Genomic DNA, 72,089 nt, shown 5'->3' with positions numbered 1-72,089 from the left:
ATTGGCGGCGACAGGGATGAGTGCTGCTTGGCAGGCCCGAGGGATGATGCCCCAATTTTATGTAGAGAAGGATGGTAAGTATCACTTCCCTGCCCCCTTTTTCGTCCTTTTTTTGTGGGTTTTTTGATTATGAGAGAAATCGGTTTGTGTTGTTCCTCTTATCGCAGGTTCTGAGGAGATTTTGTCCCTTAAGAGGGTGTTGTGTGGTCAGTTCAAGGGTGAGCTGCAGTACCAGGAGGTGCCTTTGGTGGATGCTCTTCCGGCTCCAACTCGTGGATCTCGGGTGGAAGAATTTGTCGTTCCATTCGCCACCGAGGGAAGGAGGTATGCTCCTTCTTTTAGCCTTGTTCTATTATTTTCTTCTGATGGGCTACATGTGTTTGGGGAGCCACCCGTCAGTGGGGGCCGAGTGATCTCTAAACGGCAGACTGCGCTGGTGGAGTCTGCCCTTTCGGATGGTAGTGGTGTTGATTTGATTGGCAAACGACTATGTAAGCGACGTCATGATGATTCTTTGATTGTGGAGTCTCCCTTAGTGATTGATATTGTTGACGATGATGTCCCTCGACCGTTAGAGGGGGTGAGACCGGGAACAACGGGATTGCCCCGTCTGTCGGGAGGGGCGGTGAGTTCGTCCTCTGAGGCTGGTTCACCACTGACGGGTTCCTCTGGAGTGTATCTTCCTAGATGGAACCTTGCGCATGGGTCTCCTTTTTCAGATCAGGCTGACGCCCACGAGTGGTGTCGACACGCGTTTCCTCCGGCTACATTGGAGTCACTAGAGCTTCTGTCTTATTCCCATATGGCGAACGAGCTTCAATACGCCGTAGCCCAGGTCGCTCCTTACTTAGTGGCTGCAGTTGGTCATCTTCATTATATCAGGGCCAATCTGGCGGAGTCGGCTGCTGTCGAGGCTGAGCGCGACGAGCTCAGGGAGAGGTCATTGCTCTTGGAATAGGAGAGACGTAAATTCGATGAGTGCTACGCCGTGTTATCGGGGGAGAAGTCCGCCGCTGAGGACCAGGTGTCGTTCCTAGACGGGGAGGTGGGTCGCTTGTCTCAGCAAGTGTAGAGCTTAGAGGTGGAAAACGTAATTTGAAGGAGCGTATGATGTAACAGGACGGGGAGCTAGAGGTTGATGTGTTGAAGAGGAAAATTTTGGAAGATGATCTAGTCTGGGTCCTTCAGAAGGGTGTGGTTCGTGTTGTGGACCGTGTTGTTGAAAGCGGAGAGTTTTCCCTTGGGGTTCGGCGTGTGAAGGCCGCGTGTATGGCCGTCGCTGTGGAGAGTGGTAAGGAGATGGTGCAGAAGCAGGTGCCGCCGGTAAGTATGATCTATCAGAGCCGAGTTTCATGGTGCAGTCTGTCGATGCCATGCATGCGTCCGTGAAGGCCTTCGACTAGACGGCTTTCGCCTCATATCTTTGCTTGAGAGAATTGGATCTTTCGGGATTTCGCCATTTGTGTTGTGACTCCGACTCAGATGACCATGCCATGTCCTCCTCTGCTCATGATATTTGAACTTTCTTATCTTCTAGCTAGTGGTATTTTGTTGTTATTTTGTTTATGGCCCTGTGTGGCCTTGAAATCCGGACATGTCCGGTGGATAATTTACCAATTTTAACTTTGGGTGCATTGGTTATTTCTGGTTTATCGTGCTTTTTCCTGTCGTCCCGGGCGGTTTACAGCAAAGGTTAATGTTGGCCTTTGTGGTGCGCATGTTCTTCGTTTTTTGGCTTTGTACTGGGAGTGCCTTATTGTGGCTCCCGTTTGAGTCGCAGGTTTTCCTTCATAGGGTTAAGGCATCGGCCTGCCTTTGGTCACGAGCTTTTAGTTGGTCCACTTTGCAGCGTTTTGCTTTAAGTCTTGGGCCTAGGAGGGTCGTACTCCAGCCTCAGTCATCTAAGATAGGTCGAGATTGTCACCTCAAGGCACGGGGACTTAGGTATTATATGTTTCGAGGGAAAGGTTATGACCATTTGAAGCCTCTATTTAGTTTTGGTCGGAAGCCATGGCTCTTTCGATTTTACTGACATATTTTTAGGGAAAGGTTATGAGCCTTTGAAACCTATGGTCGTGTTCTTGCAACAGTTTCGCTCGAACGACATGGATGATCAATCATTGTTGTCGTTCGGTAAATGTGCACGACCTTTTTTTGACATATATCAAGCTTTGGGAAAGAGGACCCTTATCATTATCTTTCCTCTTTTTTAGAGAAGGAAACACACACACACACACACATATATATATATATATATATATATATATATATATATATATATATATATATATATATATATAGGAAGGGTTATTTGGAAAACAAAAAACCCTAAAAAAAACCCTAAAAATCATAAAAATGCATAAAAAAAATACTTAGAGATCACAAAACTTTTTTTTTGAATTTTTTTTATGAAAAAATCGCAACTTTTTTAATAAAATAGCTGGAAAAAAAATCAATTTTTTTTTATAAAAAATATTGGTTTTTTTTCAAAAAAGATTTTCAGCGATTTTGTAGTAAAAGCTGCGATTTTTTCATAAAAAAATTCAAAAAAAAAGTTTTGTGATCTCTAAGTATTTTTTTTATGCATTTTTATGATTTGTAGGGTTTTTTTTAAGGTTTTTTGTTTTCCATAGAACCTAAACCATATATATATATATATATATATATATATATACACACACACACACACACACATACATTTGCATGTGTTTCTTTTGGGAATTGCCAGCTTTCGTTCCCCAGTCGATAGCATCCTCGTGGGATGGTAACGCTACCCAGAGAGAGTCGACGGTCGGCTACACTGTGGCATTCACCCGCTTTCCCACTGGGATGTGACCATCCTCTTGGGGTCTTGTCACTCCAGCTTGTGTCTACTACTTAAGAGTGGAAACGGCGGAGGTTCTGTCCATTCCAGGTTCGGGGAATTGATCTTTCGTCTTGGGCTTCCAAGGAATAGGCTCTGTTCCAGTGTACGCCGGTGACCTTGTAAGGTCCTTCCCAGACAACGCTTAGCTTGCCCTGTGGCTCCGAGCGACTTGATTCACTCTTCCTCAGGACCCATTCTCCGATCTTGAGTTTTTTTGTTCGTACCCGCTTGTTGTAGAAGTTTTCGACACGAGCCTTGTATGCCGCTTGCCGAAGCTGGGCAACTTCCCGTTTCTCATGGAGTGTGTCCAGATCCTGATGTCGCTCTTCGTCGTTGGTATTTGCGTTGAAGCTTGTCACCCGTAATGATTCGCTCATAATTTCTTTGTGAGAGCTCCGTTCTAAGCCATCTTTATATCTATCAGATGATCTCAACGGGTACTACAACTCTCATTTAGGTTGTTTTAGCTAGTTTTGACTTTTATTTTCGTGCCTAACGGAGGTAAAAATAAATGATTTTACAAAAATCATATTTCTCTCATACGGATCCAATTTTCAACAAAATTTGTCCTAAAGTTTATATCTTAAGGAGTACAACGAAACTCCTTTTTGCACTTTTAATCAAAACACAATCAATCTCTAAGTACAGTTTTGACGTAATTAATTTTAATTACGCGGTTGATCTCTATTTTTATTAAATCCATAACTTTTTCCTTTGGAGTCGGATTTTTACAAATGTTATATCATTGAGATCATGTTAATGAGTACTTTCCAAGTATGTTAACCAGCTTAGGAAACGGTACAACTTTTTGGACGCCAATTTTTTGAGCCTAATGGACGTTTTAACCAATAAATGTAATGACACATTTGATTTTTATTATCTCAAGGTCAAATACTACAATACTAAGCTATTACATCTATCTTCCTATTCTTTCCTAATGGTGATCAGTGATGGAAACCTCTCGGTTATCACAGGAGGTAGTCAGAAAGGTAGAGGGAAAGGGAAAAAGAAAGAGAAATTGATCGCGGAAATTGAAGAAGAAGCTCCACTACAGTAGACATCGGGGGAGGAGTACGTGTTGGCGGTGGCATGGTGCAGGACGTCAAAAAATACAACTATAGGAATTGATATGAGGAGAGTTGGTTTTTGGGAAGCCGTACTCAGAAAATTTCACACGCTTATAAAGAAACCTCCATATCGCAATATCGATATGCTTAGTAGCAAGTGGATTCCAATCAGTCGTATGTACACCAAGTTTAATGGGGTTTTCAACAAACTTTCTTCGCAAAAGCAAAGTGGTGCGAATGATTTTGATGTGTTCAAAGTCGTGAGGGAACAATATCACGTCGGAATGGGGCACGCTTTCGAGTATGAAAAAAATGGTAGATTGTGAGAACAGATCCAAAATGGATTAAAACGCCAACATCGTCGGAGGTACAATCAAAGAGGTCTCGCAATTCTAGTTCGTTTGACGTTTCCGACGCACGAACTAACATCGACCTCAACGCCGATGCCGATGACATCCCCAACAACATCGAAAAGATCTCCCCCCCCCCCTAGATGACCGGTCGGGCGCGACAAAGCGAAGCGGACTCAACGACATGCGGATGAAGATAAAAGAAGGGCACAATAATCGGCGGAAATGAAAGAAAACTTCGACCAACATAATTTAATAGAAAAAGAAAAGGTCGAAGTACAACGCCTACACTTGGAATTTCTTCATCGTCAAGCAAAGGAAGATCAAATGGTAAAAGATTTAGCAATTCTTTGCACTCGTAGGGAAGATCATATGACACCACGATAAGTGTAGGTACTCCGAAATATGAAAGAAAAGATCGAGAAGAAATATTTTGAGTAGACTATCGTAGCTTTTTATGTTTTTAAGTTAGGACTATCGTATTTTTTTGAGTTTAATATTATTTTTTTGCGCAATGTTATTTTTAGTTTTTTAATGTTATGTTTAATTTAGGATTTAATTAAATTTCATGTCTTATTAATTTATATTTTTTTATAAATATTATAACATAAAAAATCCGGAAAAATAGAAAAAAAAATAATTCGAAAAAAAATTGAAAAAAAAATGATGACATGAAAATTAGTGGGTGTTATAACATGTTGCCCATTTCCTTACTTTGTGTTTGACAAAAATAGTTGGAGTGTGTTCGGCACGGAGCGTTTTGGAACGTTTGAGAGCTTCTAGCTTCTAGCGTTTGACAAAACGATCCGTTTTGAACAGAAAGTCTTGTTTGACATTACAAGCTTCTACCGTTTAGGTTAAACAAAACGCTCCAAATCTAAATGTCACTTCTTATAGCGTTTAACAAAACGCTACAAGCTACTTGTTACCAACTAGTTTTGCCGAACACGCCCTTGGTAGCGGGTAGCTTGTAACGGAAAGCGGGTAGCTTCTAGCTGATAGTGTTTTGTTAAACGCTACGTGAAGTTGCATTTGGTTTATAACGTTTTGTTTAAACTAAACGTTAAAGCTTGTAGTGTCAAAAGAGACTTTCTATTCAAAACGGAACGTTTTGTCAAACGCTAGAAGCTCTCAAACACTACCAAAAACTTCGTGCCGAACACATCCATAACAACAATCATTCTCATAATAATGTCAAATTCCATAAAAGTCTAACTTCCACTTCATCGATTAACTAATTTTATCCTTATATTTTCAACTTTTTCAAATTATGGCATTCTATATTCAACTTTTTCAAATTATGGCATTCTATATATGATCTAGATAATCTTATGGTATATTACTATATTATATAGGATTGAGATAATTAATACCAAACAGAGTGTATTATCTTACTATATTTCCTACAATAATACTGTTATATTGTTATTGTAATTTTTATATATGATCAAGATTATTTGGATCCGATTGAACGTACTATTTTAATATAATTTATTCATATTGTAATATTTTATACTCTATACTTTTAATAGAATTTTTTTAATGTACTCCAGATAACCCATATTAGATATAAATTATATTTACTGTAATATTGTTGTATTCATTATACTTGACCAAAATCATGTTAATGCATTATATCAGACAAAACATATTATTTTACTCTGTTATCTTTTTAATCAAAACTTGTGTTTTGGTAAAAACCTTTGAAAGCTCAAACCACTGCAAAGTCTTTTGTTTTTTTTAATGAAAAAAATCATGCAACTAGGTGAAAGTTTTTTACCGGCTTAAATTTCAGAAGTGTAAAAATTTCCCAATTTTTATTCTTCTCCATCCAAAAAATTAAAATCATGACTTTTTTATAAATAATGTCAAAATTTTGAGACTATTCTAAAGAATTTCCAAAAGAAATTAATGAAACAACAAATAACATAAATAGATATATGAGGGGATATAAACTTTTTTTTGAACGGTAAGCATACACTCTAAATCCTATATCTAAACTACATCTTTGTCCATCATAAACTTGATCTCTCAACCACTTGATGAGGAACACCTTAAGAACATACATAATGCCGCTACGGGTTTTGGCATGGGGTGATTCTTCCACTTAATAAATTGATTCATCCGCGTAAAATATATGTTTTATTGGCATGTACCATAGTTGCAAGTGTGTTGTATATTATGTGAGTGAATCAATTTCTTAAACCGAAGAATCCTTCACGTGTATGATAGGTGCACACTTTTCAAGTTAGGGTCTACTTTAGCTTATTGTAATTTGATGTATGGTAAAACCATAAAAAATAGTTTATTATAGCTTATAAGCTACTTTATAAGTTAGCTTTTGATAAACTAATTTGAAATAACTTTTGAGAAATTTATGGAACTTTTTCAACAATATTCCGAAGACAAAATTGCAAAAATGGTCCTTGTGGTTGGCAAATTTATGTGTTTTTGGTCCAAAACGAAATGTTGGTGCACCAGTGGTCCAAAACGAAATGTTGGTGCACCACTGGTCCAAAATTGGATCTTTCTATTGTTTTTGGTCTCTATCAACATAAAAAGACTACCATTCCTTATATTTGTTTTTTTAAATTTTTTTATATTTATTCAAATGTTTTTCATTAATTAAAATTGAGAAAAAGGTCTCTCTCTCTCTCTCTCTCTCTCTCTCTCTCTCTCTCTCTCTCTCTCTCTCTCTCTCTCTCTCTCTCTCTCTCTCTCTCTCTCTCTCTCTCTCTCTCTCTCTCTCTCTCTCTCTCTGGTAAAAAGATGAAAGAATAAGGTTTTTGGGGGTCTCCTTATTTGTGTAATTTGGTAGCAAAGAAGAGAGATAAATCAACCTGCAAATCATCTTCACAAAATTGTTTTTCGCCATTACTTCAGTCGTCTCACAGGCTACGATGAACATCAAAACTTAAATCCACCATAAATGTGTATACTATGGCACTTATAACTCCAGGTCCTTCCAACGGTACCATCCTCCCATCTCAATTTTCTAATCACAACTAACACATCTTCTTCCTTGAATATAAAGCTTCTTATTTCATCATCTTCCATAAATTTCATCCAAAAATTGGCCCAGATCTTTAAATATGTGTGTGCATGTTTATGAGAGATAGAGAGAGGCATCTAAAATTGAGTTTGATTTTCACAATTCTTCCATATTACAGACATCGATTGTGATGGGGAAGTGTTCGGCGTATGTTATGTTACTTCAGGGGTTCACGATGAGAGAGACAATGGAGTGTGGGTTCACGATGGTGGGCATCAACGGATTTACAATCGCCAGAGAAGGGAGATATGGTGGTGATTGTTTACATATTTGTATTTTTTTTTGCAATAGATACATCAAAAACGTGAGATTTTGTTTCCTCTGCTACTGCTCTTGTTGTTCTTCTTAAAAGGATCATCAATGGTGGTGGGAAGAACACATAGAATACTCGTTTTTGGAAGGACATTTGGATTGAGAATGTGAGGCTTTCTTCTCATTTTCCTAGACTTTTTGCATTGGAAGAGGAGAAAGATTGTCCGGTGGCAGATAGATGGAATGCAAGTGGTTAGCTTTGGAGATGGAGTCGTCAATTACGTGATAGTGGAAGCACGGCCTTTCAGTTCTCGGCCTTGACCAGAGTTCTTTCTCATGTTACGTGCGTCGATCAGGCAGATAGTTGGGAGTGGGGTGTTGATCCAGATGAAGGCTTTACTGTTAATAACACTAGAAAATATATTGATTCGATTTTGTTGCAGGAAGGCATGATTCAGACGAGATGGTGTAGGCTAGTGCCTATCAAAGTTAATATTCATCTTTGGAGAACTATTATTGATAGACTTCCCACTCGTTATAATTTGGCTTGCAGGGGTGTTGACATGATCTCGGTGTTGTGTCCTTTATGCTCTACTCAGATAGAAGTCTGTAGTCATGTGTTTGTCAATTGTGACGTGGCAAAGGAAATGTGGAATAAAGTGTTTAGGTGGCTTGATCTCCCTTTTCCTTTGTTTGCAAATGTTGCCGAGATAATGGATTGGATGGATGTCATTCCTTCAAGTCTGTCAAAAAAACGAAAGCTTGAAGTTATTATCAATACCACGATCTGGGTTATTTGGGCTTATAGGAATAGTGAGGTGTTCAAGACGTACAACATGCGAAAAAATCATATTTTTGAAAGCATTGTCATTCATTCTTTTAATTGGTTCTCTAGTAGAAATAATAAAAGTAATATATCTTGGACCCAGTGGTTGCGAAATCCCCTTTTATATGACTCTTTGTAATTGGTTTTTATTCACTCGCTTTTGCTAGTTTTCTTTTTATAATACGTGGCTGTTCAAAAAAAAAAAACATTCGTTCTACAAAAAAATCCAAAATATTATTTGAGAATACTTTTGTTTGGTCATATCCGAAATAACCGATTTTAAACAAAATGAGTGTTTTTCTAAAACACAAAAAAAATAGTTATTTATTTTTATTAAGTTTTGTTTGTAGTTAATATAGCATATGTGAGATAGCTGGATTCAAAAATGAAAAGATATAATTTACAATTATTGATGTGATATGTGTTTATGGTGTGGTGTATTGGTGTTGTACCGTGGTTGAGTGGGGTTTGGCAGATGGCAATATGTCTAAAAGTGGAGTGATTTTTGTAAAGTCTACCTATCTTCGCTTGACTTTTCTTTCGAGTTATCAAAATACTTCGATCATGGGTCCGGGTGCCCCCAAAAAATTATTGATTTTTTTTTAATCGGTAAAATAACATACTCCTAAAACCATCTATGTTTTCTAACGAGACTTGAACTCATAACCTTTTATTTGAGTTTTTTTTTTTTTTGAACCGGCAAACTAACCTACTCCTAAAACCACCTATTTTTTCTAATGACACGTGAACTCATGATCTCTCATTTGAAAGTGTCACTCCTTACCGCTAGGCCAAACACCTTTTGGTAATAATTGATATATTTGGGGATGTTATTTTATTTTATTTTAAGATAATACTATAAAATGGTTCTTGTGATATGTATTCTTTAAAAAGACGTCTAAACCTTTAAAATTTTGGATTGATGGTGCTTTTGATCATCTTCCATTGTGTATTTGGTCACTTAAAAAACTGAAGAGACTAAATTGTCCTCTTCATATTTTTTATGGTTTTATCTTTTTAATTTAAAGTTTTATTAAATTCAAATTTGGAGGTCTCTTTCTCACACACAATACATAGTCAACAAGAAAAACATTTACTCTCCCTCCCCCAACTCTCAATGTTTCCTTCCATCTCCTCTAATCTCCACTAGTTCACGATCCCACCACCATTGGCCATACTTCTGCCTTTGTCGTCAACACTATACATCTTTTGAAAAACCTAACCATCCCTTACCCCTCGACTTTCTTCCAAACGCACTTCTCAGTGGTCTTCTACGATGATGAACGATGTTAGGCTTCACCCCCCACCTCATTCCCCAAAACCCACCGGTGAAAATCCTTATTTTTCACCGGATCGATTCACAACGAGTGTATAATAATTGAATGCACACAAGTTTAAGTTCCCACTTCCATGTCATCGAATCGCCAACCATCACTAGATGCAAACTCCAATTTGTTTCCCGATCTTGTTCCCACTTCTTCTTTCCTTGGATTTCATCGAAGCCACCACTTTGATTTTCTGGAAACAGGTTTGAGTTTTGTTACTAATTTTGGTTTAGTTTGGTTTAGGTTGCTCGTTATTACCCCTTCCAGCTTTCCCCTGAACTGATGACTATGACGGTGATGCGATAGTCATCACTGTTAAAAAGATCCTACTGCTATAGGATTAATCAACATGGGTTTTTTGCTTAAATCGTGTGTTTTTAATTTTCAGTATGTATGTATATATGGAATTTGAGTCATATGGATTCTGCCAAGTTTATAGTTGAAAATGACAAGAAACTATCTAAACATTGAGTAATTAAAAAAAAACTAAGCAAATGATTCCTATGGCATGACTACATACTTTTGTTTTTATGATGTTTTGCTGAAACTAAGCAAATGATTACTGGAAGTAGGTTGGTTAAAATTGATAAATAGCATTCATAAATGATTAAATGATTTAAAAATGATAAATAAAGATGTTTTTCTTCGTATGAATATTAATAGAAAAGCAAAAACATTATATGTAACACCATGGTTTCCAGGTATTTACACGTTTAACCTTGTTGTGTTAATTATTGTCTCTTTGGTCCAAACGCCAGTCGCATAGAACGCTAGGCGTTCTGTGATGGACGCCAGGTGTTTGCACGCAAAGACCAAATCCTAATTTTTAGGGTTTGCACCCTATTTAAAGAACATTATGGCCTCAAAACCATTCACCACTCCAGCCTCCATCCTCATTTCGAAAACCCTAAGTGTGTATGAGAGTTTGAAGCCTTGGTTCATCTTTTTGGTATCATTTAGTGTTATTGATAAGAGAAAGAAGATCTTTGGAGTATTTTGGTTGCTTTCTATCTTGTGGATCTAAACTCTTGACATCTTGGTGCATCATTTTGAGTTATAAAGTTCAGATCTTGATGTCTCATTTGTTAGATATTAATTTAGGGCTAGTTTATGTTCTTTGGTCCTAAAGACTTGATCTTTGTGAGTTTGGAATGCTCCATAGGTTTGGACTGTCCTTTCAAGCATAATAGTGAGTCTAGAATCATAAAAATGCAATCTTGGTCTTCATAATCTTCCATGCAAGAGTTTTGGAGCCTTATAGTTGATTTTGAGTTAGGATCTTGGTGTTGGGCTCATTGTATCCATGCATGGCCATAAAGTTTGCAACTTTATGGCTTTAGACGTTCCATTATGATTGGATTTGAAGTTTGGACATGAGATCTTAAGCTATTAAGACATTGGTTTGGAAGTTTGTAATCAGCGTGCAAACGCCAGGCGTTTGCATGGGAACGCCCAGCGCTCAGACGCCAAGCATCATAGGGTGGAATGCCCAACGCTCAGACGCCAGGCATCATAGGGTGGAACGCCAGGCGTTCTCAGCAGAAGCCCAATGGATCGATTTTGGGCCTTGGGCCATTAGGGGTTTTGGGCTTAGTTTAGCTGGGCTTGCATATAAAGGGCAAAATGGTCTTTTGCCCTCAACATGTTGAGGAATTGACTAGACCATGGGTTTGGGTTTATTTCTGGTTTAGCGTGAGGAGCAGTGTTCGCCGCGGATAGAGTGTTGCTTCAGTCATCATCAGTAGATGTGAGTTTTCCACACTGTACTTATGGGTCGAAGGCACCAAGGCCGACCCATTGGATTGATATCTTGGTTTACCGTATGTTGATATGCTGTAGTGATCTGTTAGATCTGTATCTTGGTATATCGGATGTTGTTATGTTGTAGTGATCTGTTAGATCTGTATCATGATATATAGGATGTTGGTATGCTGTAGTGATCTGTTAGATCTGTTTGATGTCTGCTGTCTGGTTATATTTTTATCTGTTATGTATATGTCGACATGTTATGTGTGGTTGGGTTGAGGCGGACCAGTTGAGACAGAAGGCCAAGAGACCCAGGGCAGCCCGGATAGACTGAATGCATGTGAGGCAGACCAGTCAAGTCGAAGGCCCAAAGAACGATCCAGATAGGCTGAAGGCCCGGTGAGGCAGTCCAGTCATGTTGAAGCATCTATGAGCGGTCCAGATAGTCTGTAGGCCAGCGCGGCGGCCCAGACAGATTGAAGTCTCTATATGCATGTTGTTTGTTGTTATGTTTATGTGGTGGTACTTTGGGGGAACTCACTAAGCGTTGACTTACAGTTTTGGGTTATGGTTTCAGGTACTTCAGATGATCGCGGTAAGGCGAATGCGTGACCGTACACATCCTCTTGTTTATGACTTATGATTTTGGGAGACTCTGATATTTGGAAAACATTTTGAAAACCATGATTTGTAAACATATTATGATTTTGGGTTAATTTTAAAAGTTTAAATTTATTGTGATTTTGAGGTGTTACATTATAGAATTACATTCATGAATACATAACAAACATAACACCATGTGTATTTTTATACAGGTGACAATTCTGATAAAGAACTTACGTTCCCGGTTCTTGACGAAATTCAATGTGAATAAACTGGATCGGCCAATTAAGATACCTTAAGTTATACATATTAGTTAATTAGTTGAAAGCTAAAGAGTTTTAATATTAAATTAATAATTAATATAATTATAAAAAAAAACCTTTTGATATGTAGTAATTTGATGATAAATTGAAGAGTTGTAGGTTTTATATGAATATGGTTGAAGTATTTTGGCTTTTTATAGTAGATATATAGATTATAACATTATCAATTTATTCCCTTAATTATATTCTAATTTATATTATTATTAGTTTGACTAACTATAAATTATATTAAATATACAATATACAAATAAGAAATTGTATAAAATAGGTTAATAAAAAGTAGTTTTTTAAGTCTACCAAAATAGCATCAAATATTTTAGAAAATTAATATCATAAAAGAATCTTTATACATGTTAGTTTTGTTGATGAGTTTCATAAAAATATAAGTTTCAAATGATCATAAAAAATCATAATTAAACAACAACAAAAGATGAGTTTCAAATGAAAATTACACAATCAAGAAATATTATTAAAATGGCAAACAAAAGCTTAAACTCTAATAATAGAAACAATAACGAAATATAAGTTTCAAATGAAAATTAGAGAATCAATAAACAATATTAATATGACAAACAAAAACATAAACTCTAATAATAGAAAAAAATAGATAAAAAAAACAAAAAAAAAGTTTATATTAAAGAAGAAAATCAAATGAAAAGCATAATAACAATCTATATGACTAAAAATTTCTATCAAACAACCAAATTGTGGTCATATTCTATCTCCTAATATAGAAGTTTGGTCATATTCTATCTCCTAATATAGAAGTTTGTGCTTTCTTATGTCTATTTTTTTTTCTGTTAATTTTATTCTTAAAATCGTAACAATCTAATATACATCCATGGACTATATATATATATATATATATATATATATATATATATATATATATATATATATATACACACACACTCTAAGTTAACCAATTAAGATATCATGAGTTACAAAAACTCTTGAGTTATAGTTGAAGGTTAAATAGTTTTAGTATTAAAGTAATATTTAATACAATTATAAAAAACCTTTTTATATGTTGTCCATTTTTCTATTTTGGGATCGTTAGGGAGCTACATGATGTCCATTTTTCTTACCCATCTCTCGGTTCTGAAATCGTTACAGGGTTTGAGGGCTAGATTCTTTTGCGGTGCAGATGTGGATGAGAGACGTATGCATGAGATTAGATAGGACAAAGTCTTAGCTTCCAGGGATGAAGGAGGTCTGGGGATCGACAATGTTTTTCCTTTCAATAGAGCTATTATTTTTCGTTGGTGGTGGAGATTTTTTTTCACAGCCCTGAGCTTTTGTGGGTTCGTGTTATAAAATCTCTTTAATTATGGTGTTGAACTATTGATGGTGGGTGCAGATCTTTGTCCTATACTAGAACAGGGCAAGGCCATTTGTATGGGGTTATTCGTATGTTCACCCAGATGAAATAGAAAGATATTGACCTTCGGTCTTTCTGTCATATCAGAGTTGGTGATGGGGTTTCAACGTCATTCTGGGAGGATGTGTGGATGGGTGACGTGTAACACCCGCGTTTCTCGCTAGGCATTAGTTAGATGATATAATTGTAATGGTCAACAATTGTAACCCTTTATGAAATAGATAATGATCATTATGAGTATTATGTGATTTATGTGTAGATATATGTAGTATACATGCTTAAAACAGTATAATAAAATAAGAACAAAATATGCGCCTTAAATAGAATAATAATAAGGATGAAAAGCCTTAACGAAAGAGGAAGTGGTCGTAATGATGATTTTAGGGATATAAGGAACGCTTAAATCTGACTTCGTATGGAGAAATTATGATCGTTTGAAGTTCCGCGTTCAACCCAATATGACAAAGTGCGTCGTAAAAAGTAGATTTTAGATAGGTTGCTTATTAGCCTAAACAATCTAAATGAAAGTCGTAGTTATCCAGTTTCCTTATATTAGGGAGGCTTGTAGAATGCCCCGATAAGGGTACTCCAAAACTGTCCACAAGGGAAGGTTTTGGAACCCTTCCCTTGTTCAACTTTTAAGCATTATCAGCTACAGTCCTCGCACCTTGATTAATTCTAATTAATCTCAAAATTAATTCAAATTAATTTTTGATCAACTCTAAAGTAATAATTACAATTTCCAATTAATATATTAATCATATAATATATTAATAAATCATTTATTTCAACTTTCAACTAATTTATTATTAACATAATAAACTAACAAATTATCGTCTCTCTCGAAATGCAATCCTTCTTAGTTGCTAGTTTTGAGGGCAACCCAAAATGAACTTGCTTCTAATTCAAGAATATACTCATTTAGTTATTGGATTAGACACCCAATCCAATAATCTCCCACTTGGATAAGACTGTAACTACAATTGCAGTTATAGATCTTGAAGTAAACAACAAAGTGTGTTTTCCTAATCCACTGCTAAACTTTGATTCAAATTAGTCGTCGACCCTAAGATAAGTGATCAACTATCTCTTCGTTCTTCAAGATATCGTATGGAAAGGAGACATGGGTCAGAATCAATCTCATTGTCCAAGATTCTGTTTCTCGATTTCCCGATTTGTAAAGTATTGGACTTCAAATTAAGTATATCAATTAGTTCTGGTTGGGCCCAACACTTATAATTTCAACATTAAACCATCGAGGGGCCTAATGATATCACTTTTCCTGTTAGGGCAAGATGAACGAATAAACTTTAACTACATAATTGTAATCCTTACTCACCAAATCATATATGATACTACGTTTTATAACATCAAGTAACTAATGCATTTACGTAATACCAATACACAACCGATTCATAAATTATAACTTATGTATCTCCGTTTGAATAATAAAAGATATTATCGTCTTAGAATTACTCGTGACAAGATCCATGAAGTAATCTCTAAGCGTGGGTTTATCCAATACTCAAAATCCATATTTTCAAAGTACTCATGAATATTGTAGCAATTCCAATTGCAACATCTTAACCTCAATCGAAAATCTACAATCAATTCATGACAGTCATAATTCACTACTTACTTCTAAAAGTATGAATGACTGTGGAAGTTTGAATCATTCGAATTAATAAGGAAGTATAAACATGCAAAAAGAAACACAAAAATAAATAATTGAATAAGGAGGATAGGGTTATTCAACATCCCTACTAGAGAACGGTTATCTCATAAGGGTATTATGGTGGATTCGATTCCATATCCCAATTGTTCTTGTAGCGTGGAGATAATTGACCATATTTTTGTAGGGTTTACCGAGCTGATTGTTTTATAGTCACATATTGTTTTTTGGTGGGGTTTACGAATTCCTTCTCAACTTTCTGTGGAGTCTCTTATCCAGTGGTCAAATTCTACTTCTTCGAGAGTCGGTCACCTAAAGGTCTTTGATGCAGTGGTCTTGACTTATTTTTGGTGCAATTGGAATTTCAGAAATTCTGTGATTTTTGGAGCGACCTTCCCCTAGGAAATCCATGCTTTTTGATGATGTTGTTTATAGGGTTTTTTTTGGATTTTTAATAGGTGCACAAAAGCCAAGATTAGTTGGAGCTCTTGGCTTCATAATCCTATTTCTGCTACAATTTTGATGTAATGTTTCTTTTCTAACATCTTTGAAGCAATGAGGTACCCTAGCAACATTTCTCCATTGTATCGGGTTGATGTGATTGAGCCAATAAACGGAATAAGCCCTAAAGTATGCACACACAAGATTATTATGGAAGATTATTGCAAGCCTAAGAGAGAGGCTCAAAGAAGATTGAATCCTACAATGATGGAAGTGGTCAAGAAAAAGATAATTAAAAGGTTTAAAAGGTGCAAAGAGAAGAAAAAGGCATTTCATGACAAACACATAACCCAAAAACACTTTATTCCGGGTCAAGAAGTTCTTCTTTATCATTCACACTTAAAGATATTCCCAGGAAAATTGCGATCTCGATGGCACGGACCTTTTATTGTTATAAAAGTGTATGATCATGGTGCGGTTGAAATTAAGAGTTTGGAAACTAATAAAATATTCAAAGTGGATGGGCACCGTTTGAAACCATTTTATGAAGGCTTTGACATGTGAGAATTCGACAACGTAACATTGGAAACTCCGATTTATGAAAGTTGACGGAAGCGGGGCTATGTCTTAGCAAAGACGTTAAATAAATGCATTGTGAATAAATAATATCGGCTTGAAGTTTGGATGTTTCTAGGCTTGAAGTTGGTCACAAAATAAGCATCTTGAGGTTTAGCAATGATCTTGGTAAAGTTTGCAAAAAAGTGCCAAAAATCTAAAATTTGCGTGGGTGACAACACAAACGTTGCGCGGCCCAGCCCTAGCCGCGCAAATCCGAGCTCAAAATTCCCCCAACACGGGATACATTCTGATGTATGCGCGCAACTGCCTGCGCAGGTTCTGCGCGACTTGATACCCACCCTCGCAATCTCTTGTGCGGCCTGCCTCCCACCGGCCTAAATTTGCGAGGGTACCCGCGCAAATATGTCACTTCATAAGAAAATTTCGAGTCATTTCATATGTTTCCTTTGCGCGACCAAGCTTTCATCCATGTGTATTTAGGCGGCCAAGAACTTCACCCGCACATCATTGTGCGGCCCATGTGTTGCTTCCATACCGTCCTCGCGGGCCTCCTCCACCTTGATCCCGGTACGATCATTCCTTACTCTCATCCTAAGCATTGAGGACAATGCTTAATTTTAAGCTTGGGGTGATGTATTCTTATATTTTATTTTTGATTGCATTTAGGTTGTATATTGTTGCATTTAGAGTAAGTCATTTAGGTCATTCATAAAAATTGCATAAAAATTTCAAAAATATTGCATATTTTGTTTCTTTCTTTTCTAATTTTCATACTTTTTAGATGCATTCTAGTTTAAGTTCATGCATTTTTGTTCTCTTTTGTCTTCTCATCCCTACAGGTACCATAGCGCTGAATCATAAGTATTGAATCATAGATTGGTCCCGGGTCTTGATATGGAATTCCTTGTATTTGAGAAATGGGACACGTTTTGAGCCTCACAGACCACTTTGAGACCTCTTGTGTGGGGGTCAGATGTAGGTAGCTTGATTGGGTCTAGGTGCGGAGGGATGTGGTTGGTCATGCCAATGTGTGCGAGCAAAGATTAGCCCGGTAAGGTATTTTGAAGACACTGAAGATATTGAAGACTCGCATCTTGATTTTGGGGGGAGTATCCCTTAGTACTCCCGAGTCTCGTCCGAGCCTTACTTAGTTAGATTCTCACCACCTTTTTAAGATAGGTCATCATTTTTTCTAGGGGTCTAGAGTAGATAGTTAGATAAATTTTGTTTATCACACCTTGCATTGAGGTGCTTGATGAACTTTGAAGTGGGTCCCCCAATTCACATCTTTTGAGACCAAGTTTTTTCGGCAACACCCATTTTTGAGTCATATCCCACCATTTTTAGTTGATCTTGGCACATTGTCAATGATCATTAGGTATTCATGTTAGCCTCTATCTATTACTCCATTTTCATTATTGGAGTCCTATGTTACATGGTGAAATTCCTTAGACCTTCAAAGAAGAAAGACAAGAAAAAAACACAAAAAAATGAAGAAATTGAAAAAGTAAAGACAAAAAGAAACAATGAAGAAGATTAAAGAAAAGCAACAAAAAGAAAGAAGAAAAATGAAAAAAAAGAGCAACACAAAAAGAAGAACAAGAATCAAAGTTCAAGACTTCTCTCCAAAAAAAAAGAAAAAAAAAGATCGAGCAACAAAGAGACTGAAGACCAAATAACAGAAGTTCAAAATTGAATATTTAAGTTGTTAGGTTTAGATTTTAGGTTAAGTAGAATTTTTTTTATTATTTTATTTTTGATTTTTGGTGAGAAAAGGCTATGACGATGAGACGGTAGATTGTAAAGGACAGTACAAGGGAGAAGCCTCTGAAACCGAATGTTTGCCCGAAGACCGTGCTGGAAAAACCCTATTTCGTTATTATACACTTTAGCCTGACAAATGTAGGAATCATCGTGTGTGAAGAGGCGCCTTTCCTTCATGCATTATGATCTGCATTGGTGATTTAAAGTGCCCCCACTGGGCGCATCCTCTGTTTCCTTTGTCTTGCACACCGCGACTACATCCAGCTGTGATCTATTCGCCCATCAAGTGGTTCGAGAATGTGGTTTATGGATCTAAAGCGGGGAACATTTTGAAGATGCGTAGGGTCCATGAAGGACTGATTCTGACCATGTTGACTGATGTTGACCAAGTTCTATGGTATCTTTCTTTTTCCATTTTTAGTTTAGTTCATCCCGAGCTCATTTTTGTCTTGTTCTAACTTGAGGACAAGTTAGGTTTAAGCTTGGGGTGATTTGATAGCTTATTTTATTTCCTTATTTTTATTAGTTTATTTTAGATTTTTAGCTCTTTTTATTAGTATTGCATTGTATATTCTTTATTTTCTTTATCATGGATCGTATCGGGGACTTTTTATTTTGCATGAGGAATTTTGCAGAGTTTTGGAGCTCATTGCGGTTGTGGTTTGACTGGAGTTAGGCATAGTGAGCTTTCCGATGCATTATTGGGCTTGACGGATCCACCAAAGAAGATTTGGGCTTAAAAAGCTAAAGGCTTGGATGAAGTGGGCTTGTGAAGATGGATCTTGGACTTTTATTTTGGGCTTGGAGTATCCATTTTTGAAGATAAAAAAATGATTGGTTAATTTGAATCATGTGGGATATGGAGGGGACCAAGAGAATCTTTGGTAGTGGGATGGTTAGTGAAGGAAAAATGAGCCAATAGCATTCCAGCAGCACTTGCGCGGGTGGAATCTCCGTCGCGCGGGTACCCGCGCAACTGCCCAATTTTGGGCATTTTGGTCATTTGGTTTGCCATTACCTTGGGGGATTGGATCTATCAGCTATAACTTCGATTTTACACCATTGGAGACCAGAAGAAGGCAATTTTTGAGCTTGAGACTCGTTTCTTTTCATCTTTCCAAGTTATTGGTAGTTTATTTATGCAATTAGACTTTTGTGATTGTTATTCTAGTGCCATGAGTGGCTAAACTCTCTATTTGGTTAACTTTGGCTAAAAACCCTTGAATGTTTGTGGGTTTTTGAAGGAATCTTGTTTGATTATCAATTATCTCATGTTTATGATTCTAGTTCATATTTCTTATGCTTGTTTGATACTTTGATCATGAGCTTGGTACTTGAATGAGCAATTGTTGGTTTATTTCTTTGGTTTTGCATTGAATCATTGAATTTACTTAGAACAAGAGCTTTATGATGGTAGAAATCATCTCTAGCTTATGAATCATAGCTCCTTTATGGATGTGTAAGCATTGACATCCTCTAGGAATTGTGGATTCCTTCATTCTTAAGGCTAATTAACTTCTTGGGTTCAATTGCTTCAATTGAATATTTGATTTTGATTAAGAAGGTGTGTTGTGGGCTTCCCCAACCTCCATACTACCTATGAGGAATCTTGGCATATCATGTTTCATGATTGCTATAACCAATTTGGGATGAATGATAAACTTTGTATTGAATCCTAATGATAAACACACAAATGTTCATTGTGTTGAATTGCCTTGGTTAACCAATTGTTCCCAACATTTGAGCATCTCACCATCTTGCTTAATTGCAAGTTTTTTAGTTATTCAAGTCTTTTAGTTTTCAAGCAATCACAACACCCCCTTTTAGTTTAATTGTAGTTAGTTAGTTTATTTGCACTAGTTCTAATAGATTGCATTAGTAGTTGAATACAACTATTTCCCCGAGGATCGATACCCATTTTTACCATTATATTACGTTTTATTTGCAACAAAATGGTGTAATTTGTTTGGTGGATTTGACAACCCACTATATATATATATATATATATATATATATATATATATATATATATATATATATATATATATATATATATATACACTTTGTCGGAAAATTCATGTTTGGCCGGAGAAGAAAACTGAAGGCTCGTGAGAGCTGTAAAAAACGTCGGAAACCGACTAAACTCACACCCACCGGTCATAAAGATTAATTGTGTACAAAATAGCAAGTTTAACGGGTAATATGTATCAACAAAAATCGATTATTAATGTATAAAAAATAAAAAAATATTACCTATTTAAATCATTCTCTCTCAAAAATATTATATATTTATATCCTCTTGAAATTGAAACAATGAAACTACTCTAAAATCATTATCCACATTAACCATTGTTTCTATTGGTGTCTCTTAATTCTTCATAAACCCCATGTGCATCATCACACTCAATTGTCAAAACCCACCTTTTCACCCACCATCCTTTTTTTTTTTCAATCTGTATCAGCAGAAACTTCCACTTCCCTTTCTAAATTCTCTCACATACTCAATGAATACGCTTCAAATCTTCTCATTCTTTGTATAATCGTTCCCCTACCTTAAGAAACCCACAAACTTTTTCCAACAAAAATGGCTACAAAGTTCGTCAGTTCTTACATTCTCTCTCTAACTCTGTTTTTGTCTCTCATCTTTGTGTTTTCCATGGCTTTCACACCTCAAGACAACTTCCTCATCAACTGCGGTTCAACCACAAACGCCATGGTCGACGGTAGAGAGTTTTTGGGTGATTCAAACAAACCCGGGTCGGATTTTCTATCTTCAGACAAATCAATCACTCTATCAAACCCGAACCGAAATTTATCCGAGCTCTACAGTACTGCGAGGGTTTTCACTAGTCCGTCGACTTATGGTTTTGGGATCAGTAAACCCGGAACGCATTTGGTACGTCTCCATTTTTCTCCGTTTAATTCTCAGAATTTTAAACTGAGCAGTTCAAATTTCAGTGTTTCATTACATGGGTCTTTGATTTTGAGCAATTTTCGTGCTGAATTCACTATTGTAAAGGAGTTTATCCTCATGGTGGATGAAACTCACCTCGATATAACGTTTGATCCTTTGGGGAAAACCGGGTTTGCGTTTGTTAATGCAATCGAAGTGTTCTCTGCTCCAATCGATCTTATCGTTGATGGTGGAGCAAAGTCGATTAATGCCGATGGAGTTCAAGAATTCAAAAATCTGTCATCGCAGATTTTAGAAACTGTTCATAGAATCAACGTAGGAGGCTCAAAATTAACACCATTTAACGATACCCTTTGGAGGAATTGGGTTCCAGACGAACAATTTTTAGCTATAAAATCATCTGCCAAAATCGTCACCACCACACAGCTCCCAAATTATCAAAAGGGGGGCGCCTCAAAAGAAGTCGCTCCAGAAAATGTTTATATGACTGCTCAAGAAATGAACAGGGGAAACCTACCCATGAATTCCGTCTTCAATCTCACATGGGGTTTCCCAATCGATTCGAGAATTGGTGTTCGCCATTTCGTTCGATTACATTTCTGTGATATCGTTAGTCTTTCAGTCAATCAGCTCTATTTCAATGTGTTCATCAACGGCTTCCTTGCTTATAAGGATCTTGACCTTTCTTTACTTTCGTTTCATGTGTTAGCATCTCCATTTTATGCTGATTTTGTTATCGAGTCGGATCATTCCGGGGTTCTTGAAATCAGCGTTGGCCCGTCTGATTTGAGTACAAGTTTGAGAAAAAACGCAATCTTAAACGGGGTTGAAGTTATGAAGATTGTGAATCCCGTAAGTCGGGAATTCAGATCGAAAAAGAAGCACATTTGGATTTTGATACGTTTGATCGTGGGAATCTTAATTCTTTTGTCTTCTGCAATTCTCGCAATCTTCATTCTTTTGAAATTAAGGAAGAAAATTAAAAAGAAAACAAGACGATCGGAAAGTAACGGTTGGACTCCATTACGTGTTCAAGGAGGTAGCACACATAGTAAATTCTCAGAAGGAACACATAATATTACCACCAAATTAAAGATCCCATTTGTCGATTTACAATCTAGCACCAACAATTTCGACAAAGATCTAATAATCGGTTCGGGCGGATTCGGTATCGTTTACAAAGCAATTCTTCGCGACAACTTTAAAGTCGCGGTCAAGCGAGGCGTCCCTGGGTCCCGGCAAGGTCTCCCGGAGTTTCACACGGAAATTACAATTTTGTCCAAGATCCGACACCGCCACCTCGTGTCCCTAGTCGGGTTTTGTGAAGAACAATCAGAGATGATCCTTGTCTACGAGTATATGGAAAACGGCCCGTTAAAGAATCACTTATACGGGTCGAATTTGCCTCCATTATCATGGAAAAAGAGGCTTGAAATATGCATCGGGGCGGCCCGCGGGCTTCATTATCTTCACACGGGTTCGGCCCAAGGGATCATTCATCGTGACGTGAAGTCGACAAATATATTGTTAGACGATAATTTCCTCGCGAAAGTAGCGGATTTCGGGCTTTCCCGATCCGGCCCGTGTTTGAGTGAGACTCATGTGAGCACGGGTGTGAAGGGTAGTTTCGGGTATTTGGATCCGGAGTATTTTCGGAGACAACAACTTACGGATAAATCGGATGTTTATTCTTTTGGGGTTGTGCTTTTTGAAGTACTTTGTGCCCGACCCGCGGTTGACCCGTTGGTGGGCCGGGACGAGGTGAATTTGGGGGAGTGGGCGGTTCAATGGCAGAAAAAGGGTTTGCTTAAACGGATTGTGGACCGTCGGATCGTTGATGAGATAAAACCAGAGTCATTGAAAAAGTACGGGGACACTGCGGAAAAATGTTTGGCGGATTATGGTGTTGACAGACCGACTATGGGTGATGTGTTGTGGAACTTGGAGTATGCACTTCAGCTTCAACAAACCGAAACCGTGAACCCATCGGGTGTGGGTCAGACGGGTGCACCGGAAATTGTAGCCGGTGTGGGTGTGGGTGTGGGTGTGGGCTCTAGCAATGGTGATGGTTCGCTTTCGGGCATAAGAACAAGCCAAGTGTTTTCCCAGTTGGTGACCAATGATGGTAGGTGAGGGAAGAAATGGGCAGTGGGCCTAAATAATGAAGGGTAAAAATGACTTTTTAGTGTGTGTTTTTGTTTGGTAGTGAATGATGATAGTGATACCAGCGATGCTAGAAGCCTTGTGACAGAGATGTCGATGGGAATTCACATTGTACAACTCTTGAATACATCCGAAGCTACTGTTGATGCTTAATGTAATAACTTCTGGTTTTCAAATTATTGACAAACCGGTTATATATTAATTTATTAGTTTTTTTTTTTTTTTTGTTATAGTTTGAAAGAGATATCGTTTTAAATTTGTAACTTGTAAAATTTAAAGTACCGAGCTTAAAACTTTGTGGTTGATTCATGCCTTCATGGGCCAGTGTCGACTAAGTTACACTAGCTTGGTTGACCCAGGGTTATGTTTAGTAATACACTGGGGATGAAATTGAAATTGGAATTAGAATTTGAACGAATTAAAATTAAAGCTCTATCATTAGTTGAAAAAGATAAAGGTGGAATTCAATCAACTGATTTGGTAAATATGTTTTCAATTACAAATTTGTCATTTGTTGATATACTTGGAAGTAATTTTCAAACCCCAATCAATACACAATGAACTATTATTATATACTTGGAAGTAATTTTCAAACCCCAATCATTCAATCAATACACAATGAACTATTATTATATACTTGGAAGTAATTTTCAAACCCCAATCCATACATAATGAACAATTATTATTTAATACTTTTTTATAGTGGAATATAAAACCTTGGGATGGGTGTTTTTTTCCAAACCCATCAAATTTTGCAAATCCATGTTTACAAACCGCCATCTCCACTGCATCATGGACATTGGACAGTTCTCTCCTCCCCACTCTACCGGCAAAGATCATCCTCAACAAAAATTCTAGGAAAGGGGATCAGAACATCTTCTACATCCTGTTAGAACTTGTGTTAACCAAAGAGTATAAATTTTAATTAAGGACTTAACTTAGATGAAAAACAACAAACATACCAAAAAAACTTTGACGTAGAATCACTTATAATCAATTAAGATAAGAGGCTTGCACATTGCAATTGTTAGGTAAAATATGAAAGGTTGAAAACACGTGGCTATGCATGTGAAATAAAAGAATCAAATTCAAACTGAAAGTTGGAAAATAAGTGGTGCATTCAACATGTTCAAACTTGAAGTTGGTAGACTTTAAATTAGTTACAACTCTTTCTGTTTTCACATGGCAAACATTCACCTATATATATGCATGTATGTTTTGCATATTTGGTGTGCAAAACTTGAGAGAACATCAAGTGTAGAGTGTCAAGTCAATTGTAATCTTGTGAGTTTTAATAAAATTCTCTAGTTGCAGCCCGTGGACGTAGGATTTGCACCGAATCCGAACCACGTAAAATCCGTGTGTTCTTCTTGCTTTATTTTCGTGAGTTTGTGTGTGTGTGATAGTGTGTTTCCGCTGCGTGTACCCGGTCCGGTTCCTAACAACTGGTATCAGAGCCAGATTAGCGAGGTTTGGAGGGTACAATCATTTTTTTTATCACGCACGAGTGTACCTGATTTGTATCTTGTTTGTCGTAATGGCTGAAGACAAGGTTGTAATCGAAAAGTTCAACGGTTCTGATTTTAGCTGGTGGAAAATGCAATTAGAAGCATTGCTATGTCAGAAAGACTTGGACATGGTACTCGGAGACAAACCGGAGAAAATGGAAAAAGCTTTTGAAGATGCGTGGAACTCAAAGGACAAGAAAGCCAAGGCAGTTATTACATTGTCGTTGACGAAGAGCGTTGCTTTCAACATCATGAATGAAACCACGGCGCGTGGTATGATGGAGGCTCTGTCAAATATGTATGAGAAACCATCGGCGGCTAACAAGGTGTTCTTGATGAAGGAGTTGTTCACTACAAGGATGAATGAGGAAGGCTCAGTTACGGTTCACATTAACAATCTAAATTCAATTCTGTCCAGATTATCATCTGTGGGAATTAAATTTGATAACGAGACTCAAGCATCACTGCTACTAGCTTCTCTACCTGATAGCTGGTCCGGAACAGTTACTGCTGTTACGAGTTCCGTGGGGACCAGTGGTATGACTTTTGAAGGGGTTAGAGATTTGGTTCTTGGCGAAGATATCAGACGCAAGAATCAAGGTGGATCTTCTTCTTCTGATTTATTAAATGTCGGAAGAGGTAGAGGGAATAGCAGGAGCAGTGGGAGTCGGGGAAAAAGTTCTTCTAGAACTTTGAAGAATGTGAAATGCTGGAACTGCCAAGAGGTGGGACATGTTAAGAGTCAATGTCCAAAGAAAGAATTAAACATTGCTGGTGCTGAGAGTGTGTCTGAGGATGATGCACTGATACTCAATATGGAAAGTTCTGTGGACTCTTGGGTCATGGATTCAGGGGCTTCGTTTCACGCCATGGACAACGGGGAAACGATGGTGAATCTAAAAAAAGGAGATTTTGGAAAGGTACGGTTAGCAAATGACGAGATGCTTCAAGTAACGGGCATGGGAGATATTGATCTAGTTACTTCATTGGGAACTACATGGAGCCTGAAGAATGTCAGGGTTATTCCGGAGCTGAAGAAAAAATTGATTTATGTTGGTCAGCTGGATAAACAAGGACTGGAAGTAAGGTTTGGTGGTGGTAAATGGATGGTGGTCAATGGTAATTCGGTGATTGCTCGAGGTATGAAGCGTGGGTCATTGTATATGGTTGAGGTACCTGCTGAGGGAAGTATGACCATCCCGATTAAGCAAAACAAAATCTGGTTCGCTAAATCTACTGCTAAGAGAGTTCATTTTGCAAACATGAATTCTGGAGCCAAGGGGATGTTAACTGAACGAGTCGGAAATTCTAAACCATTCAGGGGATTCTGTGACAGTGGGAGCACGGGGTGTGTTCCGGGTACAGTTACAAAGAGCCGTTGGGTTTTGAAGACTAAGACTGGAAAATTCTCTCTTGTTGGAAGTTTGCAAAGTTTGGAGAGTGTTAGTGGTCCTCGGTGTATCTCTGGATCTGGTGGAGTGTCCAAACCGGTTGAGACAGAGGATGAGTCGGTGGTGGGATTAGCCACGACTGAGTTGGAGCTAGTGGGAGCTTCAACTGGCCCTTCTAGTACTTGAAGATGAGGGGCGGCTGCAATTAGAGAAATGGGACTAAGTTTAGCTTGTTCTTAGGAACTGGAGACTTGGAAGACTTGGTTGTTTTAAGATTACTGGAGTTGGATGACAGAGACGGACCATGTTGTTCAAACTTTCAAGTGGGAGATTGTTAGGTAAAATATGAAAGGTTGAAAACATGTGGCTATGCATGTGAAATAAAAGAATCAAATTCAAACTGAAAGTTGGAAAATAAGTGGTGCATTCAACATGTTCAAACTTGAAGTTGGTAGACTTTAAATTGGTTACAACTCTTTCTGTTTTCACATGGCAAACATTCACCTATATATATGCATGTATGTTTTGCATATTTGGTGTGCAAAAACTTGAGAGAACATCAAGTGTAGAGTGTCAAGCCAATTGTAATCTTGTGAGTTTTAATAAAATTCTCTAGTTGCAGCCCGTGGACGTAGGATTTGCACCGAATCCGAACCACGTAAAATCCTTGTGTTCTTCTTGCTTTATTTTCGTGAGTTTGTGTGTGTGTGATAGTGTGTTTCCGCTGCGTGTACCCGGTCCGGTTCCTAACAGCAATGTTCTAAGATTTACATTCCCCAAATAGATTTTCTAGGAGATGCTCCAAAAATCAGATTTACATTCCATTAAATAGAATTGGTATAAAACTGATATCAAAATTAAATGTAAATTTGATTTTCAGATTTCATTGGACTCCGTGCTCACTCTTTAATAGTTAGACCACATTATGCACTTGGTCCATATTGATAAACAATTTAAGATAAAGCCTTCTAAGCATAAATAACTTTCATGCTTTCCCTATATGGGACAAGCAAATTCCAACACATTACATAAATCGTCATAAACACCAACACATCCAACTTTAAATCATCGACGTTATTTGGTTTTCTCACTTATTCTCTCTCTTTTTTTACCCGTTTTCTAACTGTATAGTTTGTAGTATCGTTTCTCTAAGAACAATGGATGATGTCGTGGGTTTTCTTTGTTTTCTTCCGATTTTCTCACTGACAAGACTACATAGTATCAATGGACAACGGTTGGTCCACATTTTTATTATTTTACATGCTATATAGTGTAGGACCCTTTATGTAAATTTTGTAATTATTTATAGAAGCTATTGCAATGCAAACCCTAATGGAGTTTTTCCACAATATCACACATGGTATTGAACTTGATCGTGTGAGGTGCCTGTAAATCACCACAACAACCCTAGTAATTCCGTTTCACATTTATTTTTTTTATCACGGTCGTGATTCACTCTCGATGTCCTCTTCTCCACACCAACGCTATCGAAGTCCTCAACATACAAAGATCACAATCCGCTATCCAAAATATTGCTCTCAGACGAGTCTAACATTTATCAAACATTTGGCATACGTCTTAAAAATAGCAAACCCTGAAAATAAGGAAAGTCCATATGCACTTCAATGAAAACAAGAAGCTCTTATACCATTTGATTGTAATCCTCTAATGGATCCAAAAGATTACCTTAACAATCCAAATATATCTCTGACATATAACAATAGCCTCGTCCCATAAAAACATGTATAAACCCAAGGTTCTAAAAAGCGTGATGTATGGTGTGACATCAATGTTACGTCTCAAACTTTAAGAGTCATGGCTAGATCATGGCGTTTTCCAAGACCTGATGTAAGGTGAAAAATTGTATTAATTTATAACTATATTATCATATAAATATAAATTTATATCAACTATATGAAGTTTTTAGAAGTGTTTAATAGTAAAATCTTAACATAAAATCAATGGTTGTATGCCGGATCAGAAAATGCATAACAAAGAACAAAAAAAACATGTTTTGAAAGAAAAACTCGCCCCATAACACGTTTTACCATGTGTCACGCCTCATGAAACTTTTCGAAACGACAGAGTAACACCTCACGCCTTGGTGCATGTCACAACGCTCCTTTTAGAACCCTAATAAAACCCTAGGAGAACGGTTACTCGGTTAGGAATATGAAATGCATTGCATAGAAGTAAAAGGAGAAAATTGTAATTACTAGTTCACAGATCCCATAAAAAACAAATTATAGAATATTTCCATTCGTAATATTTCCTTTCGTTTACGGCAGCCGCACATTCGGGTCGGTTGTCTTTGAAATTACATAAAATATCTTTAAAAAAATGAAATATAACATAAAAAACAAAATAAATAATAGATATCGGAAATCAAGAAACTGATGCAGCAATCGTTGCCTTTTACTCATAATTGAGCCACGTTTTTACTCGTGAGGCTGCAACAGCAAAAAGGAAACCCTCGATAGAAGCTACTGGTCGTCATGATGATGATGATGATGAAGTTTCTGATTAATGTTGTTTTACTTTAATATGAATTTGTTCTTTTCAAATCTCAAATTTGAAACGGGAGTATTGATTTGAGATCAAGGGGGAAGAAAGGGGTTAGGGTTTGTCAATCGAGTTCAGAGAGAAGTGCTGGAGATGACGGAGGTTATGCTCCATATATATGATGTGACGAATAGTGGCTCGGATAATACTAACAACACTATTGTTCAGATCAACAAGATCTTCAAAGACGGCATCGGTCTCGGCGGCATTTTCCACAGCGCCGTTCAGGTCTCTCTCTCTCTCTCTCTCTCTCTCTCTCTGTAGTTAAGTAAATCTCGACACGATCTAGGGTTCCAATTTATGCTCTTGTTGTTAAACTTTGGTTTGATGTCATTTATCGATGTTTGCTTGTATGACTTTTAGGTATGTAGATTCATTTGTTTTTCTAGGTTTATCAAATCAGAGAGTTGATAAATCACTGTAGTAATGTGTAGTAATTTTGGAAGTTTATCGTTGCCATAGATCTAATTCCAGTTGCATGGAGGAATATTGAACTTACAACTTAGTTATCACTTGACCGAACTGCTACAAGGGATGTCCCCCTGAAACTCCACACCATGTCAGATGAAGCAACTTAAAGATGCCGCTTTTGACAATCATTCTTCATGCAGAATGCCAGTATCTGGTTTTGTTGTCCACATAAGTTGTTCCTTCCATTCAACAACGAGTTTTAAACACTAACATCTGTCAATCTTAATGAAATATGTGATTGCAAGTGGCATAGCTGATTCGCTTAGGTCATTTTACACATATAATTGCTCTTTTTGTGGAGTATTTGAGTATATGCTAGGTTTGTAGAATCAGTCAGTGGAAACATCAAGTATTGGTTGATGAATATGTTATATTCTGGTCCAAGTGCTAACTTTTAGAATGTTTGATTTTTTCTTGCTTGTTAAAGAAAACATGATCAAGTGTGGTTGGTTGTTCTAGACTTCATACATTCTGATAAAAAGTAGGAACCGTTACATGTTTCTTGAAACTTAGGCACCAAAGGCTGTTATCTTGTGCTTATATTTAATTTCTTTTGAACAACAGGTTTATGGAGAAGACGAATGGTCATTTGGGTTCTGTGAACAAGGAACTGGAGTTTTTAGTTGCCCTGTTAGAAAGAACCCAATGTACACATATCGTGAATGCATTGTTCTTGGAAAAACAAACTTATCCAAATTTAAAGTCAACCAGATCCTGAGAGAACTTAGCCGAGAGTGGCCTGGAAACTGTTATGACTTGCTGTCAAAAAACTGCAATCACTTCTGCAACGAGTTTTGTGAAAGACTCGGTGTCCCTAAACTTCCAGGTTACCCTACACTCACTTCCCTTTGTAATTTTTCAATATTTTTAGGGGCAGTATATACATAAAAGCCACTATATATATTTTGTCCCCTGTAAGTCAACACCATTAACCAAAATAATATAAAGTGATATAAACCACAAAAAGGGTGTATGAGATGATTTAGTATTTATAGAGTGGTATTTTACAGGTTGGGTTAACAGGTTTGCTAATGCGGGTGACACAGCTGTAGAAATAGCGGAAACCACAGCTGTTCGGGTGAGCATTACTTTACTGTTTGTTTGAGTTGTTATTAATAAATTTTATAATTGAATTTGGTTTTATTATTTGAAATGAAAAATACAGTTCAGACAAGCTAAAACAGAGATAGTGACAGCTAGCAAAGTGGCATATCGGTTTCTTGCTGGAATCACTTCAAATAATAATAATAATGCTCTGGATTCCCCTGGGAATAGAAACAACAACAACAACAGCCCTAGATTTCAACAACCTTCCTGGTTTAAAAACCTTGTGGCTGCTGGAGCAAAACCATCAACCAGTACTACAACTACACTTGAAAATGAGAAACCACAACTGCTGCAAAAACAAGAGTCTCAGGTTTAGAAGGACATTTCTTCCTGCTTGCTTTGTTTGTGTACTAGTTTTACAGACAGGGTAAATCCTATCCTATGTTTGTTCCATTTATGTGTGTTTTCTTTTCCCATTCATGCACAAAAGGGACTCTATTTCATCATTCTCCTTCTTTCCTTTTCTTTGATAACTAGAACTCTTAGATTCGTCGTCTGTGAAGTGCATATGTTATATATACTTGAATTGTGTTGTTGAAGGTTTATAATACGATATTTGTGCTTCGGTTAAGCTAAGCTCGCTAAGGTCTCATTTGTTGCATAGGACAAAACATAAGATATTGTATTGTTTCAGTTTGTTTGTGACTGATGTTGATGGGGGCACAATTGCAATTTTTGGCATTAAACCAAAAAAGATGAAACTAGATGGAACATAGACTAGTGATCTTTGGTTTGTGCAAAAAAGAGTTACAATGATAAGCACGAGAGGGATGTATTTATGCCTTTTAAACAAGATTGAATGCTAGTACTTACCATATTCTCCACCATTTTAGTGAGACAAAGGGGACGTCTGTGATTGTTTATTTAAAGTGTTTGTTAGTTTATGTTAGCTTACTACCGTCAATAAGTATTTTTAAATTGGTTTGATGTTTGGTTCGGGGAAGTAATTTTGTTGGAATGGTTGTTACTTGTTAGAACATTGATTGTTGTTGAATAGGCCATGATTATAGTATATTCATCAACTCTTGGGCCCGTGATTTGTAGTGTGGGTATTGGGGAGGTGTTATGTTAAGGGTTTATGAGTCTTGGATGAATCGAAAGTGGATGTGTTTGGGATATGTGAAGTGTTTGCCTGTTTGGATGTTGATTTATTTTTTGAAGTTTGTTAAATGAGAAATAGTTGGTAGTTTAGAAAGATATGATTGGTTGTTGTAAACGTGAATGTGTATAAAATATGTTAATATTTATAGATAAAAATAATTATTTATTTATTAAAAGTATCACATGATCGTTATTCTCTTCTCTTCCTTTATTTACGTATGTAGATATATGAGGCGATGTTTCAAAATTTAATGGCCTAAAAACTCTTACAAAAAGTAGTAAGTTGTTTCAAAATTTAAGTACACATTCCAAAACACTCCAAAAGGTTACAAGACATCCTTTTATTTTCCACTTTGGATAAGACAAAAAAAATCCAATTTTGTCGAATATCATCCATTTTAATACATGTTATATATAGTACAACTTCTTGTCTTGTGTTCTACATAAATTTTGTTGAATACTGTCCTTTTTAATACATGTTAAACATAGTACAACGTGTTGTCTTGTCATATTCTACGTAACAAATAACGCTAACACGTTGTCTTGTCGTTGTCGTGTTGAATGTAAAAAAGAAGGCTCGAAGAAATACAATAAGAACATATGCAGAATTGTTGGCACGAATCAAAAGCAACAACCCACATAACTGAACAACTACAGAGTATAGAGTCGGTTATGTAAATATTATTGATAACATCATCATCAGACTGCAATAATGTAGTTTCCTTAGGGAACAATATGATTTCAAGAAGAAACATGATCAAAAGAACACAAACCCCACATCTCACATATTCTCACTCAATCAAATACACACAAAATAAAACGCTTCACTTCACCCTCTCACCATTCTATTAAAAACAAAGGCATTGACATTGACAGTATCGTCTGCAATCTGGAGAGAAGAGATAGCCTGTGCCGCCATTAAAGCACCCTCTGACACCTCCCCTACACCTTCCCACTCTCTCTCCTCCACAACATGAACATCACCCAGCCCGTACCCGTATCCATACCCGTTCCATTCACATCTGGGCCCTCCATAACCACTCGAAACCCAACCCGTTTCCCCATTCGGACTCCCCCAAACTTGACCCGAGTCATAGCATCCCCATGAAGGATACCATTCCTCATCCTTCTGGCTCTGGTCGGATTCTTCACCGATTAGGACCTGCAAAGCAACCGCCTCGGCTATGGCGGCACACTCTTCATCTAGCCTTTGTTGTTCTTCTCTCTTCTTCTGGTTCTTCTTCTCCAGCTCCGAAATAATGGCGGCTGAAGCTGCCAGGGCTTTTTCCAATCGACGTTTCTTCTTCTCTGCTTGTTTGATTCGATCCAGCTCGTCCTTCACTTGCTTCTTCTTAACTTTTCTAACAACAGATGCTGCTGATTTACCACACTCCATGTCTTAATTCTATATAGAAACAGAAAACTAAAACTTTCTTAATTACTAAAATTTCTTTCTTTCTTTCTAAACACTATAAATCATCACTATCACTATGATCGTTTTTGATCTAGATCTACAAAGTACGAACCCCTGCCACTACACCCACTCAGGTCTAAACGAATACCTCATTTTACGAACGATACATTCCCAAACGGATAGAACTGGACACAGCATAAGAGAATATTGGCTACCGATTAAACCACCCCTCCGCATCATTCTTCTTGATTTCTCACAGTCTTCGTCTTCGTCTCTTGTAGAACAAATCAAACGATCAAGTAATTCAATAACAGATCTTACTCTTGCTCAAATTCACATGGCAAATCCACCTGCACACAAATCAAATCGACGACTTTAAGGATCCGAATTAGGATTATTCTAGATGAGGAAAGATACGATTTACTTTAGAATAAATACTCAAGTAATTTGTAAGCTTCTCGGTGTTCCGATTTCCGTTTAATACGATGAAACTGATTGAGAAAAATCTATCCATTGATTACTGGAATTCACTAAGAAATCAATCGATTATTCCATCTATAAACGAAAAATTAGGGTTGTCACAATTTACTAAAATTCAAATCAATTATTACCGAATACACAAACTGTAATCCAACTACGCAACGAATCAAGCCAAAGATCCGTAAAATCAAAGCAACTACGGAATCAATCTTCCACTCAATAAAACGAACTCCAAAAAAGAAAAACACAACTGAATTAATTATAATCAAGTCATACCGATTGCAAACCTGTAAACCTCAACAGGAAACCGACATGATCTATAATCAAGAGAACAAAGCAAAACTGAATTGAATAAACAAATTCAGATCAAACTCAAACCTTGTGATAAGAAATTGAATTGGGGGGTCGTTATCGTTGGTGGTTGGATCTGATGATGAAACCAAAGCGAGAGAAAGAGGGAAGGAAGAAAGAGCGAGGTAGATGATATAAACACGATCACATGATCGATAGATCGACAAATTGGAAATGAAAAGGGTAAAACGGTAATTGGAGTGCGTGTGTAGATTAGAAAGCAAAACAAGCGTCAAGATCACGTCGTCGAAAAGTAGGCGGTTGGATGGGATTGTAGCCGTTGGATGTATTCAAAGTTAACGGCTGCGATCTCAAACAAATACTGAATCCGTTAAAGTCAACTTCTGCCGTGCTGGGTTAAATTAGTCCAATGGTTTTATATACATTTTTATTTATTGAGAAGTTATGTTGGAAAAAGAAATTACTTTAGCTGATATTTATTTTAACACGTATGTAACCAGAAATTGTCTCCTTCCGTGAAACTAGGGGCGACCAAAACCGCACTGCAACAAAAATTAACCGCATAAACCGCAACCGAAAAACCGCAACCGTAAAAAAAACCGATGGTAAAATTTTCTGTTTTTCAAAAACCGCAAATTTGCGGTGCGGTGCGGTTATTAGTTTTCAAAAACCGCAAAAAAACCGTACCGCACCGCATATATTATATACAATTTTTATATTATCAATTATTAGTTTATTAAATATTAAAAATAAGATAAGTTTCATGAATGAAAAACGGATAAAATAATACAAGACAAAAGTGTTGGTTTTTCTTATGTTTAACTTTGAAAAATGATAAAATTAGACAATTTTAAGATATTTATTGTTAATTACTATTGATTTGACGTTTTTAAGATATTAGTTGTTTGTGGTTTAAGTTAAATAGTTAATTGTCTTATACCTGATGGTTTTTTTTATTATTACAAGTAATATGTTTGAACTCTTAAAACTATTTGAACTCTAAACTGTGGTTAAAAACCAAACAAAATAACCACACCAAATCCATGGGGTTAATAACCGCAACACAGAAAAAACAAAACCACCGCAAAAATAACCGTCTAACCGCACCGCAAAAATAACCGCACATACGGTTTTGAAAATGGATTAACCGCATTTGCGGTTAGTGGTGAGGTTTTGGCTAATAACTGCACCGCGCTCACCCCTACGTGAAACGGGGATTCAAACGGGTCAAAATTGCCTAACTATGAAAGTATAGGGAAGAAACCTACAAATATATAAAACTCATGTGGCAAAAGTGTGAAAACAAAAAAGTGGAGAGACGAACATATCAATACCTTACGAGGGAGTAATCTGCAAAATATGTATTAGGTATAGACTATTTTTGTAAATTTTTTAAACACAAACCTATTCTATGCACAATGAGCTTTTTTAAAACTATTCCAACTTTTTAATGCTTTTTTACTTAGAAGTTTATAAACTTTTAATTTTTTTAATACAACGTTTTAAACTAGTATTTAACGAAAATATTTTAAAATGTTATAAAAAAATATTAAATTGTCATACAAAATCTATGAAACACTTTAAAAATATTGTACTGAAAGTTTAGAAAAAAAATATATGAAAGTTATAGTAAAATTGTATGAAAATGTAAAAAAAACAAGTAAAAAACTTGTAAAAGAATTTTAAAACATGTATAAAATATTTGGTTTAAAAGCACTTGTAGTAAAATTATATGAAACTACAAAAAAAAAAGTTGAAAAAAAAATTATAAGCAAAGTTTAAAACATTGTATAAGAAAAACCTATAAGAAAAAAAAATCATAAAAATCTTGTAAGAAACTATAAAAATTTTAAAAAATTTTGTAAAAAAAATGTGAAAATATCATAAAAATGTTGTAAGAAATTATAAAAAAATTTAAGAAATTTGTAAAAAAAATGTTCACATTTAGACAACTTTCTTTTTTTGTATATATTTGACCATTTAACTTGTTAAATATGTTCACATATTACCATTGTCACGTGCTATAGCAGCTGACAATGGTAATATGTGAACATATTCAACAAATTAAATGGTCAAATGTGTAAAAAAAAATGAAGTTACCTAAACGTGAACAAGACGAAAAGGTAATTACCCTCACAGGTCATTATCCCTTTTTTAAATAAGGGTCAAATATGTCAACATATAAAAATGTTAAATATAGAGACTTTTTTTTGTTAAAAAAAATACCAAATGATGATATATGGTCCATTAGCATGGCCCAGACTGCTCTAGCGTGCCAGCCTAGCCTGGTGCGGCCCTGCCAGCCTTGTCTAGCGTTCTCTTACCAACCTTGCTGGGGACTCCCTTGCCAGCCTCGCTGGGGACTCTCCTGTTGGTTTATATGACTCAGTCCAGTCCAATGCCATTGGTCGCGTACCAATAACACCAGACTGGGGGGACTTGATGATATATGGTCCATTAGCATGGCCTAGACTGCTCCAGCGCGCCAGCCTGGCCTGACGCGCTCCTGCCAGCCTTGCTGGGGACTCCCTTGTCAGCCTTGCTGGGGACTCTCCCGCCGGCCCGGCCTGGCGCTCCCTTGTCAGCCTTGCTAGGGACTCTCCCGTCGGCCCGGCCTGGCGCTCCCTTGCCAGTCTTTCCTGGTGCGCGCCCGCTAGCCCCGCCCGGTGCCTCCGGGCGGCCTTGCCCAGCTCCCTGCTAGTTGGGCCTGAATTGGGCTGGCCCAAAGCCTGCCCTAATTCCCCTTGACCTAATTGTCCACTATAAATAGAATAGTGCCTCCTCCATGAAGGAGGACCTTTCTGGAACCTCTCCTAGACCTTTTCCCTAGGACTCTTCCCCATGGCTCAGCCGCCACTATACTCCGGCCGGGTGGCTCAGCCGCCGTCAGCCACCATACACCACCACCAGCACCAAGATGGTTCTCTCCAGCTATGGAGGACCGTCTCAGATCTATTAGCTGATCTAACTTGATCGTCGAAGTCCGCTCCCGGGGCACAGTCTCTAGGACGGCTCTAACGCATCTCTCTGATTGTGATGTCCAGATCTCCGCCGCAGCAGAAGACCGGAAGACACGCCGGAGGTCGATGTCGCATCACCAAACAATGACCTTTTCTTTAAATTACAAAATTATAAGGCCTAAATCAATATTAAAAATATTTCTCACGAAAATTTAAAATATAAAAACTTTACTATTCATAAGTCATTTATATTTAACATATAGTTTAATAATGTTTACATAATTTATAAATTTGTAGTGAAATAAAAGAAAGATATATAGAATATAGTTGTTAACTCGAGTTCTAAAAAACGGAATTCAATTATCACAAAATAATGGCATGTTGTTTGGGTATTTTTATCGGGTTGTTGGTTTTTTGGGTTGGGTTTTCGGGTAATTATCGACTAAAAGCAATGTTCAAAATAACTTTAGGCATGACTTGATGGCAATATCAAGCCTCAAGCCTTTACGAACAATGTCGTTTGTAAGTCGTGACTTAAGACGACAATTTTGTAAATAATTAATAAATTTATATATTTTTTCTACTATAATTCATTTTTATATACATATTTTACTTAAAACGACATTTTGTTAAAGCATGAGGGTAAGTACAAGCCTTAGAGCCATAAGGAGCTTTTTAGAACCTTGACTATAAATATAAACAATACATCAAGAGAATTAAACTTCGGGTATTTGGGTTACGGGTTAAATCGTGTAAATAAATAGATACTTGAAAATTTTTCCCTAATTATTTAATTCATTAATTACAAATGATTATTTAAATTAAATATTATTTATCATTTTTGTAGCAAGTTGCTTATAAGTAAGTACCATGTATATGTAAATATGTAATTTTAACACAGTAGGTCTATGCAAGTAATATTGAGAATTTGTGTGTAACGCTCGATTCAGGTGCACATTTTATTATTTTGATGAAGTTAAATTTCAATTCAGACCCCTCTCACGACGTGGATTTCTTGTCGCGTATCTTTCGTTAGCGGAATTTTCGTATAACAATAGCTATCACGCCAGCATTGATCGACCTCCTTTTGAGATGCTCTGCGGGAGGAAATACAAGACCCTGATTTGCTGGGGTGAGGTTGGTCAGCGGGTTATGGGGAGTACCGAAGTGGTACTCAAGACCACTGATCTAATTCAGCAGGTTCGGAGCAGGCTCCAGACGGCTCAGAGTCGGCAGAAGAGTTATGCCGACAGACGCCGATTAGATTTAGAGTTCCAGGTGGGGGATATAGTTCTCCTGAAGGTGTCACCTTGGAAAGGTGTTATCCGATTCAAGAAGCGGGGCAAACTGGTCCCCATGTATATTGATCTTTTTAGGGTTTTAGCTCGGGTGGGTCAGGTTGCTTATCGCTTGGATCTTCCAGATGAGCTCAGTCAGATCCATAGCACGTTTCATGTCTCTCAGCTCCGAAAGTGCTTAGTGGATGATTCCACAGTGGTACCATTTGGGGATATTCAGGTGGATGATTGCCTGGATTATATTGAGAGACCGGTGACGATTCTTAATCGAAAGACGAAAACCTTGAGGAACAAGGTTGTTGAGTTGGTAAAAGTTCAGTGGCAGCACCGCAAGGGTTCGGAGTGGACTTGGGAGCCGAAAGATGAGATGAGGGAGCATTACCCGAAGTTGTTTGGGGCAACGGACATCGAGGACGAAGTCTGATTCAAGTAGGGGATATCTGTAACACTTGAATTGGGTATGTTTCCTTCTATCCCTTCTTTAATTAAGTTTTTGCATTTTAGTGCTTGTGGTTAGTACGCAAGGCGTACCATAGGGTACGCTTAGCGTATTAGCTGGGAAGCTAGTATGCAGGGCGTACCACATGTGTACGCTTAGCGTACTAATAGGGAGATTGGTCGCGGATTCGAGGCTCGTACGTTGGGCGTACGAGGGTTACGTTGGGCGTACGAGGGGCTTAATGAAACCCTAGTTTTAGGGTGTTGCATCCTATATAAGCTCCTTAAGTCCCTATGGTTGGCCTCTTTATGAGCCTCCATTGTCCTAAAACCCTAAATTTCGACCCTTAGCCTTCATTTTGTGTCTTTGAGCTCTTGAGAACAGAAATTGGTGTTTTATTACTCATTTTGAAGGGATAGAAGAAGATTGAAGGTTTATTGCTTGGTGTGAAGCTTAGAGATCCAGAATCATCACTCATTTGCAAGTAATTTAAGGTATAAATATCTTATATTGACAATTTCTCTTATGGATCTTCTTTTGGACTTGTTTATGGTCATTTTAGTCCCTTTTGGTTGATCCTTGTGAGCTAGGGTCGTTTCAGAAGCCTAACCTTGTAGATCTGCGCATTTTAGGGTCCTCTTGTCCATAAAAATGCAAGCTTGGTGATATTGGTGGTCTCATGCATGCATTAATTCATTCATTAAGCTCCTTTGAGCTCTAAGAGCCTCATTAAGCCATGCATACACGTAAAGTCGGCAACTTTAAATGATAAACCACCTTAAGGAAGTCAGATCTAAGTTTTGGAGTGAAGTCTTAACCATTTAAGTATTGAATGAGAAAGTTGGCCAAACTAGTCGAGTACTGTAACACTAGTCAAAATAGGTCAATAACAATCACATGTGATTAATACCAATCATGTAATGTGATTTTGTTAAACTAGTAATGTAGTAAACTTACTATGTATTTCATGATAATTCTAATACAAATATGAACTTTCATACATACTTTATAGTATAAATCAAAGTATACGTTCATACGATTCCAAAAATATAGAGAACGTCTAAATCTGACTTGTGAAGAAGTTATGATAAACCTAAACACTATAAAATCTCTATAATAATAGGAATTTAAAATAGACTTAGAATTAGCTATTGGAGTCTAAAATAAAGTCGTAGTACTCGGAATTAGCTACGCGTGCATATAAAGAATGTCAAAAACGGAGTTCGTATGCAAAAGTTATGACCTTCCGAAGATGCAGCTATCTAAGGACATGAAACGTGGCAGAAACCCTAGCCGCCTTAAGTCACGACGTGAACATGAAGTTACGACGTGAAACGTGTCGGGGACACTAATCGGGGCTAGAAAACACGTGTTAAAGCTACGGGGTGACTCATGGATGTTCACGACGTGACCCAAGGTATGCCACGACGTGAAATGGCCCAGAACAGCCTATAAATAGCGATCAAAGCTCATTCATTCCTTAGACGTTTTCCTTTCATTCTCTCTCGTTTCCGAAGGCCGTTTCCCTTCCCTATCCTGACAACGACGAGCCTCTAACCGCTTAGATTCTATAGATCACGCTACTAGGGTGAGTTTCACGGCCCTACTTTCTAATATTTTCGGGGGAAAACGCATGCTAAATATTGTATATACGTTACTATTATGTCTATATGATAGTATATTAGTATCAACGTAGATAGTTATATTAACCAGGATATAGTTGTTCTAAATATAATATTTTGAATATATACAACTATTATCAACTTGTTAGCATGTTCTTGAATTAATGTAGATCTTGAGTTATACTTAGGATTCTATATATATGTTGTGTGCAATATAGTTCCGAAGTTATATTCGGGAGTTCTATATGTTAAAAAGTATGTTGTTATTGTTGGTTTTATGACAAGATAAAACTTGATATGTTATATATTATTGTTGGTTTTATGTCAAGATAAAACCTGGTTTTACTTCAAGTTATAGCTGTTATACTGCCTAAATGTTATGAAATTAGGAGTAATGTTTAAAAGCATAGTCTAGTAACTTAGGGTTTTAGACACGAAAATGCTTTTGTTGTTAGAACTACAGAACGCCGTCAAAGTTTACATGAGCTATTGTATTCATCAACTAAGATTGGAAATCTTAGTGGAAATCCTCTGACATGTAACCGTTAATCCCGTGTGAGCGAGGAAGTTGTATATGGATCTATACGGGTTGACAACCCCACCCGTAGTTGCTAGCTCCAACCCAACGGTATTCGGGTGACAAACTTGCCTAATTTACTACTTTCCGACGTCGATGAAGCGTGCGGAAACTACCGCAAGGTGTGATCCTTGTACTACCGCAATGTGTGATCCTTGTAACTACCACAATGTGTGATCCTTGTAACTACCACAAGGTGTGATCCTTGTAATAGTAATAAGAGGTATAAAACTAAGTCATACAGTCGCAACTACAGACTCATGGTAGCACAACTTTAGAAGCATTATACTTTGTCGATATACAAGTATGAATGTGAAGTATAAGTTTCTTAAAGACTTATACTCTAAGTATAAGATTCTAGTAGGTATATTACTTGTATATTAAGTAGACCACTACACTTATTCTACTTACACTGATCCCTCGAATAATCTCTGACCGCAGATCTGCAAAAATCCACGCGCTATCAAATACCACAATGACAACCCATCAACCTCTAGCCCTTGACTCACACTATGAGACCAAGTTGGGGTAAAAAGACCTTTTTACCCTTCCTCAAGCTTGGCCCAAGGCCAAGGTCCAACTAGATGACCAAAGGCCCAAAATCCAAAATAAGCACCTCAGGCCCAAATATGGCCCAATTTTCCAAATTGGGCCCAATTTCTTTCGTGGGCCTTCACCCAAGAAAGTCCAACAAGTCACAACAACCCAACCATAGATATCCAGATGGCCCAACAAAACCAAAGCCCAAAACGGAAGAGCCCAAGTCTGCCAAGTACGCGAGGGGGGGGAGGGGGGGGGTACTTAGCCTGTACGCTCAGCGTACAACATGGAAGGCTTGTACGCGCAACGTACTTACCAGCCATGGCCATCTTTCCAATTTAGCACTTAATCCATTAAGACTTGGATCCAAACTCAGATCTGACTTCCCCAGGGTGATTAATCACATAAAGTTGCCAACTTTATGTGCATGCACGCCCGGTTTTAAGGAGGGGCAAGAGGGGCAGCCGCATAGGGCCCCGGAAAAAATAGGGCTCGAGTTTTAATTAAATTATATATTTAAAAACTAAATATATATGAATTTATTCAAAATATTTCATAGAGTTTGGGTAGCCCAATTGGCAAAGGAGTGTCTTTTATTCAAAAGCAACGGAGGTTCGATCCTCTTTCACAACGTTTTATGTTTTAAATTCAAGTTACACATTTGACCATTTCTTTATGCTATATATTTCATAATCAACCCCTCCTTCCAATATTTTTAACAAATCAGTTTTCAGAAGTTACATAATTAGCCCTTGAACTTTTTATAAAATTACATATGTTCCTTTTAATTATTTTATTTGCTTTTAAGTTTTCCGTGAGGATAATTCACCGTCTTAAATTTATTTCCTTATATATTAAAAAATTGTATTTTGGGCCCTATTTTTCTTCTTAGCACAGGGCCCTTAAAATCATAGAGTCGACCCTGTGTGCATGCATGGCCAAATGTGACTCTAGAGCTCAAAGGAACTTAATACTTGACTTAATACATGCATGGAACGAAAACTGCCATAAAGTTTGCACTTTTATGCCCAAGGAATCCATAATATATCCAGATCTACAATTACAAGCTTCAAAACAACTTTAACTCCCAATCATCAACCAAAAGGGTCAAAATGACCAAAAATGAACTAAGAAGAAGTTCCATGAAATGAAAAGGAAAGGTTTGGACTTTATACCTTCCAAGCCACCAAAAGGAGATGCTAATGTTGGATCTCAAAGCTTTCCTTCAAAGAACAAGTCTTCAAGCTCCTTCTTCTTCTTCTAGATCCATTAAAACTTTCCACAAAAGCCTCTCAAGAGCTCAAGGTCACCAAATAAAGACTATGGAACGAATTAGGGTTTTTAGGATATGGAGGATGACTAAGAAATGATAAATAAAAAAAAGCTAACACAAAACTTATATAGGGTGCAATCACAAAAATTAGGATTTTCCATTCCCCCTCGTACGCCCAGCGTACCTGCGACTCTTATCCACTAGTACGCTAAGCGTACACCAGAGGTACACCCCACGTACTAGCTTCTCAGCTAGTACGCCAAGCGTAACTTGTTGTACACCCCGCGTACTATGGTTCCCTCTTAAACCTTAAAACACTCCGAAGACCATAACTTCCTCGATCTAAGTCTGTTTTCGATGAACTTTATATCCACATAAAGGTAATGAGAAGCCTTACACTTCTAAAAACTTACCTTAGCCTTAAAACTCCCCGAACTAAACCCAAAATTCATAAAGGACAGAGTTAACAAATTACGATTATGCCCTTTGGCTCAAAAACACCATCGAACACTCGGATCACTTAGACTTTAACACCCTCATTCAAAAAGGGCCAAATCCTTTCTTCCTCAAGGTCTCAAGCCTTATGATAACTGATGATCGAGCCACATCCCCGAATAATGAAGCAATTTGAAATCGGGTTACATAAGAGCTCCTTGGCGAACGGAAATGTTACACTGTGCGATAGACAGTCTTGGTTTGGGATGGAGAGAGCATCCTGTGGGTTATACTACTAGGTGGTGAGGTAAGGTTGCATTAGCCTGCTGTTGTATGTTGGGAGGTTGCCAGGGTTTGGCCCATAGAATGTTTGTTGTTGAAATGGGAAGGTTAGTGTTTGGGAATTGTAACATCCTGTTTCGGATCGTCTGAGATTAGGGTTTGTGGGTTGCAACCCGTGCATGAGGAAGTCTCGGGGTTGCGACGAGTTGCTGGAAGCGTAGAGCATCTCGACACGTTTCCGAGAATATGAGATTCATTGGAAACAGAGTTATATAGAGGAAGCAATGGAAGTTTGAAGTTATGGCAGGATAAGTCCTTTAATTGAAAAAGGTGGCAGCGGAGTACGTTGGGTGTACGTGTGTGTACGCTTAGCGTACTAATGTGCGTGATTTTTAAGCGGAGCCACCTAGTACGCTGGGCGTACCAGAGGGTACGCTGGGCGTACTAGGCACAGAGTGGAAACCCTAACTTTGGATGTGTCCCTATATTAAGAATGAGATGGCCTCATTCATGGCCACCATCCTTAGTCAATAAACCCTCTAAAACCCTAATCCTTCGTTCATGGAACTTGTGAGTGCATTTGAGAGCCTTAAGTGATATTGGTGTGTTCTTGGAGTAAAGAAGGAGCTTTAGAGAAGAAGGAATGAGAAGTCCAGGCCTTGGATCTGAGCATATCTAAGTTGGAAGCTTCATATAGAGGTATAAAGCTTCAAGCTTTCTCACTCTTTTGTTTTGAGCGTCCTATTAGAGTATTTTAGGGTTCTTGTCCCAAAAGGTGGAGACTTTATGAGATATTGAGCTCCAGAGACTATGATCAACCCCTTTGAGTGTATTTAGTGGTGTTATGTCATAAAAATCCAATCTTGGACGTTGGAATCAAGCCATGCATGAGATATGAGCTTTTTGAGATAAGGGAGTGAGTGTTTTGGGTGTTGGTGACCTTTTCAGCCATGCAAAGGCTTAAAGTCACTGACTTTATGGAGTAAGTGCCATTAGGGAGTCCATATCTGGGATTTGAGGTAATGTCTTAACTGTTTAAGACCAAATGAGTAGAAAGAGTGAATCTGGGGAGTATGCTGAGCGTAATTCCTGTACGCCCCGCGTACTGCCCCAGTGTCCCCGATGGCCAATATATGGATTCGTGAGTACGCTGAGCGTACCAAGAGAGGTACGCCTCGCGTAACCTCACTGTGTACTTTTGGGCTAAGTCTCATTTTTGGGCCTTGAGTGTTGGGCATGGAGTTTGGGCTTGTTGCAATAGAGTTTTGGACCAGAGGATTATATATATATATATATATATATATATATATATATATATATATATATATATATATATATATATGTGTGTATGTGTGTGTGCTTTGGGCCCTTGAGTTGGGATAGCCATTTAGATTTGAGAGTTGGGCCTCGTGAGAGCCCATTTATTATTGGGCCTTGGTGGGCCCAATGCGTTTTAGGTCATTGATGGGCTGGTTAGTGGACTACATTTAGACCTAATGAGTGAGAGTTTGGACTTAGTTCCTAATTGGGATAATTGTGGGTTTGGCACAGAGTTAGTGGCCGGTGCGTTGCAACAACGTTTATAGGGGCTGTTCATCATCCGAGGTGAGTCTTCTCACTATAATTTACCATGAGTGGTATCTATGTGTGACCAGAGAGTCTTATGTGTTTATATTGAGTACTATGATATCCTGCATTATGTCTATGTGATTTATGTTGTGTATTATTCTGAGCCTACTGAGTTAGGACCGGAGGCTCCATCTGAGTTAGGACCGGAGGGTCCACCCGAGTTGTGGGACCGTAGGGTCCCATTGAGACACATTGACCGGAGGGTCTTATTGAGTTATAGCCTCTAGTGGCTAATTAGTTGTGTGTCGTATTTTGGGGAACTCACTAAGCTTCGTGCTTATCGTGTTATGTGATATGTGTTTTAGGTTTTTCTCAGGATCGCGGGGAGGTGCCGGCTTGATTGTACACACCAGAGAAAGAGTTATGTTTTGAGGATCCTGGAGTCATAATTAAATAATTATGGAGTTGCGATTTGTGAATTAAATAAATGAGATTTTTGTGAAATGTGTTATGAGAATTATGTGATTTAAATGAAAAAAAATTATTGGAAAATTTACGGTGTTACAGGTGGACAAGAGGGGTGAGTTTTGTGCGAGTGAATTGTTCGACACAAATGGCTGATGATCTGGGATTATGGTGTTGAAGGGTATATTTGTCACAAACAAAGGTGTTTGGAAAACCATTGTTTGATCCCTCACAATCTGGTTCAACGGTGGTGTTTGGAAAACTGCCGATTATTCTCCTACCATTTGGTATAGTGGTGGTGGTTGCGAGAAGACCGGTGTGTCGCCGACGTTGTCCACCGTTGGTGGTGTTGTACTGCTTGATATCACTGCCAGTGTGATGTTTGGATGGAGGCACTTTGTGCCATTACGGAGGCCGAGGAAGTTGGTCCTTCGACGGTCGGCCTCCTTAATTCATTTGTTGGAGCGGTGGATACCGTCGAGCCGCCCTTCTGTGTGCTTCACTGGTAAGTGGTGTTAGAACAAGGGCCATAACCGGTTCCAATGACATCATATGTCTGATGGGGCTTGTTGGTGTCCCACCAGTTCCACCGGTGTCGCCGGATGCCATATTCAAACGATGAGGAGTGTGCTTTTTGTTTGTTTTCGTCACACTACGGATGTCGCCAAATGATGCGACCTGATCACCGGACGATAACGTCGTACGCCTTTGATGATTCCGACGAGCCTACAAGGTCACAATGAGAGAAAACCGTCAGTCGTTCTCCGGGACGCGGCTCCTGGGAAAACGCTCCGACGGTCAAGTCAGTGGACAGACTTGGGAGTATTTGGGGTAAAACGGGAGAGAGCGACTTACTTTCCAAGGCACCGTGGGTGGCCTTTTATACTGAACAATTCTACTAGTTCGTATGGGAAAAGGACGTCAGACCCGACAAGATAGGGGATGCTGATTGGATAGTCGTGCTCCTTATTCTGTCAGAGCCAACGATTGGTTCAGGTGGAAATTCTATGAGCATTTGCCTTGTCTCCTGGAGCTGTTATACTTTTGTCGCAGAGCAGAAGGCGCCCCTGGCGGGGTCGGGCCTTCTCTGCGGGCGCCCTGCTCTTAGGGGCACTGGCGGGCGCTAAGTTTCGTCGGGCTCGTTCCGCTAGGTGCGGCGTGCCTTGGAGAATTCTCTGGCGCGTCTAAGCGCGACTCTTCGTTCGTGCCAACGACATGTCATGAAAGCCCAATAAAGTCCTAGGCCCAAACCCAAGGATCATTCAAGATCCATTATGAGTGCATCAGTTGAAGTGGGCCAACAGTAAGGAAGTCCAAGCCCCAACCCCAACAAGCAAGCGCATTGATTTGGGCCCAAAACACACTTCGAGTTGAACTGGTTCGTACGCTCGGCGTACTCAATGGTACGCGCATCGTACTTGGCCGGAGCATAAGGGTTGTGACTAAGGATGCAGTACGTGCGATGTACAGGAAGATACGCACGATGTACGCGGCCCCATGCAATTTATGCAAAAGCGTCTTAAAGCCTTAAGACCAAGCGACTAAAACTCAGATCTGAAACCATTAAGACCTTTAAGGCCATAAAGTTGCAAACTTTATGCCTTTGGGTGGCCACAAGGAGTCCAACTCTAAAACCTAGCTTATTTCACCCCTTCCTACACTCTAACTCTTGAATGGGGGCTAAACAAGGTCCAAGCTTGCACCTTTATGATTTAAGATCCCTAGAAACTTCTAAAAATACAACTTGAAGGCTTAGGAGTAGCTCATACTCACCAAGATCTAAACTTTAGGGACAAGAAGGAAGAAACTAGCCCCAAACTAGAACTTAATGGAGCACAAACCAAGTTTGGAGCTTTATACCTCCTAGAGATGCAAAATGAAGAGGAGATGTTGGATCCAAAGTCTTGAGGGCAAAACTTCCTTCTTGAATAACCTTCTTCACAACCAAAAGCATAGAAAATCACTCTAAAAGCTCCAAAATGTTCAAAATGTACTAGGGTTTGCTAAGAGGGTCGAGAAGGGAAATGGAGGCTGAGGTAGGGGAGGATCTTGGGCGATAATGAGGTTTAAATAGTACACAAACGCTAATTCTTATGGTTTTGGCATGAGCCACATACGCCCTGCGTACTGGAGTACGCGCAGTGTACTCGCACGGGGCCTATTACGCTAAGCGTACCAAGACGTACGCCCTGCATACACGATCAACACCAAAAATTCAAGATTTTGACTTCAGGGACCCATTTTGCAACAAAATCAAAACCCAAGAGTTCAAAAGCAAACCTAACTGTAGATATTACAAGTTTTCCCATTATTTTGGATGGACTCGGTCACGACGTGAGGGCATAGTCATCACGACGGGACAATGATTTTGTTCGCGACTGAAGACTCTAAAGATTATTCACATGTTAAAACTATAAAAATTCTTTGTTTTTTTAATTACTGAAAATAATGAACAACCTTTTGAATAGTCTACTAAAAAATTGTAATTTGGTTTATATTTTTTTGTTAAATCTTGATTATTGAATGTCAAATATTTTTCATCTAACTTTATATTAAAAATAAATAATTTATTTATTTTGAAATAAAATAATATTTTTTTTATAATTTTTAATTGTATAAAAGTTAATCATAATATATGTTTATTTAATAAAAAAATTTGTTTAGATTAGTATAAAAGATGGAATTGGATTATCGTGGTTAAACTTAAGAGTTAAGAGCCTTTTGGGCTGGGCTGGGCTGGGCTGGGGATGAGAACTTGTATGAAGTTTGGATCGGTCTCTAGCTAGAGCCTAGAAGATAGGGAAACGACATCGTGTCATGAACTTGTACAACAGAGAAGGTATAACCAGGTCGTAGAAAGAACTGGAGAAAGCGTGGAAGCATCCAGAACAGACCCGAACCTCACTCAAAACCTCAGGTATCGTAGAAGCACCTAGAACCACCACCTTCATATAAAATCCCTCATACGCATCCCTCTTCCACATAACTGATTCTGCGCAATATCTCTCTACTTATAACAATCACTCTCCAATTCTTCAACTAATTTTCACCGTTTTCGTTTTCTCATAAGACTGCAATGGCGGAGATACAGATGGCCGATGCAGAGACGTTCGCTTTTCAGGCCGAAATCAACCAGTTGCTGAGTTTGATCATCAACACTTTCTACAGCAACAAGGAGATCTTCCTCCGAGAACTCATTAGCAATTCTTCTGATGCGTTGGATAAAATCCGATTCGAGAGCTTGACTGATAAGAGCAAACTGGATGCGCAACCTGAGCTTTTCATCCGGCTCGTTCCTGATAAGGTTAACAAGACCTTGTCGATCATTGATAGCGGTGTCGGAATGACAAAAGCAGGTAAATTATCGTATTCGCTTTTACGTCTTCAATTGATGAATTCTGTTGTCACCTTATATTGTATATCGTGCATTCCGTAAGTTGTAGTGTTAATTCGTAGATTTAGGTCCTCTATTACGTCGATTCGTAATTTTATCGTTAAAGTTTATAACTCCGCTCTGTTTCTGCTCATGATGTGTCAATTTCCTGTGGATAGTCTAAAATGATACCACGATTTGCATGTAGCTTATACCTAACATATAATTAAGGATCAGTTATGATTTAACTAACTAGTTACAGAGGTTATGCGGAAGAAACTTAGGTTTTGCACTTGGTGATAAGTTTATAGTGTATATTATATCTTCTTAAACTCCCTTCGTGTAAATAATGTACTGTGTCATCTGCTGTTATTATCTGACGAACTGGTCAGAGATAAGGCCAACTATAGGTCGTTTGGTTAAACATTAGTCACTAGTTAAGCAGAACTAACATGATTTACATCATTCGATGATACTATGCTTCTTATAATAATAAAATCACCGGCGTTTTGCTCAAAATTCAAAAAAACAGAGTCTAAGTGTTGCTTTGATCTATGCAGATTTGGTGAACAATTTGGGAACAATTGCTAGATCTGGAACGAAGGAATTCATGGAAGCACTTCAGGCTGGTGCTGATGTAAGCATGATTGGACAGTTCGGTGTAGGTTTCTATTCCGCGTATCTAGTTGCTGAAAAAGTCATTGTCACCACCAAACACAACGATGACGAGCAATACATCTGGGAGTCCCAAGCCGGTGGTTCATTCACCGTCACCAGGGATGCTGACGGTGAGCCACTCGGTAGAGGAACCAAGATCACTCTCTTCCTCAAAGAAGACCAGGTAATTGCACAATTCAGTTGACATTTTTCTTAGTTATCAGTTAGTGAGATTTATAGTAGAATTAGTTTCTAAACCGTGGTTTGATGTTCTACTTTGTGTAGTTGGAGTACCTAGAGGAAAGGAGAATTAAGGATCTGGTGAAGAAGCATTCCGAGTTTATCAGCTATCCGATCTATCTATGGACTGAAAAAACAACAGAGAAAGAGATCAGTGATGACGAAGATGAGGAATCTTCTAAAAAAGAAGAGGAAGGTGACATTGAAGAGGTTGACGAAGACAAAGAGAAGGAAAAGGGCAAGAAGAAGAAGATCAAAGAGGTTTCTCATGAATGGGAGCTCATCAACAAGCAGAAACCAATCTGGCTACGCAAACCGGAAGAAATCACCAAAGAAGAGTACGCTTCCTTCTACAAAAGCATTACTAACGACTGGGAAGATCATCTTGCAGTAAAACACTTCTCAGTTGAAGGACAGCTCGAATTCAAGGCGATTTTATATGTTCCCAAAAGAGCCCCGTTTGATCTGTTCGACACACGTAAGAAGATGAACAACATCAAGCTATACGTGAGGAGAGTTTTCATCATGGATAACTGTGAGGAGTTGATTCCTGAGTGGCTTGGGTTTGTGAAGGGTGTTGTTGATTCTGATGACCTACCACTCAACATCTCCCGTGAAATGCTTCAGCAGAACAAGATTCTCAAAGTTATCAGGAAGAATTTGGTGAAGAAATGCATTGAGATGTTCAACGAGATTGCTGAAAACAAAGAGGACTACAACAAATTCTATGAAGCATTCTCCAAGAATCTGAAGTTGGGTATTCATGAAGACAGCCAAAACAGGCCGAAACTTGCAGATTTGCTTCGATACCATTCAACAAAAAGTGGAGATGAGTTGACCAGCTTGAAAGACTATGTGACACGTATGAAAGAAGGGCAGAAGGATATTTACTACATAACTGGTGAAAGCAAGAAGGCTGTTGAAAATTCACCCTTTTTGGAGAGACTGAAGAAGAAAGGGTATGAAGTGTTGTTCATGGTGGATGCTATTGATGAGTATGCGGTTGGACAGCTGAAGGAGTATGATGGGAAGAAGCTTGTGTCTGCTACAAAGGAAGGATTGAAGCTTGAGGATGAAACAGAAGAAGAGAAGCAGAAGAAGGAAGAAAAGAAGAAGTCGTTTGAGAATCTATGCAAGACGATTAAGGATATTTTGGGAGACAAAGTGGAGAAGGTTGTGGTGTCTGATAGGATTGTGCACTCGCCTTGCTGTTTAGTGACTGGGGAGTACGGATGGACTGCTAATATGGAGAGGATTATGAAGGCACAGGCACTGAGGGATAGTAGCATGGGGTCTTACATGTCTAGCAAGAAGACTATGGAGATAAACCCTGATAATCCAATTATGGAGGAGTTGAGGAAGAGGGCTGAGGCGGATAAGAATGATAAGTCGGTTAAGGATTTGGTTTTGCTTTTGTTTGAGACTGCTCTGTTAACTTCTGGGTTTAGCTTGGAGGATCCTAATATGTTTGGAGGGAGGATCCACAGGATGTTGAAATTGGGGCTCAGCATTGACGAGGAAGAAGGTGGGGAGGATGCTGAGATGCCTGTTTTGGAGGAAGAAGCTGCTGAGGAAAGTAAGATGGAGGAAGTCGATTAGACTGTTGTTGGTTTGTGCTGCGTCTGAATTGGTCCAGTCTGAGTTGTTTAAATGGTTGTCTGCAGTGGGTCGGTTTTTTTCTTTTTCTTTTACTTTTTTGACTTCAACTTGTACCTGTGATGGAGTGTCTTTTGAGTCTCTTTGCTTGTACTTGTTATGAAGAGTCTTTTGAGTACTAAGTGCATATTCTGGTTCATATAAGATCTTGAACGTTGTCAATTTTTGTTGGGTGACCTGTTCTTCTTTCTTCTCTCATTATTCATTTTTTAAAATCGCATATCGTATACATATATCATGATACTTGCCAAACAAAAAACGGGTCGAATTATTTTACGTTGTGGTGCGCCATTTAGCTTTGATTTTGTTGATAAGAGCTGGAATGAGGTGACTTTTCCTTAACACAAAAGGTTCCACGTGTTTAGTCCATTTATTAAAAAAAACTGATTTTTTGCAGTATGAAATGCCAGCTCGACTGTGTTTGCTTACCAACCTCCCCTATTATGCAGGAAGAGGGCAATGTTTAAGCCGAAGAAAACTTCGATTGGGATCTTATCATTTTTATCGTTCACAAAACCTATGGAAGGCAACTTTGTGCAATCACTGGTTCTGCATTTATCACTTGATAAAACATTGATGATCCAGGATGGGACCTTATGGATCAATTGTATCTTTCACAAAACCTAGTTTTTTCTTAGCTAACCACAAACCACACCATTTTTATCAAAAGTGTGGTTTCCCCATACAAAAACCGATTAACGTCGGCTTTCATCACTAAAACAGTTTCAAAATCCTCCCCGGTTATTTGTGTTGTGTCTATTCTTTCTTTTATATCTTTCATATCATCCTTTTTTTTTTTTTTTTCATGTCATCCGAATCTACCGTTTTGCCTTTGTTTTTGCGTTTTGTTTTACATTGGTCAGGAAGGTGGTGTAACTTGAACGAGTTCATCATCGTTGAGGTCGAACCCAACACGAGCATTTGATGTGGTGTGGTTGGATTCAGATGTTCTTGAGCACTTTGAACCACTATCTCGATATACTTGCCGAATGTTTTTCTCATTTTTTATTTTTTGTTATGTTTCACCATATTCCCAAAACTCAATAAACTTTAACGTCTTATTTTCTTGATGGTACATTTTTTAAAGTTTTCTTCAAAATCATTTCATCACTTTCTCCACTTTTCTATTGACGTTACATGTTATACAAATTATTAAACAACATGACTTCCTTGTTTTTCTTTCTCCATTTAGAGTACATTTGGTGTTTTGAATGTCGCCAGATGCTGGTTAAATACACTCAAAATAAATCACTATTTTGGAATTCAAAAAGATATTTCTAAAGATATATCATAAAATAATAAACCTTTCAATCATAGTGAGGAAAATATTCATAAATTTTCAGAACGATATTCACTATGCCTACAAATGAAAGCATAAGTCTCTATTTATAGAATCATAGAGAGGATCTGATACAAGTATTTTACGTCACTGCTGACCAAATCATTCACCAACTACATTATTGTGTAGTGGTTTATCTTTGAGGGTCCTCTCTTATTTGATGCTTGTCGAGGAATCTTCTTTAATAATAGCTTTGCCATTATTATTTTCGGTAGTGGAGGTCACCTTGATGGTTGAACATTTTTTACTGTTGTATCTGTTAGTGTTTTTGTGGAGCGTCTTGTAGATATCTGCCATGTGTTCGCGGATTAAGTCTGACTTTAACAGGGAGTTTTGGAAGGCTAAGAACAGTTGTTCATCGGCCGGAGAAATCTCTTTGTTGGAGATTAAGGTCTCTCATGTGCATCATATCCATTGACAAAGATCTTGTCATCTGCTGAAAAACTAAAAACTTTGTTGATAAAGATTTCAATTTTGGAAGCGGCATTCTTTTGTGGAACCTTTTTGTTATTCGTCTCCAAAAATGATCATGTTTTAGGTCTTTTCTTATCTTTGCATCTTCTGAAATATCGATTCATGATTGTGTCAATACTTTTCTTCGGGTTCACATCATTTGGTTGCCGTTTCTCTTTTCTTTTACTTGGTGCTTTGGTGGGTTGGGTTTTCTAAAGATTTCGGGTTTATAAGCGGAAATGGATGTTTGAGTTTCTTGAACGAATTCTGGTCGAGACAAAAAATCAAACGGATTAAAATCAATATCGGGTACGGTTTGTGTTTGTCGTGTTTGTTGGAATTGTTGTGGGAATTGGTGCGGATAATACAATAACATACCCCCATAGTGATAAAGCGAAGACGAATAAATCGGTTGATCATATAAAGGTCTTGGGGTGTTTCTAATGGGTGTTTTTTTGTTGTCGAAAGAAGACATGTTAAAGAGTTTTTGAAAAAAAGATATTGAATTTTAAAAAATGACCATTTATTGTTGGGAAAAGAAAAAGCAAGAGAGGGTAAGACCAAAACTAGTTGTATGTAGTCAATCTGCATAGGAGGTGTCCCCACTGCCAATGTGGCAAACCCACGGCCAAACAGCAACCACATCATTTGGTCTTATAAACAGATCATTACCTAAGTTGTCACTGACAACGTAACAAACAGTCACGTGAAGTCAAAATCAACATACCACCATAAACTAGTTTATCAAAAAACTGATCTCAAATAGCTTACTAAAAACCTAACTTAGAAGCTATTTTATTAGCTACTTTAGGAGTCAACCAAACAGTAATGTGCAACAAACACATAACATGAAGATGAGCTGCACAACAATAATGTTGGGAGTCAAAATGATCATTTATTGAAATGCTCACTAACGAAAATCATTGTTAACCTATTAATGAACATGTGTAATCATACATTGAATATTTTAGAATAATAATCTAGTCAAAATAAAACTTAAGTAATAAAACTTAAGTAGTAAATGACTAATGGTCATCAGCATAGAGGCTTTTAAAGATTGTCGCACATTTCGAAGACATGATGGGAGTACTAAAAACATGAAAGCAGCATCCAAATCCAAATGTATCATGAAAGCAAAATGGCATTCATATCTAGACAAAAAGGTAGTAACAATATTCCAATAATATCACAAAGAAAAAACCATAAAACAGAAAACCTCAAATTTAAATAAGAGTCTCGAACTAATAAATAGTTTAGGAGAAGCTTGAGCTTGGTGGTGCACCAGCACCGCCACCATAACCACCACCTCCACGACCAAAGCTAGGTCTCCCACCATCACCCTGCAAATTCAGTTCATAACAGATCAATCACAACCTTCCAATATAAATGACTGCTTACCTTTTTGTTAAAAATGTAGATCCACAATCCAAACTTTCCATGGGTCAAACAATCAATATAGCTCAGCTTGAAATGAATACTTAAAGAATGTTTGAAACAAACAACATTAAATATGAACTTAGATCATGTACTTCTTATACGAAACACCATAGACCATGGCAATAAGAACAACTTGAAAGAGTTGATCTAAATTCAATTTCAGCTTAAAACTAAAAGCATTTCTGTTTTCAATCATAACACGCCCGTCGTCAAGAAATGCAAGCAATAAAAACAGTGAAAACATTACCCTGTTAAAAGCAGGCTGGTAATCCGCCGGAGCTCCACCCTTCTCACCACCAAATTCCCCAGGAGGTCCTCTAGGACCACCACGGTATCCATCCCTATCACCGAATCTCGGTCTGTCCCCTTCAAATCTCGGTGGCCCACTACAAAATTACACCACAAAAATCAAAAATCCATCCAAACAAACCGCAAATGAAGATACAAATGTTAACTTACCGTGGGCGATCGCCGGGAGGTCCGCCCATGGGACGACCGAGGGGCTTGGCTGACTTCTTGAGAGTAGCAGGAACAATATCAGATGGAAGGTTCAGGTAAGTCCTCAAGAACTCGATCCCATCATTAGTGAGATACCAATAGTAATGCATCCAGGCAAATGTCTCACGCACGTATTCCTTCGATTTGAAGCTTTGCATAAGCTTAATCACCTGCAAATTTGGCACATCGATATCTGGATGCTTAGCCAAATTGTAATCCTTCTTTGCATAGCATACTCCCTCTGCATAGACAATGAACCCCATAACAATTAGTATCATCAATGCCGTTAGACATATACGAAGCTTTATTATGCATACAAACGGAGTAAGTGAGACCTTGGAAGAGGTATTTGGATATCGCTCTACGATTCTTCTCAGGGATAATCTAAAAATGTCAAAACCCAACGGATATCAGAATCTCTGAATCCGCATAATATTTTTGTGAACATTACAGCTTTACAAGATTAAAAACACAGAGCGGAGATTTACCATGGCTGCTGCTTCACTTCGAGATTGGTAGACGGGAGGGAGGGTTCTTGTGTTTGCGGATAAAACCCTAGAATAGATAGTAAGCGTTTTTGTGGATAGACTTGTTGCCAAGCTTAAAGCCCGTTTGCATGGCCCGTAGAGTATGCGGGCCGGACTTTAATGGAACCCGACTTTTTGCATATTTTAAAGTATCATCTTATCTTATATTTAATAAATCTTAGAACAAATTATGTAAATAAATTACATAATTGAATTTTGTGATGATAACTATCATAATCGTTACGTTTTTGGTTGTTATGATTTCGATAGTTTATGTGACTGTGGTTTTATTTTGTTTCGTGATTTAACTAAATTTGTTGGATTTTTTTATTTTTTTATTTTTTATTCATAACTAGTTTATAACATGTGGAAACTATGGTAACAAAATTAATTAAACTTTTATAGTAAAAACTCAAAATTATGAATAAATTATTTTAAACAAATTATTAATTAATAAATATTTTTTTAGTTATATAAAATTATAATCGTTGATTCAAATAAATACGTGAAATTATATCATCTTATCATCCGTATTAATTTATTTTATTTTTCATTCTAATGTTATTAATTTAATGTAATTAGAGTAAGAAATTTGAAATTTGAAATTTGAAATGAATAATCAATAGGTTGACAAATGACATTATATTAATTATGAAGCCTAATATGGTGACATATGACAAAACAACTACTCTGTTATTAGTATATGGAGATTTAAATTAACATTTTAAATATTACAAAATAACTCATCCACCTTTTTATTTTCCTTTCTTACTCCCACCACCACTCTCCTCCCACAAAGCCTATTTATTTCCCTTCTCACTCTTTCGTTACGGGTTAAGAATTACCATCACCCATCGTTGCTAGTCATGGTCCATGGCCACAACTATCATATAAGGCAAGATACTCATCAAACCAGGGAGTGACTACTATATAGACAATTAATTTCGAGACTGAGAGATTGAGCACATAATCATATTCCGTTTGTGTGCAAATGTAGCTAAGTGTCTTACTCTATTGGTCATAGTTTCTTACTGTTGCAGCCGGTGCTTGTTTGTACGCGAGTGAACCAACCCAACAAACAAGGAAATGATGTCTCTCATGGAATTTGAGAATGATTCGATATGTATTACGGAAAACGTTCTTTCTCCCCCCGAAGGAATTGTTTGAAGGATAATTAGTGCAAGTTGTTGGGGAGAAAAAGTACATATGGTTAAATCCAATCTATTCTTGAAATAAATAATTCGCACACACTCCTTTTCCAAAGAAGATCAAGACCCCACGCACTAAACTTAGATTTATTATATTCGTTTCTTCGATTTGTATGAAGGGAAGATGTAGCACTAAATGTAAGAAAAAACCTAACTGGAAAAGCAACACTTATTAGTTCACTGTAACGTCCCAAAAATTATAAGGTAAAAACTTAATTTTTAATTCAACCAGAAACACCAATTATCCTTTTACAGTCATTCAAAATTATATCATAATAAAACAGTTATTAGGGTACAATCCTAAAATCATAAAGTTGCGAAAACATGGGTGGATGCGTTGCGATCAAACCGAGCCCTTCCCTTTCGAACCGAAAGAACCTGAAACCAAAACCATAAAACCGTAAGCACAAAACCTAGCGAGTTCCCCAAAATACCTCACACCATACATATCATTGGGACTAGCCCACCATAATGGGTCTAGCCTTGCCAAACCAATGGGCCCAGCCCGACATACAAATGCAAGAGTCATAGAGACAGTTAGCATCCTACATAACATACAATGGGCCTAGCCCTTCCTGATCCATGGGCCCAACGCATCATACAAATGGGGCTAGCCCAACATACCATGCAAAAGTTATTGGGTTTTGGTATAATACAACATCCTATGGTGCACATACAACCCTAAATACCTTGGATCTATATTTTCACTAATTATACATGCAAATGGTTTCCAAGGCATTAAACATATAACTAGCATGCATTTGACATAAACCATATAATATACTAGTTATGGAAACATACATTTTATGTGGCTTGAAGTCTTGATGTATTTGGCCTTAAGAGCTTAGCACCAATAGTATGAAATGCCTCAAATGGAATCACAACACACCTAGGACAAAGGTGGCTCTTGAGAGAGAATTCCATGCACCAAAACACCTCCATATTTCTCTAAGAAAAGAAGTGGTGATTTTGGCTATGGAGTAACCTATTTATATGTAGGATTCCAAGGGTCATGGGTATAACTCATAATCCATACCCATGGGTTTTATGATCCATGGTTCATGTGGCCCAACTCTTTATGTATCCATACATAAACTTGGTCCAACATGGATCATAAGCCCAACACATATAAATATAACTAATTATCATAATTAGTCCCCATAGATTTAATTAGTCTCTTTTGATCACTAAATTAATTCCAAATTAATTCTTGATCGATACTAATTAAAACATATGATTTCATATTAATATATTATAACTTATAATATATTAATAAACCATAAATAACCTTCTCTCAAAAGTCCATCCTAACAAATTGTCCTGATGATATGCAACCCAAATGGACCATCCTACTCTCGGGTCAAGTACATACCAATAATAGTTATGGGCTTAGACATCTAATCCAACAGTCTCCCACTTGGATAAGTCTAAAACTATTATTGCAAGTACGACTTCATAACCCGACTAGCAATCGTAGCTCTTAAAGCCGCTGTCGAACTCTGAACAAATCAATGATGCGTCCATTAGATAAGGGATCATATATTCCTCCATTCTAGATATCATATGGACTGAGACATGGATTATAATCATTCTCTCTGTCCATTTGTTGTTTCCCGATTTCCGATTTATGACGACCGACTAATTGAACAAATCAAATCAGTCCAGGCTTGGCCAAGCACTTAGGTTGTCATCACTAAATCATCGAGGGGCCCACAGATATCGCTTTTATCCCGAAGGTAAAAGGAATGGATAAACTTCGACTCATATGGCTTGTTCTACTACTTGTTGAATCATACACAAAGGCACGTTTTATAACATAGAGTTACCAAATGCGTTTTCGTGCAATCAATGTATAACCAACTCATAGTAACAACTCATATCTCTAGGTTTGAAGAATATAAGATATTATCGTCTCATGATCACTCGTGATAAAATCCATGAAGTGATTCAAATGAGCGCGGGTTGAATCCAATACTCAGAACTTATGAGCACTCATGAGTGTTGTAGCACCACTTTGTCCACCAACTTGGACCTATACAAACCAACCCATGACAGTCTTGATTCATATCTACTTCCAACATATGACCGACTGTGGATGGTTTGAATAACTTAATCATTCAGGAAGAGCGACTTAGTTATTATGGAAGTCAAAACATGCAAAGTGAAACACAAGAATAAATGAATCAAATATGGTATCAAACCCTATGAATATAAATAAACACTTTTATTTATCACCATACTGATTACTCATTATTCATTGTTTCGGTTTTATCAACTTTATACTTGAATTAAAAACACTAGTTGTCCCATGCTCCAAGCATGTACACTATGTTTTTCTTAAACAATAGCTTTGCCATACACCAAGTATGCACTCTATGTTTGTCTATGATCCTTACTTTGTGAAATAAACCAATTGAACATAAATTCAATGCTTCTAATTTCACACTCCCAAATCCTTATCGAAAAATGTGAGAATTTCAAATTCCTATCATTTATCGAAATTTGTTTAGATTTTAAACTTATATGCACTGACCCTCCTGTAATGAATATGTACAAAGTCACAAAGACGTGTCAATAGTCATTATAAGGTATTCCAATGGAGATCAACTCCATAGAAACTAAGTCTCATATTCAAAGTACATTGCTTTGGACATGCTTCTTGCATTAAGTTTTCTAATCTTACACAGATAACTTCCACCTATGGAGACAACTCCATATTCTCATTTTGACTATCACTTCTGAATAAGAGATGCCTCTTTTCAGAATATGTCAATATGGTCCTTCCAAAATTAGCACTATACTTCCAACTGTCCCTGAGCAACCAATCTTTGGTAAACCTCAGATTGTCCTCGACAATTGCTTAATCATTTTAGTCATATCCAATTCTAGACCTTTTCCCTTCTTAATGCCTCTGGGCATTTGGAAAAATTTAGAAATGACAAATAGTATAGCACATGCAATCGATCCTATACCCAAAGCAAATGGTACACGATTCATGATGTCTCACATAAAGACATGATTCTAGACCAGTCTTTTGCTACAATATTTTTATTTGCCATGTTTTCAAAATTTGACTATGAAGAGGGATGCCGTAATCATAATCGAATTTTGAGAACGCAATATATAGAATTTCCTTAAGTTGAACCAATCCAACATGAAATTCATATATATTCTTGACTAAGGATGATTAAGGTCTCAATCTAAGCCTTTAGAACTGAAATGAAGTATATCCTCTCCCTTAATTATAGCAAAACAACTTTTTCAATCCCTGCAGCCTCACGAATTGAAACTTTTGTTTTCTATAATTAACATTGCTAACTTGCAACACTAACAATAATTATCATGCTCACACTAACATGATGATTATTAGCATAACACTTATGCTCCCACTAGCTTTGACATGTACTCAGAAATTAGCTGGACTTCTAGAAATCAATACTTTATTGACTTTCTTACCAAAGTTCAGATTTCTGATACGAGATGCTTTGATAAAACTTTATCAAAATCATACACCTTTCCTTAGATAGCAAGCATGTGTGTCTAAACAATTTCAGAACTATGAAAAGGGATGCCGTAATCATAGTCTCAATTGTTTAGACCTTTTGCCATCTTCTTCAAATCTACTTGGTGGAAGTGTTTCCTCACCATCATTTTCATGAATCGGAGAGAAACCTTATGACCCTTAGATTTTATGGTGTATGTTTTCTTATCCATGTGAATCGTCAAAACCATAGTCACAAGACAAGGATAATGACAAATCCAAACTCATATGGACTGAACTTATGCAATCTTAACTTCTTGCCACCTGGTAGTACAGGGCCTGCCATTGCTTCCAAGTTGTTATGCAACCAATTGAGAACTTTCAGAACTCCTATGCAAAGCCAACTTTAACTGGAATGGGCACAGAATATGTCAACACGATAGGTTATAAACCTCAAGTCGTGTGCTAGTGAAGAACCTCGGGTTTTATTCTTGATTAGTTCTTGAAATTCTTTTTAGGATCTTTAAGACTCCCACTATCCTCTTGACATATAAGACTATCTTGCCAAATATTCAAGAGATAGTGAGGATTCTTTATCAAGACAAACACTTCACACAATTGGCCTTAGTTGGTCTTTGTTTTATCCAAAACATCACAACTTACCAATTTCAAATGTACAAGAGTATGACACTTTTACTCTTACATTTGACAAGTGTTTTAAACCTTTCTTTAAGATATGTCACTCAAGTTACAATCTTGGAGTATGACTCTAAGAATTGTTTTGGAATGAAGTATGACTCATCTTCCTGATCTAACCATTTCAACACTTCATGACTCATCTTCTTAGTCATAAGAATGCACTAAGATGACCTTTAGAGGACTAATTGTGATATGATTTCTAAATCATTAAGATGATCACAAACATGATACTAAAGTACTCTCCCATCTTTTCAGATTTGAGAAACTTTTATCTTTCTGCCTAATTTGATTCTTCCCATTCGTTCTGCCATACATTGAGACTTTTCCAATGTTTCAGAATTATACTTAAACTTGTAAGTATAACCATATTTACTAAACTTTAGTAAATCAAATAGTCTTAACGAGCTTTGCGGTGGACATGACCAGTGCACAAGAATGTGTACTCGATCCCTTTAGTCCTTCACTTGACTCACACATCCATGTGAACAAGTAATTAGTCTTGATTTTCCAATGCTTGAAAGTTCTCATTCATCATACTATTCAACTTGCATGATTCCAAGTTTCGGTCCAATTGAAACTTGGGTGATGAGGAACTTTCCTGATTTGGTAAATTTAGACACTACCACAAATGAAAGAATCAAATCCATTTTCCAATATTGCTGTCAGTGGAATCATATAAGCAATAATTTTCCACAAATGCCATTGTAAGGATACTTCAAATAAATAAAATTAAACAATTTTCTTTTATTTTAAAACTTTGCGGAAAAACTTATCCTTACAATCCACATGGAAAATTGTTGTTATCTATTCCTTAGCAATATATCATAACTTCTTAAGCAACTGCTCAAAATTCTGATGCGATCGAAATCCACCTTCGCGATCAGAATCAGCATATACTTCCTTTAAGATTTCTCTCTATTCTTTGATTCTTAAAACATCAACATGTGACCCAGTCACATCATGTAATGAGGATCTCAGAATAGAACTTAACAGAGTTAGATAATGGGCTCTACCTGATGTAGAGTCAAACTTATTGACTTTAACATCCTTAGGTAAATTTGGCAGCTTTGCAATCAACGCCCCTTCCTTTGGAAAAATAAACATATGGACCCTTTGGTAATGAGACTATCTCAGACTTAGCCTTTCTCTTTACCATTTGGTCAACCGGGTTGACTATGGCCAATCCCTTTCCATCGGGAAGAGAATGCTTTTTCTTTATTTCCAGTGTCACCATTGTCACTGTCCATAAAGTTTTTGGGAAGTTGATCTTCTAATCAAATTTGATTTACTATCGTTCCAAATCATTTCTGATTCAGCAGCACCAAGCAAATAGATATGATCATTAAGGTTCATGTCATAGTCTGTTTCATAGTAGTCCCAAAGGAACTCACTATGTGACTTAGAAAGTGATTGAACATCCAACTTTCTCAAGACTTTGACACCCAACTCTCCCGGCTTGTCAATATGTGACTTCATCTCTAAGATGTGATCACACATAGACCTTGCTTGCCATTAGGGCTTGAGTGACCTTGAACTTGTGGGTTAGGGAGAATAATTGGAGGAGGTGGAGGAAGTGAAGTTCCAAGAGATTTAGGAGGATCATAGATGTCTGAAACAGACATCTTTTTGGGAGATATTCAAGATAGTTCATCTGAAGTTCTTAATATAATACCCAATATGAAATATTAAGGCTAGGACCCAACAAACTATTTTATAACTTGGAAGAGGGATGCCGTAATCCAAGCTATAAAATATTTGAAGGTAGGTGAATGACGATTCACCAATTTCCACCAAGATAAACGAAATGTATTATTAGGTTTTAATTGGTTTTGAAACTCCTAGATTCTTTTGAGATTCATTGAACTTTTCAAAGGCATGTTTCAATCTCGAGTGTGCCCTTCAGGTTTTGTGACTGGGATGCCGAGGATCACAAAACAAGGTGTGAATAACCATGCAAATATACTTGGTACCCTTAATATTTACCCCTCAATCGATGTGCCGGTTAACCACACACGCTCCACCGATACTATAATAAACATTAAGTTACCCTTTGCCTACCTTGTTAAATCAAGCTTGTGTGCCGGTTAACCACACACGCTCCACCGATACTATGATAAACATTAAGTTACCCTTTGCCTACCTTGTTAAATCAAGCTAGTGTGCCGGTTAACCACACACGCTCCACTAACTGACTTAAGCAAAGTGCAAAGTGTAATTTCATGGGTTAGCACCAAATTCACATTTTCCTAAGTAACTAAGATTGGGTATTAATAACAGTTTAGTTACTTAGTATTTATCATTAATACTTTTAATGAAGGGAGAATTATAGTCCTTGTCCTACCCGTTCGGCTAACGACCCTCCACCGGTCAAGGAAGCGGTGGGTGAGAGTGGACACCCATTAAACTGCCATTTTATAGGCAGTAACCTTATACCCCCCTTATAGACTGGCTTCGTGAATGAGGCCTACTAATGGTAAGACGACTTTACTCTTGTACATATATATAAATATTATTAACTTATAATATTATAAAGTATAAGGGTTGAATTTTAACTTTTAAAATTCTAAGGGCTTAACTTGGAATTAAAATATTCATAAGTGAAAACTTTACAAATTCCTAAATTTGAGGGCAAGTTTTTGAAACTATTCAAAACTCTTGGATTTTTCATAACTTATGAGTTTAATTAAGGTTTAATGAAAAAAAAATTCAAGTTCCATAACTTGAGGACAAGTTATGGAAGACATTAAATCATTTAATGATGACATTAAAAATAGTGACTCTTCTATTTTCATAACCTATGAGACTTAATGACACTTTAAAAAGAAAAACTCTCCACTTTCCATAACTTGAGGACAAGTTATGGAGTTCATAAAAACCATTAAGATCAAATATTCCAATTAACACAATAATCAAATAATTTTTCTATGATCTAGATTAAACTCATAAGTAAAGATAATTCACATCAACAATTTTCAAGAAATTAGATAATCATATAAACTAATACAAATCTTGAAACTTTGACAATTATCCTTTGAAGACTCTTGGAATTCATAACCTAAAGAGTTAATAAATGAGACATTTCACATCCATAACTTATGGAAGTTTCAAAACTCTTAAGATCATAACTTTAAAAAAAAACTTTTGAGTTCCAAAACTTTATGACAAAATTTGTAACTCCTTAAAACCATTTAGATCAAACTTTTAAAACAAATAAAATAATCATATCATTCTATCTTTTAATAAATTGACCTAATTCAACTCTTGTAATAAAGTGACTCAAATTTTATAAATAATTAGTTTTTCATAAAATCAAGTAATTATCATAAAATTTGACAAACTTCATGTTTTTTTTTCTTTTTTTTTTCCTTCAACTTGAAAAAAAAATACATTTGCATCAAATATAATAGAAAACAACCCATGGCTCTGATACCGCTGTTGGGTTTTGGTATAATACAACATCCTATGGTGCACATACAACCCTAAATACCTTGGATCTATGTTTTCACTAATTATACATGCAAATGGTTTCCAAGGCATTAAACCTATAAATAGCATGCATTTGACATAAACCATATAATATACTAGTTAGGGAAACATACCTTTTATGTGGCTTGAAGTCTTGATGTATTTGGCCTTAAGAGCTTAGCACCAATAGTATGAAATGCCTCAAATGGAATCACAACACACCTAGGACAAAGGTGGCTCTTGAGAGAGAATTCCATGCACCAAAACACCTCCATATTTCTCTAAGAAAAGAAGTGGTGATTTTGGCTATGGAGTAGCCTATTTATATGTAGGATTCCAAGGGTCATGGGTATAACCCATAATCCATACCCATGGGTTTTATGATCCATGGTTCATGTGGCCCAACTCTTTATGTATCCATACATAAACTTGGTCCAACATGGATCATAAGCCCAACACATATAAATATAACTAATTATCATAATTAGTCCCCATAGATTTAATTAGTCTCTTTTGATCACTAAATTAATTCCAAATTAATTCTTGATCGATACTAATTAAAACATATGATTTCATATTAATATATTATAACTTATAATATATTAATAAACCATAAATAACCTTCTCTCAAAAGTCCATCCTAACAAATTGTCCTGATGATATGCAACCCAAATGGACCATGCTACTCTCGGGTCAAGTACATACCAATAATAGTTATGGGCTTAGACAACTAATCCAACAAAAGTCACAAAGACAACTAGCATAACAAATCCTAGTGGGTCCGCATTGGTGCCTTCGACCCATGGGTACAATGAGGAGACTCACATCAGTCAATAATTAAGACTACCAAATTACCCCCGATCAATAATTAAGACAATTTCCCAAAATTCGATGTCCAAACCATATCTTATCCTTCCAATGGGTGAAAGACCATTTTACCCTTCCATATCTGACCCAACATCTCATGGCCCAACCCCAAAAGACCCCAGGCCCAAAAGGCCCATAATGAGTTATCCATGAGTACGCCCCGCGTACTGCCAACCGAAGCACAAGGTACAACTTGTTGAAGCTTACAGATGGGGATTCCATACATTACGCTGAATTTTAGGCATACGTATGCCCAACGTACTCGTCAGGTGGCCAAAACTTAACCAAATGAGCTTAGCCCCTTAAGACCTTAATGTCCACACCTCAGATCTACTTCTAGCTAAGGTCTTAATCCATAAAGTCGATAGCTTTAAGCCATAACATGGCTCCAAGAGGTTCAAAATTCTAGATCTTACATTCTACTTTCATGAAATGGCCAACAACTCATGCATGGGTGAACTTCAACCCCGAAGATCTGATTTTTATCACATAACAAGCTTAGAAATGAAAATATATGAAGTCTAAAGGAAATGGAGTAACTTCTACTCACAAATTCAAGCCATGGGATCAAAACATGCTTATATAAAACCCCATAACTATATCTACACTGAAGAACCATAAAGTTTGAAGCTTTATACCTCTAGAAGATAGATTAAGATGCACAAAGTCTGGATCTACAAGTTCCAAGCTAACCAATACTTCTACAATAAACTCCTTCCTCTTCAGTGTGTACCAAAAACACTCAAAATCATTCAAAAGACTCAAGAACACTCAAATAAAGGCTAAGGTTTCGAATTTAGGGTTAAGGTTGATGGAGGCTGAAGATAATAGGGTTTGAACATAAGTTAAGGCCTTTAAATAACGTCCAACACCCTAAATTAGGGTTTGCACCTGACTGGACTACGCCCAACGCACTCCAAGGGCCATCCGCGATCTTCCAGCCTAGTACGTCCGACGTACTCCCTGTACGCCCAGCGTACTAGACTTAGCCCCAAAACCACCAAACTTCCGAAGGCCATAACTTCTTCGTTCTAAGTTCGATTTCGACGATCCTTATATCCACAGAAAGGTAATGAGAAGCTCTACAATCTTATCACCTCTCTTTTGCCTTAAAACTTTCCAAAATTAAATCCAAAATTCATAAAAAGCCCGAACTATCACTTTACGGTCATACCCTTGGGCTCCAAAACTCAAACCGAACTCTCGGATCACCTAATCTACATTATCCACATCCAAAAGGGGCTAAATATCTCTTTCCCCAAGGCCTAAAGCCTTATGATAATTGATCTTCGGGTCACGACCCCAAATTATGAAACCATTCGAAACATGGCATTACAACTCTCCCCCACTTAAATTAGATTTCGTCCTCGAAATCACTCCTTACCGCCTTGGAAACCAAACGATCCGAACAATTCCTCTTGAATCCCCGATTCGCCGAAAGGGTTGACTCATACTCATAGCGACCTTCAATGCTACCATCGAAATCCAATTTTAACAGAACTCGTACACCCTAATGGTGAACAAATTATTGATCCCTTAATTGACAAACCAAAACCTCACTGCTATAATTCTGAAACCCCTAAAACTTTACCTGACCTCCACACAGGTAGGACCATCCTGAAACATAATCATTAGGATCTTCTACTACAATCTGAACTGAAAAACATCCTTTTGATCCTGAATTATCCAACTAACACCTTTGGCAGGCAGATTCCTTGACCATAACTTGTTGAGGATCCTTTTGGGAAACTACCGCTCGAGCGCTGGCTGATTGTACACACTCCTTCACTGAGTTTTCTCCTTTGGAATTCTTCTTTTCTTTTTGAAAAGTTTTTATAAAAATCCTCAAATCCTTAGTTTGAGTTTGGAATTCCCCTAGAGTTCACCCAAATCCCTCAAACCAGGGCTCTGATACCAATCTGTAACATCCAAATTTTCAAACCAAAATTTTCATTTTTAATTTCATATAAAAAAAGTTTTTATAAAAACCATCTCAAGAAAAATCATAATGTCAAATACAATTCCACATCAAAATATCAGAGTGTCCCAAATATCCAATAACATAATCTTCCGGTAAATGTGTACAATTAAGCGTTCACTTTCTCGCGATCCTCAAAAGTACCTGAAACACATTTATTCAACAACTGTAAGCACAAAGCTTAGCGAGTTCCCCAACATACCACATACAACACAACACAAAATAAACAACTATGGGTTATCAACAACCCTGGAGACTATCCGAAGTCTCAGTGGGCAACCATCACACCCTGTGGTTTATCAGTAACCCTGGAGACTACCCGAAGTATCAGCAGATACGAAGCAACACAAAAACAGTAATAGCACTCAGACCCACCTGATTATCACATATACATATATATACAACTATTATACCACACAAGTAAGAATAAGTGAGGAGACTCACCTGATAATGATGGTTGATAGAACTCACTCCCAAACTGCCAGAACTAGACTCCACCTAATTAAATACACCGATTAACCTTAATTAATAATGAAGGTATTTCCCACACACACTACTAAACCCAAGACAAGTGTAGTCCATACTTAGAGTAAAAGACCATTTTACCCCTACAAAACCCCCTCACAATCCATCTACGACACGAGTGGTCAAAGTCAACAAAAGTCAACTGTCAACCCATGACCAGTATGTTCGGCGTACTCACTCTACAAGGGGCGTAGAAAACAAGGCAGGAGGGACGGGCTCGAATCTGGCTACGTTGGGCGTAGTCGGGCGTACACTCAACGTACGTAAGTAGATCTCAAAACCTCCTTAAATCGTCTTAATCATTAAGACATTCATTCTAAACTCATATATGTCCCCTAAAAAGTGTTTTAATCCATAAAGTCTCTGACTTTAAGCCTTTACATGGCTACAAGGAGCTAAAACCCAAAACCCTAACTTTTTACTTCATTAAAGCCCTATATCTCTTGCATGGAAGAAAGGAAATGGCCAAGCTAACATTTTTATGACTTTAAACGTCTTAGAATGCTGAAAGGACGACTTAATAGCTCTGGAGTACTCCATACTCACAAAGGTAAAAGCTTTAGGACAAAAATAAACATAATACCATACAAAACAAGATCTAACAACATAAGTCCCAAGGTTTGAACTTTATACCTTGAAAAGGTGCACAAGAAGATGAAGTTTCTGGATCTACAAGCTAGAATGCACCACCACCTCTTGAATGATCTTCCTTCTAGCACCAAACAATCAAGAATCACTTTCCAAGCTTCAAATCTCTCATACACAAGCTAGGGTTTCGTTCTAGGGTTTAGAGGGAATAGAGGTTGGATCAGAGGATGTCTAAAGGGGCATAAGGTGATTAAATCGGGGCCACAACCCTAAAATTTAGGGTTTAGGAACTGTGTGAGTACGCCCAACGTACTCACAAATACGCCCAACATACTCCCTCCTCCGCCTTGACTCATTCGATGACTTACGCCCGGCATATAAGGCTAATACGCCCAACGTAAGTGGCCAAACTACAATTAAAACAACATGAAGGGCTGAAAAAGAAAGTACCTGGTAATGGGTGTTACACTCCTTTTCCTCACATTGGTTTAATCATTGTGTAACACCCGGTTTTAGATTTGCCTTATTAATTGGGGATGCGGCTCAATCATCAGCTGCCATGGGGATTAAAGCTTTGGGAAAGGAAGGGTTAGCCATTTCGGATGTTGTTTCTATGATTCAAGTGATCCATATATCAGATTGTGTCTTCGGGAGCCAAGGGTACGACTTTAAATGGATATCTCGTGTTTTGAGTCTTATTCGGAAGGTCTTTAGGCTCGGGTGTGTGGTTAGGAGCGTAGGACTTCTCGCCACCTTTTCGTGGATATAAGGTTCGTTGGAAACGGACCTCAGATGAGGAAGTTATGGCACTTTGAAATTATTGGCAATTTTGGTCCCTAATGGAGATACTTGGCAAATCAGCCCATGCATGCAAAGGTGGCAAACAAGTGAGTACGCCTAGCGTAAGCTGGGGGTACGCCCAACGTAGTGCTGGATAAGTGAAACGCGGGTGCGAATGACGTACGCCCATCGTACAGGGAGTACGCACAACGTACGTCCAGGATCTCCAAAACTCTAATTTTTTAGGGTTGGCTCACTATTTAAAGCACCTTAAGTCAAAGGGGGTGCGCCTCTCTTTCATTCTCAGAGCCTTAAACCCTAATTTTGAGTGGTAGCTTCATCCAAGAGTATTGTGAGCTTTGTGGGTGCATTTTGAGTGGTTTTTGGTGCATTTAAAGAAGTGGAAGCTCATTACAAGGTGGGAGTTTAAGGGAAAACTTGTGGATCTGGACTTCTTGCTACATTTTCAGCTCAAAGAAGGTAAAAAGTTATGAGCTTGATCACTAGAAGTTGCTGTTATGAATATGTGAGTTTTTGGTCCCTTTTTGGCCTCATGAGCAAGATCTAGTGGTTAGACACCACTTCAGAAGCTTTGAGTTGCTACTCTTAGCATTTCAGAGGTTATAAGTCAATAAAGTTGTCATCTTGGAGGCTAGAAACCATTCATGCATGTTCTAGATGGGTATTATGGGGTTAAGTTGGTCAGTGGGTCCCTTTGAGTCATGCAAATGCATAAAGGTGTCGACTTTATGCATCAAGAGCCTTATTTGAGGTTCCCTGGAAGTTTGGACGCAAAGGACTTAACGGATTAAGTCCTAATATGAATCTTGAGGAAACAACACGTACGCCCCACGTAGATTCACGTACGCCCCGCGTACTTACTTGAGGCCCCGATCTGTATCATATAGTACGCTGAGCGTACCAAAGAGGTACGCCCCACGTTCATCAGTCAGTGGGCCTTCGGGCTTGTTGTGTTTGGGCTGCAGACTGGGTTTGGACCTTGTGTGTTGTACTTTCTGGTCAGGAAAATGTTACAGTCTTGGACTTTGGATTTAACGTGCCTTTTTGGGCCAAGGGTTATATTGGGCCTTGGTGGGTCCAATGGTTTTGGGCTTTCTTATGGGCCTACAAGTGCACGGATTTTGTTGGATCAACTATGGACATATATTTTGGATTAGGAATAAGTCATTGGGCTTTAGAATAAGGCATGTGTAAGGGTTTGGGCCCAAATTGGAAAAATGGGTTATCTGTTATGTTTATGTGCTAGTGTGGTATGATGTTATGTGGTAGTGGTAGTAGTTGTTTGTTAGATGATTGTATGGTATGACACTATCTGTTATGTTTATGTGCTAGTGTGGTATGATGTTATGTGGTAGTGGTAGTAGGGGGAATAGTCCCCGTATCAGTCGAAAGGACCAAAGGGGTAGGTCGGGAACCCCGGTATGCCTGACAGTATGTTTATGTTATGTTGCTATGTGGTAGCAGTAGGGGGTGAAATAGTCCCCGTAACAGGTTGAGATAAACCGGAGGGGTAGGTCAGACACCCCGATATGTCTGACATGGGTAGGTTAGGCACCCCGGTATGCCTAGTAGGGGTAGTTTGAGCACCCCGGTATGCTCAGCAGGGTAGGTCGGGCACCTAGATATGCTTGACAGTATATTTATAGTATAGTATGTGGTATGATGGGGGAACTCACTAAGCTTCGTGCTTACGATTTACAGTTTTGGTTTCAGGTACTTCGTTTTCAAAGGAAAGGAGCCGACTCGATCGCAGCGCATCACACTATGATTTTCCGCACATGAGATCTTTGGGATTACACTATGATATTTTTTTATGATAACATGTTTTGATTATTGACACTTGAGTTTTGGCATAGGATATTATTATCATATTATGAATGTTTTTATATTGTTGGTTTTATAATAACTTAATTAAAAATAAAATTTTTGGTTTTGAATTTTGGGATGTTACACAGTGCGAGGTAATATGAATCGGCTCTCAGGTTAGAAAGAGATTATTTTGAAAGCGGTGGCTAAACTTTCCAATTACAAAGTTAAAACCCTTTATGTGACTGGTAGATTGACTTTGATTAAGTCAGTGTTGGGTTCTCTTCCTATTATTTCTATGTGTTTCTATAATGTTCTTATTAGTATCTTGAACCCTTTGGAAGTTATGCGTAACAAATTCTTCATTGGTGTTGATCTGGAAGAAAAAAAGATGGCTTGGACTAGTTGGAAAAAAGTCTTAGCTTAGAAAAAACATGGAGGTTTGGGTGTTAGTAATATTTTTGCTTTAAATAGAGCTGTTCTGTTCAAGTGGGTTTGGCGGTTTTTACTAATCCTTTTTCACTTTGGGTGGAAGTTGTTAAGCCTATTCATGGTGATAAGGCGTATATTGATAGTCTTTTTCCCTCGAGGAGGAGTTCTATTTAGATTGATATTTTAAGATCCGTGTTTCAGTTGAGAGATAAGGGCTTTAATTTGTTATAGTTTTGTAATAAGAAAATTGGAAAATGGCTCCTTAACTTCTTTATGGGACGACATTTTGGATAGGAGGGTCTTCTTTAAAAAGTCAATTCCCGAGACTTTTTAATCTAGAGTTGGACAAGCATGTGACAATTCAAGCTAAAATGGAGCAAGCGTCTTTACTTGATTCTTTTCGTGAGTCTCTTTGGGGGGGGGGGGGGGGGAGCCTCCAATGGGAGGGTTTTGTAGAGTTTCTTGGCTCGATTTCCTTGTTGGCTGCTTGTGATAGGTGGGTATGGTCTCTATCTGGAGTGAGGGAGTTTTTTGTGGCGTCGACAAGGTCCTGGATGAGAATTCTCTCCCGGTTTCTACGTCCTCGACTACTTGGTGTAACTTGGTGCCTATCAAGGTTAATGTGTTTGTGTGGTATTTGTCTCTTGATAAGCTTCCCACTCGGTATAACCTTGATTTTAGGGGTTTGGATGTTCCTTCCTTGCAATGCCCTTTATGTGATACGTATATTGAAAACAATAACCATTGTTTTTTTCTTGTCAGTTTTCTATGGAGCTTCAGGTGCAGTTATTTAGATGGTGGAGCCTTGAGGATCACATTTCTTCTTATGAAGATTGGTTACTTTGGTTCTCTTCTCTGTATTGCTCTGGAGTGGTGAAAACTTAGTTGGAGGGTGTTTTCTTTTCTCTTTGGTGTTTTCTTTGGTTTTT

General features: G+C 37.7%; 5 protein-coding genes across 6 annotated transcripts; 3 read left to right on the top strand and 2 right to left on the bottom strand.

The window, feature by feature from the left end:
• Positions 1-20,604: 20,604 nt before the first annotated feature.
• Positions 20,605-23,641, top strand: LOC145161625 (Protein kinase superfamily protein). Its single transcript, XM_079081183.1, has one exon. The coding sequence runs from the start codon at positions 20,832-20,834 to the stop codon at positions 23,292-23,294; it is 2,463 nt and encodes an 820-aa protein (XP_078937309.1). The 5' UTR covers positions 20,605-20,831; the 3' UTR covers positions 23,295-23,641.
• A 5,044-nt stretch (positions 23,642-28,685) lies between these two features.
• On the top strand, positions 28,686-30,836 carry LOC145161624 (deSI-like protein At4g17486). Its single transcript, XM_079081182.1, has 4 exons — positions 28,686-29,013; positions 29,821-30,082; positions 30,267-30,334; positions 30,422-30,836. Exons 1-4 carry the CDS (start codon positions 28,879-28,881, stop codon positions 30,677-30,679), a joined length of 723 nt encoding a protein of 240 aa, XP_078937308.1. The 5' UTR covers positions 28,686-28,878; the 3' UTR covers positions 30,680-30,836.
• A 1,298-nt stretch (positions 30,837-32,134) lies between these two features.
• On the bottom strand, positions 32,135-33,890 carry LOC145161623 (uncharacterized). Of its 2 annotated transcripts, none has more exons than XM_079081179.1 (2): positions 33,737-33,890; positions 32,135-33,228 (listed from the first exon to the last, which is right to left on the bottom strand). In XM_079081179.1, exon 2 carries the CDS (start codon positions 32,858-32,860, stop codon positions 32,294-32,296), a length of 567 nt encoding a protein of 188 aa, XP_078937305.1. In that variant the 5' UTR covers positions 32,861-33,228; positions 33,737-33,890; the 3' UTR covers positions 32,135-32,293. The 2 variants fall into 2 exon arrangements, with proteins under 2 accessions (XP_078937305.1, XP_078937306.1); XM_079081180.1 differs by having other exon boundaries at positions 33,635-33,885.
• A 14,211-nt stretch (positions 33,891-48,101) lies between these two features.
• On the top strand, positions 48,102-51,218 carry LOC145161622 (heat shock protein 83-like). Its single transcript, XM_079081178.1, has 3 exons — positions 48,102-48,486; positions 49,064-49,344; positions 49,446-51,218. Exons 1-3 carry the CDS (start codon positions 48,207-48,209, stop codon positions 50,997-50,999), a joined length of 2,115 nt encoding a protein of 704 aa, XP_078937304.1. The 5' UTR covers positions 48,102-48,206; the 3' UTR covers positions 51,000-51,218.
• Positions 51,219-53,971: 2,753 nt separating this feature from the next.
• LOC145161621 (small ribosomal subunit protein eS10z-like) lies at positions 53,972-55,398 on the bottom strand. Its single transcript, XM_079081177.1, has 5 exons — positions 55,272-55,398; positions 55,119-55,167; positions 54,745-55,024; positions 54,533-54,671; positions 53,972-54,188 (listed from the first exon to the last, which is right to left on the bottom strand). The coding sequence occupies exons 1-5, from the start codon at positions 55,272-55,274 to the stop codon at positions 54,102-54,104; spliced, it is 558 nt and encodes a 185-aa protein (XP_078937303.1). The 5' UTR covers positions 55,275-55,398; the 3' UTR covers positions 53,972-54,101.
• Between the last annotated feature and the right edge of the window lie 16,691 nt (positions 55,399-72,089).

The sequence above is a fragment of the Lactuca virosa genome, chromosome 2, assembly GCF_052849685.1.
Source record: "Lactuca virosa cultivar CGN04683 chromosome 2, Lactuca_virosa_CGN04683_v6, whole genome shotgun sequence".
Classification (NCBI taxonomy): Eukaryota; Viridiplantae; Streptophyta; class Magnoliopsida; order Asterales; family Asteraceae; genus Lactuca; species Lactuca virosa.
This window is presented reverse-complemented; position numbering and strand designations above follow the sequence as displayed.

Coding starts and splice junctions, on each gene's coding strand:
- LOC145161625 (XM_079081183.1), top strand. CDS start 20,832: ATGGCTACAAAGTTCGTCAGTTCTTACATTCTCTCTCTAACTCTGTTT.
- LOC145161624 (XM_079081182.1), top strand. CDS start 28,879: ATGACGGAGGTTATGCTCCATATATATGATGTGACGAATAGTGGCTCG. Junction 29,014..29,820: donor TTTTCCACAGCGCCGTTCAG/GTCTCTCTCTCT, acceptor TTTGAACAACAG/GTTTATGGAGAAGACGAATG. Junction 30,335..30,421: donor CGGAAACCACAGCTGTTCGG/GTGAGCATTACT, acceptor TGAAAAATACAG/TTCAGACAAGCTAAAACAGA.
- LOC145161623 (XM_079081179.1), bottom strand. CDS start 32,860: ATGGAGTGTGGTAAATCAGCAGCATCTGTTGTTAGAAAAGTTAAGAAG.
- LOC145161622 (XM_079081178.1), top strand. CDS start 48,207: ATGGCGGAGATACAGATGGCCGATGCAGAGACGTTCGCTTTTCAGGCC. Junction 48,487..49,063: donor TGTCGGAATGACAAAAGCAG/GTAAATTATCGT, acceptor TGATCTATGCAG/ATTTGGTGAACAATTTGGGA. Junction 49,345..49,445: donor TCTTCCTCAAAGAAGACCAG/GTAATTGCACAA, acceptor TACTTTGTGTAG/TTGGAGTACCTAGAGGAAAG.
- LOC145161621 (XM_079081177.1), bottom strand. Junction 55,025..55,118: donor ATCCAAATACCTCTTCCAAG/GTCTCACTTACT, acceptor TTGTCTATGCAG/AGGGAGTATGCTATGCAAAG. Junction 54,672..54,744: donor CCTCCCGGCGATCGCCCACG/GTAAGTTAACAT, acceptor GTAATTTTGTAG/TGGGCCACCGAGATTTGAAG.